Source organism: Enhydra lutris, unplaced genomic scaffold, assembly GCF_002288905.1.
Source record: "Enhydra lutris kenyoni isolate GAN:26980312 unplaced genomic scaffold, ASM228890v2 scaffoldscaffold77, whole genome shotgun sequence".
Taxonomy (NCBI): domain Eukaryota; kingdom Metazoa; phylum Chordata; class Mammalia; order Carnivora; family Mustelidae; genus Enhydra; species Enhydra lutris.
This window is the reverse complement of record NW_019154161.1, coordinates 179,283-251,371: the sequence shown is the minus strand read 5'-3', so window position 1 is coordinate 251,371 and position 72,089 is coordinate 179,283. Positions and strand designations below refer to the sequence as shown.

At 41.3% G+C, this 72,089-nt stretch overlaps 2 protein-coding genes across 3 annotated transcripts; both read right to left on the bottom strand.

Annotated features, from left to right (window-relative positions):
* Positions 1-7,862: 7,862 nt before the first annotated feature.
* LOC111160574 (zinc finger protein 679-like) lies at positions 7,863-27,753 on the bottom strand. Its single transcript, XM_022523770.1, has 4 exons — positions 27,644-27,753; positions 11,268-11,346; positions 9,224-9,350; positions 7,863-7,969 (listed from the first exon to the last, which is right to left on the bottom strand). The coding sequence occupies exons 1-4, from the start codon at positions 27,751-27,753 to the stop codon at positions 7,863-7,865; spliced, it is 423 nt and encodes a 140-aa protein (XP_022379478.1).
* Positions 27,754-31,068: 3,315 nt separating this feature from the next.
* Positions 31,069-63,248, bottom strand: LOC111160771 (putative protein ZNF720). Of its 2 annotated transcripts, XM_022524115.1 has the most exons (4): positions 63,108-63,248; positions 60,855-60,981; positions 60,281-60,376; positions 31,069-33,793 (listed from the first exon to the last, which is right to left on the bottom strand). In XM_022524115.1, the coding sequence occupies exons 1-4, from the start codon at positions 63,135-63,137 to the stop codon at positions 31,983-31,985; spliced, it is 2,064 nt and encodes a 687-aa protein (XP_022379823.1). In that variant the 5' UTR covers positions 63,138-63,248; the 3' UTR covers positions 31,069-31,982. The 2 variants fall into 2 exon arrangements, with proteins under 2 accessions (XP_022379823.1, XP_022379824.1); XM_022524116.1 differs by lacking the exon at positions 31,069-33,793 and having other exon boundaries at positions 60,267-60,376.
* Positions 63,249-72,089: the final 8,841 nt, after the last annotated feature.

The following is a 72,089-nucleotide window of genomic DNA, read 5'->3' as shown; positions in this document are numbered from 1 at the left end:
CTCCAGGTCCCCGAACGCAATGGATACACAGCTATATCATGCAGGCCCTCCCAGGCCATGGAAAGGTCTTTGCCCTTGCTGTGAATATGATGGAAGACAAGGGGAGCAGAAAGAGAATCCTTAGAGGATGTGGGAGTGTGGGGAGTGTTAAATAGGATTGTTGCCGTGTGATAGCAAGGGAAATTAACTTAATCTTATAGAAAATTATTTTCATTCAACAAAGTTTCCTAAACCACTTTTTTTTTTTTTAAAGATTTTATTTATTTATTTTGACAGAGAGAAATCACAAGTAGGCAGAGAGGCAGGCAGAGAGAGGAGGAAGCAGGCTCCCTGCTGAGCAGAAAGCCCGATGCGGGGCTTGAACCCAGGACCTGGGATCATGACCTGAGCCGAAGGCAGCAGCTTAACCCACTGAGCCACCCAGGCGCCCCCCTAAACCACGTTTTAAGGTCGGGTTTCTTCCTTAATTTTTGGACCTAAGCTGCGTCATCTGCTTCATTCTTTCCCACCTATCTGGATGTAAAGCTACTGTCTCCTTTCTCTTACTATCCCAGCCCCCATTCTTCGGCTCCAAAAAGGCAACCAGCTCTGGCTTAGAAGTATAGCAAGACTTACTTACTTATTTATAAAGATTTTATTTATTCATTTGAGAGAGAGAGAGATAGCGGGAGCGAGCATGAGCGGCAGGGAACTGGAGAAGCAGGCTCCTGGCTGAGCAAGAAGCCCCATGTGGGGCTCAATCCCAGAACCCCAGGATCACAACCCAAGCCAAAGGCAGTTGCTTAATGGACTGAGCTACCCAGGCACCCTAAGACCCATTTATTTAAAAGAAAAAAAAAGTATGGATTTTGCTGGAGAGTCTCTAATTTTTAATCCAGTGTTATCCTCAGTAGAGAAAACATTGTAGAATTCTAGAAAATTATTTCCCAAAATACTGTCTTCTGACAGCCCCTTTAGAATACATAGGAGGGATTTCCGGGGTACCTGGGTGGCTCAGTGGGTTAAAGCCTCTGCCTTCGGCTGCGGTCATGATCCCAGGGTCCTGGGATAGAGCCAAGCATTGGGCTCTCCGCTCAGTAAGGAGCCTGCTTCCCTTCCTCTCTCTCTCTTTGCCTGCCTCTCTGCCTACTTGTGATCTGTCTGTCAAATAAATAAATAAAATCTTAAAAAAAAAAATAGAATACCTAGGAGGGATTTCCAAAGTTCAGATCTTGAGCTCCACTTCAAGTATGATGGAAACAAAAACAAAGGGTGGGAAATGGAGTTTAAGTTTGCTCACTGCTGAGCAGAGAGCCTGATGTGGGGCTCGATGCCAGGACCCTGAGATCATGACTTGAGCCGAAGGCAGAGGCTTTAACCCACTGAGCCACCCAGGCACCCTGGGAGCAGTATCATTTTATACAATGGCATTTCTAGAATTACCGCTCCTCTACAGTAAATGATGATGTTAGCTTAAGGAAGGTGAAGCTAGAGATGAAACACCATGAGGATTTTTTTCTCTGCACCTATAAACCCTTAATTATATCCCTTCCTGCAGGGATCTGAATTCCCGTCGTGCAAAGAAGAATCTTTGAAGACAGAGTCTCTATAGGAAGGAACAAAACCCTGAGTGGAGTTTGGGAAACCTGGAAGGAAGCTATCCTCACCCGTGAAGAGTAGGTGTCCATAGTTCCCTAACATCACGTCCCTGCATGTCAGCAGTCCCAGAAATAAGGAACACATTGACCAAGTGGTGATGGGTAGGGTTAAAATTTGCTGAAGATGAAAGTAGGAGGGGCGCCTGGGTGGCTCAGTGGGTTAAGCCTCTGCCTTCGGCTCAGGTCATGATCTCAGGGTCCCAGGATCGAGCCTGGCATCAGGCTCTGCTCAGCGGGGAGCCTGCTTCCCCCCCCCCTCTCTGCTGCCTGCCTCTCTGCCTGCTTGTGATCTCTCTCTGTCAAATAAATAAATAAAATCTTAAAAAAAAAAAAAAGGAAGGTAGGAGAACTGTTTCTGGAGAAGGTGTTTTCCCTACTTTATGCAATAAGATCATTTTCAACACAGTAATATTCTACAATGTAACCTCTAGCTCTGAAGTTAGAGGATGGCATAGGACCTCCAAAGACTAAATATTGTACGTTTCTCCTCCATATATTATAAAATAATGGTATCAACCCAAGCGTATATATTTTAGAGTTAATGTCACACAAAGTTGTGTATATTTATTAGAAGGAAATGTTGATAGTTTAGAAGTGAAGTTATAAAATTCTACTGTGAAATCTAATTTCACAATAGGGAATCAGAGACCTTATTAAAAATGTCAATTCTGGTGCTTGCTTCGGCAGCACATATACTAAAAAATGGCAATTTGGAAAAAAAAACCATCAATTCTGATTCAGGATTCTGGAATGGGATCTGAGTCTGCTTTTCTAACAAGCCATTAATAAGAATCTCCTCCTGGGGCGCGTGGGTAGCTCAGTCATCGAGCCCGGCGGGAAGCTGCTTCTCCCTCTCCTACTCCCCACGCTTGTGTTCTCATGTCTCTCTGTCAAATAAATAAAGTCTCATAAATAAATGTCTCTTTGTCAAAAAAAATAAATCAAATATATTTTTTTAAAAGATTTTATTTATTTGACAGAGAGAGACACAGCAAGAGAGGGAACACAAGCAGGGGGAGTGGGAGAGGGAGAAGCAGGCTTCCTGAAGAGGAGCGAGCCCCATGCGGGGCTGGATCCCAGGACTCTGGATCATGACCAGAGCCAAAGGCAGATGCTTAATGACTGAGCCACCCAGGCGCCCCAATAAATAGAACCTTAAAAAAAAAAAAGGAAGTCAGACCAACGTTATGAAATCAATAAAGCCCCTTGAAATCATCTGCCTGGTACCTTGCTGTCAGTGTTCACAAGAGCCTTAGTACCAGGTGAGTCAATTAAGCTCCCTTTCTGGCAGGCTTAAGGACCTGGAGCTATTCTGGGGACTCGAGAAGACATAACCCACATCTATAGATGTTGCAGGTGAATGTGATGGTGGGCATTTGCTCTGGGTTCTTAAACTTACAAGGCTCTAAAAATTCATTCTGAGGGCCACCTGGCTGGCTCAGTTGGAAGAGCATCTGACTCTCGGTCTTGGGGTCATGGGTTTGAGCCCCACGTTGGGTTTACACCCCAAAAAAATTACCAAAAGATTACCCCCCCAAGCCCCAAAACAAAGCAAAAAGAACACTTAAAAAATACAAATTCAATCTGAAATTCCTTAGAAAGGGTTCCAGCAAAGCAGATTTCAATGAAACTTTAAAGTCAGTCACTATTCATGCCGCACTTACATAATTAGGCCAGGCTTGTTAAACCTGGGCTATTTTATAAACAAATAGTCTTGATTCAGTATGTTTGTTTAAAAGGAGGTTAACTTTAGGGGCGCCTGGGTGGCTCAGTGGGTTAAGCCGCTGCTTTCAGCTCATGATCTCAGGGTCCGGGGATCGAATCCCACATCGGGCTCTCTGCTCCGCAGGGAGCCTGTTTCCTCCTCTCTCTCTCTCTCTCTCTCTGCCTACTTGTGATCTCTCTCTGTCAAATAAATAAAATTTTAAAAAAAAAGGTTAATTTTAGAGAGAAAAATTCTATTTTCATAGCATACTTTTATGGATCTCAGATTCCAGTTATGATGAACTATTTTTAAATGTTGTTTGCCTATAAAACTGGCTGGATCCTGAATTCTTCTGGTTTCCTCTGGTATCTGCCTTTGACCTGCCGTCACTGAGAACCGAAACTTCCCTTTGTTCCTGCAAACTGAAGCTAGATGGCTCCAGGTCAACTTCAGAGAAACTGCCAAATGGCCCGTGTTCACACAGTCTTCTTGCCTCTTGCTCTTCGGACCACTCAGAAGGCTCATGGAGATATTCCGGCGGCAGACCAGGAACGTCTCTCAGGTTGCCACTGCCTGCCCTCCATCTGAAGATGCTTGAAGCCCAACATCTCCATCTTCCGCCGGCAGCATTCAGGATTCCGACATTGAGTTTATCATTTTCTCAACCATTACCTGTGCTTTATTCATGCAATTTCTTGATACACTCAGAAATCCAAGTGAGAAAAGCTGTCTTACAAAATAAGATGACTTGGGGGGCCTGGGTGGCTCAGTTGGTTAGGCATCTGCCTTTGGCTCAGGTCATGATCCCAGGGATCAAGTCCCGCATTGGCTCCTGCTCAGTGGGAAGCCTACTGCTCCCCATGCTTGTGTGCTTACTCTCTCTGACAAATAAACAAAATCCTAAAATTTTTTTTTAAATTTAAAAGAAATTAGAAAAGAACTCAAAGAAAGACCTGAATGAATATTTGCATATTTATGCCCATTTCAGCTTTACACACAAGAGCCCAAAATAGGTACAATCAACTCAAATGCCTATGCATAGTTAAAGGGATAAAGAAAACATATATATAGCATATACATATCATGAAACATTTCTGAGCCTTGGGAAGGATACAGACATTATGACGTGATACAACTTGGATAAACCCTGAGGACATTGTGTCAAGTGAAAGAAATGAGTCACAAAGAGACAGATTCTGTAGGAATCCACTTACGTGAGTCATCTAAGGTGATGAAACTCATAAAAAATTAAAATGGTGCCTGCCGGGGACTTAGGGTAGAGGGAAAGGAGGAAGTGGTTTTTTTAACAGGCATTAAGTTTTACTCCTGCAGGGAGAAGAGAAAGTAACAGAACTTGTTTGCATAGTAATGTGAAAGGTTAAGTAATTACTGTTTGCACAATAATTCAAAATGTTCAGTCCACGATACTTTGATGGTAAATTTTATGCCATTTTTAAACCACAATTAAAATAAAAAAATATGGGGGTGCCTGGGTGGCTCCGTGGGTTAAGCCTCTGCCTTCAGCTCAGGTCATGATCTCAGGGTCCTGGGATCGAGCCCCGCATCAGGCTCCCTGCTCAGCAAGCAGTCTGCTCCCTCCTCTTTCTCTGCCTGCCTCTCTGCCTGCTTGTGATCTCTGTCAAATAAATAAATAAAATCTTAAAAAAAAATATGTGAAGAGAATAAATAGATGATGAAATAGATTTAGTTTTCATGACTACTCACTTAGGCAGGACAAAGCAACCATTGACCATTAACCAAGAATAGAAATAAAGAAGTTATGAGCAGAGTCAGAGTGATGTTCCTACATAAAATGACACAGAGAGGGGCACCTGGGTGGCTCAGTGGGTTTAAGCCTCTGCCTTTAGCTCAGGTCATGATCCCTGGGTCCTGGGATAGAGTCCCGCATCAGGCTCTCTGCTCAGCAGGGAGCATGCTTCCCTCACTCTCTCTGCCTGCCTCTCTGCCTACTTGTGATCTCTGTCAAATAAATAAATAAAATCTTTTTAAAAAAAATTACACAGAGAATTTTGTTTGCAATAGAATCATGGCTAATATATACTTGAATTAAACCCCAGATCTCTTTAAAAATAACAAGTTGAAAATTTTGATCCAAAATCATAATATGTTGGTAAAAATCTAAAGCGTGGTTGACTAATATCATGGATCCTACCAAAAGTTGGAAATACAGAGTTATAAATGCAAAAACAAGAGAAAACTCACCATCTCAATTCTGAATACATCATAGATGTACTATTAAAAAAGATTTCTTGGGGCGCCTGGGTGGCTCAGAGGGTTAAGCCTCTGCCTTCGGCTCAGGTCATGATCTCAGGGTCTTGGGATCGAGCCCCACATCTGGCTCTCTGCTCAGAGGGAAGCCTGCTTCCTCCTCTCTCTCTGTCTGCCTCTCTGCCTGCTTGTGATCTCTGTCTGTCAAATAAATAAATAAAATCTTTAAAAAAAAATTAAATAAATAAATAAATAAAAATTAAAAAAAAAATAAAAAAGATTTCTTCTGGGGCACCTGGGTGGCTCAGTGGGCTAAAGCCTCTGCCTTCGGCTCAAGTCATGATCCCAGGGTCCTGGGATTGAGCCCGGCATCAGGCTCTCTGCTCGGTGGGAAGACTGCTTCCTCCTCTCTCTCTGCCTGCCTCTCTGTCTACTTGTGATGTCTCACTGTCAGATAAATAAATAAAATCTTAAAAAAAAAGATTTCTCCCACATAACTGGAAGTCTTAACCATGACTGTAAAATCATAGAGCACAAACATTTCAAATCATGATCTGTATTGTAGGGCAGGAACTTTTCACAGTAAAGGCAACAGTTTGAAATAAAAAACTTTTGACCAAGCATTTAAAAGACACTGGAGAGTGGGGTGCCTGGGTGGCTCAGTCGTTAAGCATCTGTGATTGGCTCAGGTCCTGATCCCAGGGTTCTGGGATTCAGCCCCATGTCTGACTCCCTGCTCAGCGGGAAGCCTGCTTCTCCCTCTCCCACTTCCCCTGCTTGTGTTCCCTCTTTCCCTGTGTCTTTCTGTGTCAAATAAATAAATAAAAAATCTTAGAAAATGGTAAATAAAAATAAAAGACATTGGAGAAATTTATCATAGTATTATTATAGCATTCCCATTCTTACACAATAATAAGATTTTTAAGCCATCCTATAGAAGAATTAAAAAAAAAACCCACAAACAAAAAACTCTTCATTTGTAAATAAAGGAAGAAATGAAAGTTGCAAAAATGTTGAGCATCACTAATACATAAAATAAACATCTGGGATTAAGTTATACCATGACTCAGTTACATGTTGAGAGACATGTATGAAAAACCTAGTAACTTTTTACTAAAGTAAATTTAAATTTGTAAGCTAGATATTTTAATAAATATAGGTACCTACTATTACTTGCTACATAATATGTGCACATTCGAGCATTTCCTATCAAAACTTTTCAACCTAAAAGGACACCTAAGTTTGACATATATCCAATCAGAAAATGAAAACATATGGGACTCAGGCTCAGTTCCCTTTGTATTAAACAACACAGAATTATTTTTTTAAAGATTTTATTTATTTGAGAGAGAGTGAGCGAGCACAAGCAGGGGGAGCAGCAGAAGGAGAAATAGGCTCCCCCTGAGCACGGAGCCAATGTGGGACTGGATCCCATGACCCTGGGATCACGACCTGAGCTGAGCGCAGACACTTTACTGCCTGAGTCACCCAGGCGCCCCAATAAAAAAAGGACATTTTTGAAGTGAAATGAAGTATTAGAATTTCTCATTTTAGGGAGGTGGCTTGTTTTTGGTTGGAAACAACGTGTCTCAATTTTGTACCATTAAGCTTTAAGCCTCTCAAAAATTGGAGATCAAAAACAGAAAACATGGGGCACCTGGGTGGCTCAGTGGGTTAAAGCCTCTGCCTTCAGCTCAGATCATGATCCCAGGGTCCTGGGATTGAGCCCCGCATTGGGCTCTCTGCTCAGCAGGGAGCCTGCTTCCCCTCTCTCTCTGCCTGCCTCTCTGCCTACTTGTGATCTCTGTCAAATAAATAAATAAAATCTTAAAAAAAAAAAACAAAAAACAGAAAACATGTGATGTCTGTTTCCAGTGTTCTGGCATTTTTGCACCAAACCCCAATACACCCAGTATTCCCCTCACACACTTTGGACATGAGGCATAAATAGAACTTAGAAACAGCTTCTCAGACAGATCCTCAGAAATAGGCACAGATTTCCCTGGGGCCCCAAGAACAAGGGAAAAGCACTGAGATCACTGTGACCCTCAAAGACCAAGGGGAGGCCCTGAACCCTCCCTGTGGATCTGACGGACCATCACTGGAGCTAAAGGAAGATCCTTAGAGAATGGAAGAGCAAGAGATAATGTTGGATAGCAGATGTCCCTCTGTGATAGCAAAGAAAGAAACCTAGACTTCTCAATCTTGTTTCCATTCAACGAGAACAAATCACACGTAAAGGTCCAGCTTTCTCCTTGAACTTCAGACCTCGCCTCCATTATCTGCTTCATTCATTCCCACCTACCTGGGTGTGTGGCTATGCTCTCCTTTCTCTTCACTTCCCAGGGCTCCTTCTTTTGCTCCAAAAAGGTGACCAAGTCTGGCTTTGACACAAGACCTACTTATTTAAAATAATAATAAGAAGAATATGAGTATTGCTGGAGATTCTAATTTTTTTAAGATTTTATTTATTCATTTGATAGACAGAGATCACAAGTAGGCAGAGAAGCAGGTGGAAAGAGGAGGAAGCAGGCTCCCCGCTGAGCAGAGAGCCTGATGCGGGGCTTGATCCCAGGATCCTGAGATCATGACCTGAGCCGAAGGCAGAGGCTTTAACCCACTGAGCCACCCAGGCACCCAGATTCTAATTTTCAATCCAGTTTTGCACTCAGTAGAGAAAAGAGGACATTGTAGTATTCTGGAAAATGATTTCCCAAACTTTGTTGCACAACAGCTCCTTTAGAACTCAAAGGAGAGTTTTCTAATCTTCAGATTTTTTTTTTAAGATTTTATTTATTTATTTGACAGACAGAGATCACAATTAGGCGGAGAGAGAGAGAGAGAGAGAGGAGGAAGCAGGCTCCCTGTTGAGCAGAGAGCCCGATGCGGGACTCCAAGGACCCTGAGATCGTGACCCGAGCTGAAAGCAGAGGCTTAACCCACTGAGCCACCCAGGCACCCCTAATATTCAGATCTTAAGCCAAGTATTACTGATACAATAACAAGGGACTGAAATTAGAATTTAGGATGTGGGCAATACAATTTAATGTCACTCAATGTTTAGAACTATCACTCATCTACAGTAATGATGATGGTATCTTAAGGAAGGGGAAGCTAAAACTGAAAATGAAGCGTCATGAACAGTTTTAGCTCAACGCCTACAGAGCCCAACTTCTTTCCCTTACGGCAGGGATCTGAATTCTACGCATGCAAAAAAGAATCTCCCAAGAGACCTCCTTCCAGGAAGGAACAAAACCCTGAGTGTGGGTTTGGAACCGTGTCCCATGAAGTGAATGAGGCTAAAACTGTCACCGGTAACTCACCACCCAAGAAGGAGTGTGGATTTCATTGCTACAACACGGGACACGTTTAGGCTTGTTCCTAAGCACACATGTGTTTGTGCCTCCCTTATACCCATCACTACGAATGATGACAAAACTTCCCTTCCAGATTTTCATCCTAACCCTAAATAAAAGGAAGTCATACACCCCTGCCTGCTCTTGGATCACAGCTTTGGAAGTTATTCCCCTGATTTCTTTATTTGCTGCAGATTCAGTTTCCTTTGAGTGAGAACTACACCTTGTGTACCCTCTACCTGTAACTCATCATGGAGTGAACTCATGTTAGTTCAGCTACAGGACCTTATCCTCGCCCAAGAAGAGGAGGTGTCTATAGTTCTCCAACATCACATCCCTGTACAGTTCCTGCTGCATGTGGGTCAGGCGTCCCCACTCCTCCAGAGAGAATTCTATGGCCACATCCCTGAACGTCAGCTGACCCTGCAGTAAATACCACAGTCAAGTGGCCACTGGCAGACCTCAAAATTTTACCCAAGGTGTAATGAAGGAGTTAGGACAAATGGTTCTGGCTGAGGTGAGTTTCCTGCTTTTTCCAGTAAGATAATTTTTAACACAGTAATCTGCTTCTATTTATTCTCTAAAGCTGAGGTAACGAGGTGGCGTATGAACCACAGAAACACTTTAAATACTCTGTATTTCTTCAAAAGAAATTGGAAAATGAAGGATTCAATGGAGGCATACACATGTTTGAGTACTGTATTTGTGTCATACAGTATAAGTTGTGTATTTTTTTTTAAAAAGATTTTATTTATTTGGGCACCTGGGCGACTCAGTCATTAAGCATCTGCCTTTGGCTCAGATCATGATTCCAGGGTCCTGGGATAGAGCCGGGCATCGGGCTCCCTGCTCAGTGGGAAGCCAGCTTCTCCCTCTCCCACTCCCCCACTTATGTTCCCTCTCTCGCTGTGTCTGTCAAATAAATAAATAAAATCTTAAAAAAAAAAGAACAAAAAAACCCTAGTGGATTTATAGATATTTCAAACCCCATAAATAGAGCACCTTGGGGTGCCTGGGTGGCTCAGTGGGTTAAAGATTCTGCCTTCGGCTCAGGTCATGATCCCAAGGTCCTGGGATCGAGCCGCACATTGGGCTCTCTGCTCAGTGGGGAGCCTGCTTCCCCCCTCTCTCTGCCTGTCTCTCTGCCTACTTGTGATCTCTGTCAAATAAATAAATAAAATCTTTTAAAAAAATTAAAAAAATAAATAGAGCATCTTTTTTTTTTCTTTCTAGAGACGAAGGCTCTGATTCTTTTTCCAGACCTTTCTTAGCTATTCTGGGCTACATATCCATTTTGCTTATTTGTACATTTTCCTAATCCTAGTGTACTGCTGATAAAGCATTCAGATGGGACCCACATATGAACTGTTTTCCTTGACTGATATCCCAGAAGCTGAGCCCTTCCACTATAGAAATCGTGGATTTAATGCCTTCTCCTGTGAATCTGTCAAAAAGAACATTTCTTGGGGCACCTGGGTGGCTCAGTTGGTTAAGCAACTGCCTTTGGCTTGAGTCATAATCCCAGGATCCTGGGATTTCGCCCTGCATCAGGCTTCTGCTCAGTGGGGAGCCTACTTCTCCCTCTGCCAACTGCTCTCTCTGCTTGTGCTCTCTGTCAAATGAGTAAATAAAATCTTTAAAAAAACAGAGAAAGAGAGAGAGAGGGGACACTTCTCAAAGTTTCAGGACAGTAATTCAAAGTGACAAATGTTCATGTCTATTTGGAAACTAGGTTGGAGAAAACGAAGAGAACTTCTGGAATATAGCAAAGATGTATTCTAAAGAGCTAAACTTCAGTATCATTTTAAAAAAATAGTTTGAGAAAGAGAGAGAGTGCATGAGCAGGGGAGGGGGAGGGAGAAGCAGACTCCCCGTTGAACAAGAGTCTGATGTGGGGCTCCATTCCAGGACCCTGAGATCATGACCTGAGCCCAAGGCAGATGCTTAATCAGCTGAACCAACCAGGTGCCCTCTTTTTTTTTTTTTTTTTTAAAGATTTTATTTATTTATCAGAGAGAGAGAGAGGGAGAGAGAGAGAGCACAGGCAGACAGAATGGCAGGCAGAGGGAGAAGCAGGCTCCCTGCCGAGCAAGGAGCCGGATGTGGGACTCGGTCCCACGACACTGGGATCATGACCTGAGCCGAAGGCAGCTGCTTAACCAACTGAGCCACGCAGGCGTCCCCAACCAGGTGCCCTCTCAAAAGATTTTTAAGAGTAGGTGAAAACACTCATAAGACAGGAATATCAGAACTAGAGAAATAAACCTTTGCAATTTTTAAATGCATGGAATTTCAGGAGGAAAAGATGACACAGTTTCTAATCAGGGATACAAGGCTTACCTGAGAACCGGCCATTTCATCCTCTTCCTCCTTGTTCTCTAGCTTTCCTTCTCGGGAGACCCTTGTGGTGAAATCACAGCTGGATTGATCATGAGCATTTGCCTTTAACAAAGACTATCTTCACCTATTACCTACTCCTCTCTAGGCAGGACACTGAAATACAAAAAAAGTCCTACATCCTATTTTTTTGTGTGTCAGGAGCTATTCAAAGACCCTGAGCTTCTCCAAGAAGACCAATCCCTCCGTTTCTCCTTCCCTGTTGTCAGGGAGCCTCCCCGCCAACAGACACCCACACATTCTACTACAGCATAAGAATTCTATGCTGCATGGTCCTGACCCTTCTAGATTCATGTAGGGGAGACCTTGTTACCTCTCCTTGGACCACAGCCAGCATTCAATTCTAATAAGTTGCTGAGGGGCTCTCGTGCTTAACTATGGCACTTAGAATCACCTGAAACACATGATTAAAAGAACACTGTTGTTCTTACTGAGACCTATTGACAAAATCTGTGGTGGAGGGCACAAGTGATAAAATTAGAAACTTCACATGTTATTCTAATGGACAGCCTGGGCTCAGAACCACTTAACTAAGGATTCTTGAGCTTTAATGTGCATATAAATTATTACTTGTTCCAGACCTCCCCTGAAGAAACTGTGATGCTTCAGGATTGGAGAGTGGGTCCATGAACTGGCATCATAGAAGCTTCCACCTAGTCCTGATATAGGACCACATGGACCCAGAATCAGTAACACTAAGCTAGCAAAAAATGACACAGCACACCTAAACTGCATATACGCACCATCGTGTCTCAACATAAATTCTCTTGGTTCCCAGAGAAGACCACCAATCACCATTGTGAAACATCACAGTCTTTGCTGATCCTCTGAAGTTTACAGAACAGTAGAGAAGGTAGTGATATCTTGTTACTCAAACCCAAGTTCAGGGGCTCCATGCTTAAAAGCCAATACTTGAGAGACAAGTGTTGGTAATGCTAACCTTAAAAATAGACAGTGCTAATTATTTTACCAGCAAAAGATTGGTTTATTCAGGAATAAAAAAGAATTGCAATCCAGGAAAAACAACTTGTAGTAAAACTGTAGGTACCCCTGGGGAACAAAAAAGAACAAATTATTTTAAAAAGGATAAAAAGTATATGTTGGGAAGTTGTGATGAACTAAAAGTCCTTTGGAGTAACTTGAACTTCAACGTGTGGTAGCTTCTCATTGGATCTTTTGCCCAGGGTGAGTGTCTCTTTTAGTAACTAGGGACAAGCTTTAGTCCATGTAAGGCCAAATCCATCTCTTATTTTTTCTTAAGATTTTATTTCAAGCAATCTCTTCACCATATGTGGAGCTCAAACTTACAACCCTGAGATGAAGAGTTGCATGCTTCACTGGTTCAGTCTACCAGGAGTCCCAGGTCCATCTCTTATTAATGGGTGGGTCTGCAATTGACTAGGACGGCATCAAAACGTCCAGACTCCATGCAAGTGAGGTTTCCCGTTACTAAGTCTCACATTCCACCCTTTTGATCAGATATTTTTTTGAAGGCATCACTGATCAACAGTCAAGTTCTTTATATTTAATTTAGTGGTTTTGTCTCTCAGTGCCGGGAGGGACCATGCCCGTTTGTCATGTCTCATGTCAGAGCGAAAGTGCATAGCAGTTCAAAGACACTTAAGCTACATTTAAAAGACAGGGAAGTTTAGAAGGGAAAAACCCTCAGGTACTTTCCATCTGAAGTTTATATCTTCTCACTATTGTGAGTGTTGGGCCAGCATCATCTTATTGGACACATCCTTTCTGCAAAAGATTGATAAACAACAAATACAACATGATAATTCCAAACTGTACGTTGGTTCTCTAAGTCTGAAAGCAGCTAACTGAAAATATTCATTGTCACTTATCTGGACTTAGGGAAGAAATGTTTCTCTCTGTGAAGGCAAAACCAATATGCCTCCTGGAAGTCACCTCTTAAGTTGACTAGGAGGCAAACATGTGTAACACTATGAGAGCACACTGAATCAAGTAACCTAGCGTATTTTGCAACATAGCATACATGTGTAAACATGAAGCAATAGTTGATGACATCTTTGCAAAAAGTGCAAAGCTTCAAAGATATTTAAGAAATGTATTGGGATCTCAAAATAATTGTTGAGAAACATACGTGCTATCCATAATATTTTAAAAAGCGTTAAATTCAGAAACCATGCATTTGGTAAAACTCCAGAGTTGGTAATAGTTTGATAAAGAAAATCTCTGTGAAGTCTGGAACATCTAAACCTTCAGAAATGTGGACAGGATCATAATGTGACTCTTTCTGGAAAGGTCATAACCAGGGTTTTGTTAAGAGATTGGGAAGTGCAGATAAAGGACGTTTTCTTTCCACAGAAGAGATAAAAGAAGCAACAGTGAGAAAAGGTATACAGGTCTGGTCTGGAAATCTTGGGAAAGCTGTGTCCCCAGATGTTATCTGTTTCAATTCTGGGAAGTCTTTGCCTTCAGAGCACCAGATGGTGTGCAGGTCCAGTCAGGATTTGGCCCTTTTTACATGTGTCATGTGATCCAAGAGTCTATTTCCTGGAGTTTGACAGCACAAGATTGTTAAAGGGGACCCCATGACTATTTCCTCAGGGATCTTAACTAAGAGGCAGTGGCAGGAATGGCCCTGAGGCCAGGCGGATGTTGCCAAGCCATATGGTCCAGTTAACTGCTATAATACTCTATGGGGAAATGGTCTCCATGTTTTTGGTTGAGCACTCTGAGCGCATTCCTTTCCCGATCACATACAATGAGAAAAAAGGAAGTTGATTATTAGAGTGTCTGAGGGTAGGGGAACTTTTTAGATTTTCTTTTAAAGTCTCAAGACTAAGTCAACCTCTTCTTTTGAAACCCAGCCACATGCCTAAGATAAAACACAGCGTACTGTGCCATGCCGCCAGGGCAGACAGCAGGGACGGAGACCGGGTGAAGGCAGGGATCTGACGGAAGCCTTGGACACAGAGGGGAGATTGTTTGCTCCTCTGTGAGGGCTTCCTGAGCAGTGGCAGGGGCAAACTCCCCTCCCTGGGAAGAGAGTGAGCCAATGCCATTTTCATCCCTCCCATCCACAGGGATGGACTTTAATAAGGGTGCAGTGTGCACAGTGCAGTGCCCCCTGCAGGTGCCTTTATAAAATAGGGCAAGTATGATAGACAGCCAGAGCAACAACAGGTCAGTCTCCTAGAATACCAGGACAAACCCCCACAGGCACCAGGAATACTGATCATAGAGTCCTGCAAAGTTTCGACTCTAGTCGAAGGACAGGCACAGGACAGGCACAAGCTTCTCTAACATACAAAACATGGAGACCTAGACAAAATGCCAAGACAGAGAAATTCATTCCAAAAGAAGCAAGAAGAAGAGGTCATGGCCAGGGAGCTAATCAAAAGCAGATGTAGGTAATATGACTGAACCAGAATTTAAAACAACAATCATAAAGATACTAGCTGGGCTTGAGAAAAACACAAAAGAAACCAGAGAGACCCTTACTGCAGAGATAAAACACCTAGAATCTAGTCAGGCCAAAAAAACAAAAACAAAAACAAAAACAAAACCTATTAACAGAGATGTAAAACCAAACGGATGTAATGGCCACAGGATGGAAGAAGCAGAGGAATGAATAAGTGATACGGAAAATAAAATTATTATGGAAAACAATGAGGCTGAAAAGAACAGGGAATGAAAAATGTTAGATCATGAATATAGACTTAGGAAACTCAGCAACTCCATAAAGCATAATAACATTTGTATCATAGGAGTCCCAGAAGAAGAGAGGGGAAATGGGGCTATCCTCAAAACCCCACAGTCAGGTAAATAATAAGCAAATATAATACCTTATATTGAAAGATACACATTCAAAGATATTTTGAATATCTTTGCATTCTTTTAGGAAAAACTATTTTATTACTGATTGGACTTTATCGACTGGTACCATTAGTACAACATAATTTTATGGATAATTATGTAACAATTATAAAAGTATTCATTGTATAGTGATAATTTATTATTTATTACTACAATAGATTATCTAATTCACAATTTCACCTGCAATGTGACTGGCTCATTGTACATGACACCCTGTGAGGCATGAAAATATAAATGACTGACATGGAGGAAAACAGACTACATTTTCTCATGAGATGAGGAAGTTCTGTGACTCCTCCAGGATACAGAGAAGGACCTGGATACACAGTGGTCATCACTCAAGAGAATAAAGGGACTGGCAGGTGGAAAACATGCACTGATTCAGGCTGAGTTGTTCACTTCTTTCCCCATAGTCTAATGAAAAAGAGAAAAAAAAATTTCTATGACGGCAGACACGGTATAAAAAGTTACAAAAGTGCTCTTGAGGACAAGAATGCTTGGGGTCGTAGCTGTCCTCTCAGGGGAGGATCTAGGCGTGATATTGCTCCTGTGAAGGTGTTGGCTCCTAAAGTTGTGTTTACACAGAATGACAACCTTAATGAGTCCTACTAAACACAAAACATCTGCGATACATCTGTATGGTGCACAGAGTAAGTCTATGTGAGCCTCACAAGGTATAGCAGTGTTTATGATGTATGTGTCATTCTTCCTGTCACACATATAAATACAAAGTGTGGTATTTACAAGCTCACATAGGATCCGGCAGAGGACACTGGAGGGGCCGGTGGAACATGGGACTGTAACTTAATGCTTTGCCCACCTGGAGATCCTGGGACTGATGGTGATGGCTTGGAAGACAGTCAGGGGGCCATTGTTGCCAATGGACACACCTCTGGACAGTCTGTGAACCTAGAAAATAAGTATCGATCCAAAATCATGGAGAGAATGTTTCCAACCAAAGGACTGCCAAGATGTCTGAGATTCCACTAGAAGGAACGATCAACACTTTGCTACATTTAGGTGACTGAGGGAAAAAACCTCTCAAACTGCCCTGATTCCCCTGTAGTATGGGAATGATGGCATAAGAGGTAGAACTCTGGGAGATTTCCAGGGAAAATCTGGACCAAGAAGATCATTCCCACTGTCAGAGTCTCAGCTGCCATTTTCCAGGGTACAATATTTATGTTTAAAAAAGAGAAATCATCATGGAAACATGAGTTTTTGGCTACCTTTTCTATAAAAAATAAAATCTACAGTACTCACCAAAGTCTAAAGTCATATAGTCTTTAAAATGTATGGTCCACAGTTACTATTTATTCTAATGATTGTAACATTCATGATTTTTTGTTTTGGACAAATATTCATTTTTTACTGATGTCAGATAATAGTATATATATATTTATATATTACATATTTTATATATATATCACTATGTATCTCTTCATCTGGCTGTTCATCTATATCCTTTATAAACCGACAAGCACAAGTATTACCCTGAGTTTTTTTCTTTCTTTCTTTTCTTTCTTTCTTTCTTTCTTTCTTTCTTTCTTTCTTTCTTTCTTTCTTTCTTTCTTTTTCTTTCTTTCTTTCTTTTTCTTTCTTTCTTCCTTCCTTTCTTTCTTTCTTTGACAGAGATCACAAGTAGGCAGAGAGGCAGGCAGAGAGAGAAAGAGGGAAGCAGGCTCCCTGTCGAGCAGAGATCCTGACATGGGATTCGATCCCAGGACCCCGAGATCATGACCTGAGCTGAAGGAAGAGGATGTGCCCACTGAGCCACCCAGGCGCCCTCCCTGAGTTTTCTGAGATGGTCTGTCATCTATAGATGGTTCTATTAATCGAAACCAAGGAGGAGATTATTGGAACCTTCAGTCTATACCCTACAAATATGTGGGTGTGTGTTGTTTGTGTGTGAGGGGGGGGACTGTAGTCTTGTGAGACTGAGCCCTTATCTGTGGGACCTGACAATATCTCTGGGTAGATAGTGTTCAAATTGAGTAAAATTGCAAGACATGCTGGTAGTGTTGGAGACTTCCTAGCTGTTGTGGAGAAAGGACACCCCCCCCCCCCATATTTGTGACCACAAGCTCTGTGTATGTAGCAAGAGGGACAAAGAGGGCATAAACATAGTAGGGAAGAACTGGGTTTTTCCCTTCATAGAAAATAGACAATAGGGCTGTTTTTCTTTACAACTGACCAAAACAGTTTAATTAAAAAGGTTTAGGGGAGGGTGCCTGGTGGCTCAGTGTGTTAAAGCCTCTTGCCTTCGACCTAGGTCGTGATCTCAGGGTCCTGGGATCGAGCCCCGCATCGGGCTCTCTGCTCGGCGGGGAGCCTGCCTCCCTCTCTCTCTGCCTGCCTCTCTGCCTACTTGTGATCTCTCTCTCTCTCTCTCTGTTAAATAAATAAGTAAAATCTTTAAAAAAAAAAAAAGGTTTAAGGACATCTGGGCGGCTCAGCCAGTTAAGCATCTGCCTTCCGCTCAGGTCATGAATCTCGGGCTGCTGGGACCCAACCACGTACTGGGCTCCCTGCTCTGGGGGGAGTCTTGTTCTCCTTCTGTCCCTCACTCCACTCGTTCTCTCTCTCTCTCAAATAAATAAACTCTTTAAAGAAAAAAAGTTTAGTGATCATCTAAATATCAGTAGAGTCAGCATTTGAACCTGGGTACCTATAGCAACAGGAGGCATTCAAATGACCTTCCAAAACGTTCTTGGATTATCTCCTCTGTTAATCGATGCTTCATCCAGAAATCTTTGCGCAGAACAGCCTCCATGGTCTGAGACTTGAGAGTGTAAGTTCCAGGCCCTGGACACACGCATATACCCTGAATGGGTATTTAACTGACCACTGAAGACCAGGTACGCAGCTCCAAATTCCAGGGTTTAAACACAGAAGTCCAGCCTACCCATGACTTACTTTCACATCCGGAGAACCTAGACCAGAGTCCCCCTAAAACAATTCATGCCCATCTGTGTCTCTGACTGCGTTCTTCATGAATTAATCATTTCATTGAAGATGACCACCATAAGGACGCCCAGAGATGTTCATCCTCAAAGCAGCTTCCCAAAACAGGCTCCACTGACATCACCTGAGAACTTGTGAGAACAGAAAACTGGGGGACTGTAGCCCAGAACTATTGAAATGGTAACATGGGAAGAGGCCTAGAAATCTGAGAGTTTTTTTACAAGTGCATCAGGTGACTCTGATGCAAGATAAATTCGACAACCTCTGCAGTAACTGAGTCACAGATCATCCTTGAGTTATGCACAGATGGTTATTTTCCAATACTCTCTGTGTTTGTGGTGATGTTAGTGGTGTGACACACACACACACACACACACAAATACACAGTCTTTATTCATAAATAAATCTTACTGTAACATGATCTTTCTTTGACTTTTTCGACTTCCATACCCCACTTCCTTCAGTGCCCTCCTCCAGCTTCCTGGGATCACCCACAAATACACTTGTCTTCACATTCTCTCACCCAAATAATCCATCCTAAAGGCATTGGACTTTATTTAAGTATTTCATGGAGTAAGATATGAAACACACAGAGCCGAATATTAACAGGTGTTATAATTTATAATAGATTTGAATGTAGAATTCTCACTAGGAATCTGCATTTGATGGTTTTTACTAGGAGAACATAAATAATTGCAGGTTTAAAGAGAACTTCACGCTCACCTCTGACAAATTAGCACTCCATCTCCATCTATGATAGAAATTTTTGTGAATCCTAGTAGGCACACTCTAGGTTTCAGGGCCTTTTCAGAATATCTCATTCTACTGCAAGGCATGAGGTCCTTTGTGTCAGATGTCCTGAAACCAGTCAGGTAACACTGGCCATTCCCAGCAAGCTCACACGTCCACCTGTGTACAGATATGTCGTTACTTAGAGGGGCCTCGTGACAGCGTTCTGGTCACTGAGATGAAGAGAGAAGCACCTGAAAGAGGGTGGCCTTCCCTGAGTGACGAAGGTTCGAAAACAAATTCCCTGAGTCCTATCAGACTTACATCACCTCCGAGATGCCGGGAACATGGTTTGATGACTGACGGTGGGGCAAGCTTGTATGGCCATGAGAGAAGTGTTAGCACAACAAAGTGTCTGCTGGTGGACAACAGCAGCGGGAAGAAATGGACCAACCAGACACACCATAGTGTGGCCGAGCCCTTTCATCAGACATGAGCATTACCTACTCAATATGCACGGAATACACGACATACGTCGTCTTTTCTAGAAGCACACATCTGCCTTTTCAGGGTATGGTGGAACACAAAGTAACAGCCACCCCAAATGCAGGATTATACTTCACCTGGATCAGGGTTATATGTGATCATGACCTGCTACCCAGCTTTGTGGTATCAGTTTCCACAACTGACAGGAGTCCTCTTCCCTGCTCCCCACAGGATGGGCTTAAACGCAGCATGGGCCATAAATGAACATTTACCTTAAAAAGCAGGTGGACTGTTTGGGGCAGAAATGCTCACTGCCTCTGACTGGTGAGCTGCCCCCCAAGTAATCAGTGCCCCTCACACACACCTCAAGGAATAACACTCCTCACGGGGCTCAAACAGAATGAGTTTCCTGCCGGCTGTGCATCGGCTTCACTAGATTGTCAACCAGCGTTGGGTTAGATACCTAAGATTCTAGTGCTTGTGGACACTCGGCACATACCTCCAGATCCTTCCAGTGTCCACAAGGCTTCTGTGTTTCCAACATCTACTCTACCATGTGCCATCTAAAGGGTATGGCCACAATGTTTGTGTCTGCAGCAAGCCCTCTCCTACCCCAGTGGTTTTTGGCCTGAAATACAGAAATCTCTATCATCCAACAGTATCTGTACTCAGTACTACACAGGAACTTGTAAAATTGTGAAGCCAGGACCTGACTTCTCTGAAACCCACCACCTTTCTCAAGCCTCCATCTCTCTCCTATTTGTTCATCACAAGTAGCTTCCTAAGTCCTTGCCGTGACTAAAAGACACTCCCTGCCATTTCTTTTCCCACATTTCAAGAGTTTCTCGCATTTGCTTTCATTTCAGTAGGTCTTATCTTCCCCTCTAAGGATACCAGCATCGTGTTTTATCTGCCTTCATAACTCTCATTGTCAGTGACTGAATTAAGCCTGTGGCCCCTCTTTCCTCTTACCTCAATGAAGTGATGACAATGTCGTACTTAAATCTTGAATATGGCCTCCAACGATCTGCTTAAAAATCATTTCTCATTGGTGAAAAAAATTCCAAATTTCTTATCAGAACCTAGAAGGGCCCAAGTGATTGATGTGTGAATGGGGCGGCTCTGATGCATATGTTACTGGCAATGCAAAAGAAGAGACACAGGAGAACTGGAGATGATTTGGAATGAAAACAAAGAGAATTTACCTTCCCAAGTTCAAACTCAGTAGTACAGCCTGGGACAGGTGTCCTGTCTCCACATGGAGAATTCATGGCAACACTTCAGTCTGGATATTTTTCATGGGGCAGTAGTTTTACTCCTAATGGAATAGTATTATCTTCCTAAGTATAGAAAATCTACTACATACCCATCACTGTCCCATGTTTGTTCATTTCAAAGAAATATCAAAACAACCCATGACTCATAAAATCTCCATGCTTTCCCCTAATTAAATTGTCACAGTAATGTGAACTTAGATGACATCATTTATCAAAAGTGAAGGAACCGATAACTAAAGGAAGCAGACTTAATGTTCTTGTCAAATTGAGAAGGAAGAAATGAAATATACCAATTAAACAACATGCAACTTAATATGCTCACGGCAGAATTATGCTCACTTGAATGAATTTCTGAATATTAAGTAATTCAATGCAAGCCATTCTTAAAATCCCTGAGCAAGTCATATGAGCAATCGTCCACAAACACTGGAACAAGGGAAAAAGAATATATGCCCCACAAGGAATAGACAAGACAGGATTTGCATGAGCAGATAATTATACCAAGAGTCATGAGATTTGAAAGAAATAAATTAAAAAAAAAAGTTCAAAAAAAAAAAAAGGAAGTAAGTTCAATTCTGGGTGCCTGGGTGCCTCAGTGGGTTAAGCCTCTGCCTTCGGCTCAGGTCATAATCTCAGGGTCCTGGGATAGAGCCCCGCATCCGGCTCTCTGCTTGGCGGGGAGCCTGCTTCTGCCTGCCTCTCTGCCTACTTGTGATCTCTGTCAAATAAGTAAATAAAATTTTAAAAATAAATAAATAAATTAAAAGAAGAGAAAATCCCAAAGATTGGTTTTCCTTTTTTTCTTTTAAAGATTTATTTATTTATGTGACAGAGAGAGAAAGGGAGCAAGAGAGGGAACACAAGCTGGGGGAGTGGGAGAGGGAACAGCAGGCTTCCTGCTGAGCAGGGCGCCAGATGCGGGGCTCGATCCCAGGCGCCCCTGCTCTTCTTACTCCCTTGTGAAGCACATTTCTCCACTCGGAAGTCCCAGACTCATCTCCGTACTTCGTGATGTCATAAATACCCCATTTTGCCTGAATGTCTTTGGGATTTCCATGTCTATGAGGGTTCCTTATACTTAGGAAACTTAATATAATCTCCTGTTAATTGTCTCATTTCCATTGGATTCTCAGTCCATCTAGAAGGGTCTTCAAGGGGACAGAAATTAATGCTCCCTGACAGGATCAACACAAAATAGATCTCATGAAGCCAGCATTGATCTCGTTAGTTCAGATGAAAGAACACAAACTGCAGGTCATATGGTTCCAAGCACAGCTGTACCAGCAGAGGAGTACGTTGCTCGGACCGAGGACACAGGGATGTAAACCCACCAGCCTTCACGCTCTTACTCGGCGCTGCTCTGCAGGTATAACTACCACGTGCAGCCAACCGAACCTCCGACACAAACAAAAAAGGAATTTTTTTCTCATATGAAGTCTTCTGAGTGGGATACAGCTCTGGGATATGGCACCAGAAGGTATCAACTATCATCTTTTTTTTTCTTTTTTTTTTAAGATTTTATTTATTTATTTGACACAGAGAGAGTAAGCACAAGTAGGCAGAGAGGCAGGCAGAGAGAGAGGGGGAAGCAGGCTCTCTGCCGAGCAAAGAGCCCGATGTAGGGCTCGATCCCAGGACCCTGAGATCATGACTTGAGCTGAAGGCAGAGGCTTAACCCACTGAGCCACCCAGATGCCCTTCAACTATCATCTCTTAACATGACCTCATGGGTTTACATACATTCTCTTTTTTCTTTTCTTTTCTTTTTGTTTGTTTCTTTTTTTTAAGATCTTATTTTTTTATTTGACAGAGATGGAGTGAGAGAGAGCAAACACAAGCAGGGGGAGTGGGAGAGGGAGAAGCAGGCTTCCTGCTGAGCAGAGAGCCTGATGCGGGGCTCGATCCCAGTACCCCGAGATCATGACCCGAGCCGAAGGCAGAGGCTTAACCCACTGAGCCACCCAGGCGCCCCCTACGTACATTTTCATTTTTTTCCAGTTTCACCTTAGGCCACAAAACTACACCATTTCTATTCTATGTGACGAATTTTTGACAACAGAGTTGTTCAAATTCACTTTATGCTAACAATAAGGCAATGGAGTGCAATGGAAGCTGAATTGAATTCTACCTGTAAATGTTTTTTTGTACCATAACGTTTTTCTTTTTTTAAAATAATTTTATTCAAATTCAATTAACATATAATGTATTACTGGTTTCAGGGATACAGGCTTATGATTCATCAGTCTTGTATAATATCCAGTGCTCATTACATTACATGCCCTCCTTGATGATTACCCCCATCTCTCATCGTGCTTCCCTCCAGCAACCCTCAGTTTAACATAACATTTTCAAATCTGTTTAAATCCAGAGATTTTTTTTATGACAGAATTTGATTTTCACATCAATAAAATACTAGATACATAACAATACAAACAAAGGGACAAGAATTTAATCTATAGTGAAATAAATAGGACATGTACAAAGCACACATAGTGAAAACACATCACAATAAATTGAAATGGAGATATCATTTTGCTCAGTCACTAAAGAAACCCCTCGACACTTCTAATTTCACACCGTCAAATTTATTATTATTGTTGATGTAAGAACACAAAACAAATACGGATCCCAGGGCTTACTTTCAGAGGGATCAGCACGGATAACTTAGTGCGTGATCCAAACTGGAAGTCAGTGGGGGCCAGTAAACCGCAGCATGGAACAGTGAATGAGGTACTTTCTCCTTAGTGTCAGCAGGCAAGGACTATTATGTTTCTTAGAGTTTCTCAAGAGGACTTCACATTTTCCCAAATACTCAGAAGAAACATATTTTACTTCTGAGCCCTACACTAGCATTGATGTGCTTTAGGCTTGAATATAGAGGAATGTGGAGGTTTAAAATTTCCTTTTTAAGTTTATTCAGTCTGGACTGTATTGGCCTGAAGAGTATAACTGCTCAACCTGTACAATATTTGTTATTTAAAATGGATTCAAGGGGCGCCTGGGTGGCTCAGTCATTAAGCATCTGCCTTCGGCTCAGGTCATGATCCCAGCGTCCTGGGATGGAGCCCATCAGGCTCTCTGCTCAGCGAGGAGCCTACTTTTCCCCTCCCATGTCCCTGCCCTTTTTTTTTTTTTTTAAAGATTTTATTTATTTATTTGACAGAGAGATCACAAGTAGGCAGAGAGGCAGGCAGAGAGAGGGGGAAGCAGGCTCTCCCTGCTGAGCAGAGCCCGATGCGGGACTCGATCCCAGGACCCTGGAATCATGACCTGAGCCGAAGGCAGAGGCTTTACCCACTGAGCCACCCAGGTGCCCCCCCCCCACTTCCCCTGCTTGTGTTCCCTCTCTCACTGTGTCTCTGTCAAATAAATAAATAAAATCTTTAAAAAAAATGGATTCAAGAAAAGTTCCTAGGAAATGCAGACATACTACATATACAAATTACTAGTTTAATATATCCCATTATATAGAGCACCAGAAGTAATGCATTTATAAAGCAGGCTTTTTAGGACTGTAATATTTGTGACCCCCTTTGCATTTATTCTGATACATCACAAACAACACGTGCCCAGGACTTGGCCCATTTGGTCTCAACCTACAAATATATATGGAAGCAAAAATTCATGTCAAAAACAATTACTGTATTTTTACTTTTATTTTTTCTTAAAGTTATTTTTATTTATTTGAGAGAGATCGAGAGCACAAGCTGGGGAGAGAAGCACAGGGAGAGGGAGAAGCAGACTCCCTGCTGAGCAGGGAGCCCTATGTGGGGCTTGATCCCAGCACCCTGGGATCACGACCTCTGTGCAAGGCAGACGCCCAACTGATCAAGCCACCCAGGCACTCCAATTGTTCTATTTTAAATGCACGAGATAACATTTAGAATTAAACTGTTATGAAAACCAAAAATAAGTATAGTTGAAAAGGACTGTGCATATCAAAAAATTTAGCTTTAAAAAGACTATGAAGGAAAATGTTAAAAGACTCTTGACTACAGTGCTTTCATTTTGCAGTGAGAGAAGTCAAGCATCTGGCTGGGAAGCCCTCTCTTGGTAGAGAGAGGATCAACAGTAAGAAACGTCTTACTTGGTCAGAGTTTCGTGATAAACTCATTTTAGTGAGGACTAGTCCTCTTCTGGTTAAAACAGGTTATGGAATCTGAGAATTTTGTGGTTCTCGTTGTGTGCCCGTGCAGGTGAAGTTGTTTTGTGGCTAGCAATGGGAATCAGTGTGTCTGATCTAGCTCCCCACTTGCAGACCACCAGTCTGCACGTTACAAAATAGGCTGGTGTGCGGTTAGGACTACACTAAAAGGAAGGTGACTTTCTTTTCTAATACTGCGTGGCCGCCATACACTTTAGTCAAGAGAAGCACAGATTCCAAGTCTGTGGCACTGATGAAAAGTCCTCTTAGAATTTTAAAATTATTCACAATGTGGCCAATTTAAATGTTTGTTGAATTCTGCTTATGAGTTTCTGAATGAATCCAAAGTCAAAGAACATTAGCTTCTCTCAGTAGAGAGCAGCAAGGTCACCTTCAGCACCCAGCAGCCATCCCACAGGGATTTCCATTCACAATACGAATGGTTTAACTGCTCCATCAGGGGAAGTGTAGAGGAATCAGCCACTTAGCACGCTGAGCGCTCTGAATTTAGCCGGGCTAACTCGGGGAAAACCAAGACCGAAATACAATCCGCTATGTCCAGGTGACACGGAGGGACCAACATCACTCTGATCAGCACATTCAGTCACAGCTCACGGCCCTCAGGTAGCGCTGGGCATTTCATCCCACTAGGATGGAAAATAAACCATCACAATGGGAGAAAAGTGATGGAGAAGCACTTCCAACAACCTGGTAGGATTCACGTTTTACACACGAGGATTAGATATTTGCAAGTACCTAAGTAGAAAACTATACTAATGATCAAATTAATGCAGAAGTGGCCTAAACAAAGACCCCTTGTAACACCAAATTTGTGTACTTCTGCATCCCTCTCAAGAGCCAACTGGCGAACTATACAGATTGAGTGCGATAGCAACTTTGATTGCTACCAAAAATCTTTTACACAGAACATTGACGAGATAGTATCCATAAGGGAAACAAAAAAGGGACCTATTGAAACTGTGACAAAATCTGACCTCAAAAATGTCAACTCCTGGGACGCCTGGGTGGCTCAGTTGGTTAAGCAGCTGCCTTCGGCTCGGGTCATGATCCCAGCGTCCTGGGATCAAGTCCCACATCGGGCTCCTTGCTCATCGGGGAGCCTGCTTCTCCCTCTGCCTCTGCCTGCCATTCTGTCTGCCTGTGCTCGCTCTCTCTCCCTCTCTCTCTCTGACAAATAAATAAATAAAATCTTTAAAAAAAAAAATGTCAACTCCTATAAAAGTACTTCATAGTGCTCCACCATATTTTTATAATTTACTAAGATGCCAGGAAGGGCGCCTGGTTGGCTCAGTGGGTTAAGCATCTGCCTTAAGCTCAGGTCCTGAGGGTCCTGGGATGGAGCTCTTTGTCTGGCTCCTTCCTCCTCCTCCCTTTTCTCCTCCCCACAGCTCGTGCTTGCTCTCTCAAATAAGTCCATAAAATAAACAGGATGCCCGGAAATGAGGAACTACAATGAAATACTCTGTCAGAGAAAAAGAATTCATGCCTCCTCAAAGACCCTTCCAGCTGGACAAAGAATCAAACTGACATGAGCCGTTAACAGGAGACGATCAAATTAAACACGTGAAAATACAGGGACTCCACATAGACATGAAAAGGTAAGAGGAAGTAAAATGTCATCTTGAACTAAGGAAAAGAAGGTCTGGACCTGGAGCTTCAGAGGAAGGAAGGCCCTTCACAGGGCGATAAGAAGAGCAACTATTTGGTAGTTAGATGTTTGTCCTATCTTACAGTTGGGTCACTAAGTCACTGTTAATAAGTCTTACTCTGAGAAAGACGCCGCAATTTAGATTCTTCTGTGAGGTTAACGGTGGGAGTGGGGATGTTCTCTGGAGCCTGAAGGTTCTCAAGTACCTTCAGCTCAAGTAATCCGCAGGCCAAAATGGCACATTCTGGGGTGGAGGGCAGAGAGGCTGTCCTGACCCCTTCAGTTCCCCCATCTGAAACTTCCTTGGGAGTTTCAAATATTAAAAGTTGACTTGGTAGATTATTTCATGTCACTGATCCAACATCAGTTAAGATCTAGTAGGTACAAAGATGTGCTATTGAAACATATTTTTCTCTCTATACTCGCCTGCATTTTTACCAAAGGTAACCAAATTAACAGTAATTTTTAAATTCAAATTAACAGTAATTTGACTGTAAAACAAGTCTGCAAAAAAAAAAATTTGGCCTTTTTATATAAGAGCAGGAAGAATAGAGGTTGACCTATAGACCCTTTATATTTATTTATTAAGATGTTTAAAAATCTATTTGACAGAGAGATACAGCGAGAGAGGAACAGAAGCTAGGGGAGTGGGAGAGGGAGAAGCCAGCTTCCCGCTGAGCAGGGAGCCCAGTACAGGCCTCAATCCCAGGGCCCTGGGATCATGACCTGAACCAAAAGCAGACGCTTAATGACTGAGCCACCCAGGCGCCCCATGTACTTTTTAAAAACAACTTTTAAGGTGCCTGGGTGGTTGGGTCAGTTGGGCGGCTGAGTCTTGGTTTCAGCTCAGGTCATGACCTCAGGGTCCTGGGACCAAGTCCCGCCTGGTGCTCCCTGCTCAACGGTGAGTCTGCTTGCCTCCCTCTCCCTCTGTCTCCCTCCTGATCCTTTCTCTTTCTCTTAAATGAACAAATAAATCTTTAAACAAACAAACAAACAAACAAACAGCTTTTTGGAACTTTTCATATGCAATCCCTAGACTGAAATTTCAGTAGCTTCTCCAGGCCAGGAGCCAAACCAAATACTTGCCACCAGACTTTGTCTACAATAACTACAGATTTGGGTGAATTTCTGTATTCATAAAGTCCCTGAAATATCCTGAGTTTCCCGCAGCTGTTGGGAAGTGATCTTCCTTGCTCACCTGGTAAGACTGTGGGGAACTCTGTAAGCAAAGTATTGGGCTGGTATTTCCAAGCAGACTTTCTTGACGCCATATAGTTCAATCTTAGTCCCTTCTAGCTGCCTGGTCATGTCGGAGTCTATGCAGTTCTTTCTCAGCTGTAACATCCCAGTCAAAGCCTTGGCTATATAACCACTGTTTCTGACTGTCTCTTAGCACAACGAGAACAGATTCTTATTGAAATGATGCAAATACATACACTGGCATAAAAATATAAGAACAGTTACTGAGACTTAATGAATTCTGGAGGAATCAGGAATGGACAAAAGATAAATCTTTCGTTTGTTTAACAAAGGTATATTTTCGGCCACTGCTACAAGTCAGTTAAGGGAAAGGTTCTCTTATATCTGTAAAAAACAAAACATTTTTTAAAAGATTTTATTTAAATTCCAGTTAGTTAACATACAATGTAATATTAGTTCCACCTGTACAATAGTGATTGTACAATTCCATACAACACCCAGCACGCGACAAAAAAATGCACGTTTTCATTCCCATCACTTGTTTAACTCACACCCCAATCCAGCTCCACACTGGTATCCATCAGTTGCTTCTCTATAGTTAAGAGTCTCTCATGATCTGCCGGTCTTCTTTTTTCCCCTTTGCTTGTTTGTTTCTTATATTCCACAAGAGTGAAATCCTATGGTATTTGTCTTTCTCTGATTTCACTCACTTAGCATAATACACTCTAGCTCCCTCCATGTCATTGCAAAGAGAAAGACTGAATTCCTTTTTATGGCTGAGTAATATTTCATTACATATATCTCATATCTTCTTTCTTCATTTCTCAATCAAAGAACACTTAGGCTAGACTGTTTGAAGTAGGAATGTTCACTGCCACTGAGTGTGGAATTGCTCCCCCGACAAATCCATGGTAGACACAGCCAGAGCGTGGGACCATACTCATCATGGCACGAGTAAAGGGAGGAAGGTCCCGCACGGAAGTGTGTCACCTTCCCTGAAAACGTCACCCACCAACAGTGGATCTAAACTATGTTGGGGTTATACACCTGGGATACTAGTGCGTCGTGCAACCACAGCACACGCCTTGCTGATTCCATCTACCACACTGTCCAGAAAGCTTCTTCATCTCCAACATCTACTCGGCCATGTGCCATTTTTAAGCTATGCCCTACGGGATGGCATCATCCAACTTCCCCCACTCCACCGAGGCCACTGATCTAGGCCTGAGCAATCACAGTAATCATTGTCGTCCAACAGCACCTGGTCCTTGCCAACACAAAGGAATTGAATTAAATCATGAAGATAAGATAAAACTTCCCTAATCCTCAGAAACCCAGATTCAAAGGGTTTCACATTTGCCAATTCCTTATGTCCATTTCACTTATTCAATGACATTCATTGGATGATGCCACCAAGAGCTCCTTGTGCCTTTGGAGTGTCTAAAGGAGTCACCTCTGGTTCCCTCCCCACATTAGAAAGAGTTCTTCACATTTTAATAGGTCTTGTTTTTCTAAGTTTGGTGCCGTCATCACGTATTACTTAGCTCCACACCCCACAATCCAGTGCTTAATGTCTAAATTTACACCCATTGACTTTATGTCTTTCTCATTTCAATTCAGCCACAACACAGGCAAAGAAGAATGTCTGTGATGCCTATGTAGCTGGAAATAAAAATTAGGATAAACAGAAGAGGCGATCTGGAGATCACTTGGAAAATAAATGAGCAGAAGGTGTTCTTCTAAATCCAGGGAGTCAGCTGGGCAACCTGGGACAGGTGTCCTCCTCCACATGCAGAATTCATGCCAATTCTTCATCCTCTGCATTTTCTATCCCTTCCTTGGGGCTACAGTATCACTCCTATTGGAAATATGTTTCTCCTACTTATAGGGTACCTATTACACACCAAGCACTGCTATAAGTGTATCTTTACTTCATAGAAACATGGACACAACACCCCCACCTATGAACTGTGGCACATACCTTTATTAGGGGCCATGGATACAGTGCTTTAGTGAGTCCTAGAGCTATGTCCAGTTTGGGCCATTGAAACTAAAGCAGGTTTAGGGTGAAGCTCTGTGAGAGTCTTCTTCAAGAACACACGAGGGGAAAGTCATGGTAGACAGGGGTCATGGATGCTCACAAGGGTGGACTGGGAATGTCATGTTAGAGGTTACATTAACTGGTGACTCTGCAGGGTACTGTTTAGGGAATGCACTAGTGAGAGAGGCTGCTATCAATTCAAGTCCCCTGCAAAACTGATGGGGACACGAAACGGACGCCAAGTAGCAGCATCATGGCGTACTTGAGTCAATCAGTCAATAAGACCCAAATATAATCCGCAACATGTCTGTTATAATATCCCACTAGTCCCAAAGAGGAGAAAATGATACAACAGATAAACAAGGGGGGAAATAATCAGACATTATTTAAACGTTAAGGCTGCTGAGAAAATGGATTACTAAGTATGTTATTCCACATGATTACCGAATAAATGACAGAGTTCATCAGTTGCCTGCAACCTTATATAAAATGAGATAGGTTAACACTGATGGTGGGAGGACACTTCACTCATTACTCATCCATGATAACACGTTAAAATTCATCATGTTTTATTAATTAAAATATATTACGTTTACACACAGACTAAGGTATACATTTCAAAGCCACTCTATAATCCTTTTTGGAAATACAGAATCAAGCATTAAAAAGCATTTGTGTGCTGATATCATGATGTGGGAGTACTGATTTCCATTGTTTTCAGGCATGGGATCATTCTTAAAAATTTTGTATGCATAATCCTATGCCATTTTAAGAAAGAGTTATCCTCCTTTTGTATCTTTGAGGATTTCTTCATTTTAAGCACATCACCTGACATCCTCTACTTCTAACTACAGCTATTATGAGGATACAACCGTATTTTACTGGACTGGCACCTCTTTTTTCTCAAAGACCAGAGTAAAATATTTTATTTATAATATCCAGGAAATTCTTTAGTTTTAATAAATGGAGAATAATGATGTTCTGAACACTTTTTCCATCATAACTAACATTAATGTTATAACCACAAACAGCATCTCCATTTAGATTTTCTTCATGTTTTATATATTATATTGTCCTTCCTCATCTGTGGGCAATTAGATATGCAGGAGTCCCGCCTAATGAAGAAGGACATCTCATATCTTTGATCCAACAACAATCAGCCACATACTTTCACAAACCCACTAGGAATAAATGAGTTTTCTGAAGTGATTTGAGAGCACAAATATGTTAATATTTGCTAGTCACAAATCCCAGATAAGGTCAATGAACAACAACAACAAAAAAAACCCAAACCCAAACCAAAACAAAAATCCCCAAAAACAAACTCAAAAAACCCCCAAAACCAAAAAACCAAAAAAAAAAAAAAAAAAACAAAACAACAACAACAAAATAAAAAACAAGGACATATTGAAAAATTCATTATATCTATGCAAAAATCCATCCACTTGTTCTTTTGAAGCGTAATAGCATACCCATTTTCTAAGTGTTTAACTTTGTATTAGTCCTTATAATAAGTATTTTGATGTAACATCTGAATAGATTGACTCATGTACTGCTTTCTACTTGATTTCTATGATATTTATTGACACTTGATGTTTACTTACATACATTTCTAAATATTTACATCTTTCAAGTAACTTACCTGTATGCACTCTCTGGTGTTTGCTACAGTGAAAATTTAAAATGAAGGTCTTTCCTCAATCATGATGTTTTTAGGGTTTGAATCCAGTGTGTATTTTGGGATACTGCGTATAGACTGAATTCCAGTTAAAGGCACTGCAACTTTCTCTACATCTTACACTTATCTATGCTGTATGATAGCTATGATGTTGAGTAAATTATGAGTTCCAGCTAGAGGCTAATGATACCCTTTACCTTTGTAATGTTTTTCCTCAGTATAAACTCTGAGATGCTGCAAAGGGTTGAGCAGTTCTAAAAGCCTTCCCATGTTCTTTACATTTAAAAGTTCTTCCCCAGTATGAATTCTGTGATGTTGAATGAAACGTGACCTCTGAATAAAGGGCTTGCAAAACTCTTCATATTCCAAAATCTTCCCCAATACACTTTCTCTGATCAGGAATAGCATCGCTTAAAAGCCTTTCCACATTCTCTACAATTTTATGGTTCCTCTCCACTATGAATTCTCTGATGTGGAGTAAGGGGTGAGTCGTCTTTAAAGTTTTCTCACATTCCTTAAAATTGTAAGGTTTGTTCCACTATGAATTCTGTGATAATGAGTAAAGGATGAACAGTGATTAAAGGCCTTCCCACATTCTTTACTTTGGTAAGGTTTCCCTCAAGTATGAATTCTGTGATGTTGACTCAGGTGTGAGTGCTGGATAAAAGCGTGGCCACATTCCTTACATATGTAAGGTTTCTGTCCAAAATGAATTCTGTGATGTCGAGTCAGGTGTGAGTGCCGGTTAAAGGCCTTGCCACATTCTTTGCATATGTAAGGTTTCTCTCCAGTATGAATTCTGTGATGTTCAGTAAGCTTTGAGTGCTGGTTAAAGGCCTTGCCACATTCTTTACATTGGTAAGGTTTCTCTCCAGTATGAATTCTGTGATGTCGAGTAAGGTGTGAGTGACGGTTAAAGGCCTGACCACATTCCGTACATATGAATGGTTTCTCTCCAGTATGAATTCTGTGATGTCGGGTAAGGTTTGAGTGCTGGTTAAAGGCCTGGCCACATTCTTTACATTGATAAGGTTTCTCTCCACTGTGAATTCTGTGATGTTGAGTAAGGCTAGAGTGATGGTTAAAGACTTGCCCACATTCTTTACATTGATAAGGTTTCTCTCTAGTATGAATTCTGTGATGTTGAGTAAGGTTTGAGTGCTGGTTGAAGGCCTTGCCACATTCTTTACATTGATAAGGTTTCTCACCAGTATGAATTCTGTGATGTCGAGTAAGCACTGAGTGCTGGTTAAAGGCCATGCCACATTCTTTACATTGGTAAGGTTTCTCTCCAGTATGAATTCTGTAATGTCGACTAAGATTTGAGTGATGGTTAAAGCACTTGCCGCATTCTTTACATTGGTAGATTTTCTCTCCAGTACGAATTCTGTCACGTTGAGTAAAGTGTGAGTGGTGGATAAACACCTTACCACATTCTTCATATTTGTAAGCTTTTCCTCCCATATACATTGGCTGATGTTGACACAGGGTGGAGTGCCAGTCAAAGGCTTTGCCACATTCCTTACAAATGTAACTTTTTTGTTCAGTTCCGATCGTATTATGTATATTTAGTCTTGATGACTGACTGAACATATTCCCAGGTTTATAACATCTGTAGGAGTCTTTTCCCACATGGATACTCTGATGATCACCAACACTGGAGGACTGGTTAAGAGCTTTCTCACATTCATTATATTCATAATGATTCTCTTCCATAGGGATACTATTATGTATAATAAGGTTGGAGCTTTGATAAAAGACTTCCACACATTTATCAAGTTCATAATGGTTCTCTGGAAAATGAGTCCTCAGACATGTACTAACACTTGAACCCGGGTTAAATTTTTCCTCAGATTCACTGCATTGAGCAATATTGTTTTCATTGAAAATACCCTGGTAATTTTGAAGAGTTAACTCCTCGGTGAAGGACCTCTCAAATGAATCCCACTCAGCACTTTGTTCTTCAATTTTAAATCTCTGATTTTCAGAAATATTTGACTCAAAGGTCAATCCAATCCTACTTTCAAAATGGTTGAAATAATTATTTTCAGCACGGACTAGGCAACTTTCCAGATTTTCCAACTTTTCGTTCTGCAAATATGTATGTTTAATCATTTGATTTGAGCCCTTATATATAGAAAGACACTGCTTTGCAGAAGTAGCAGACTTAAGAAGGGATGTTTTCCAAAATGTTTTATACCCTTCACCATTTTGGGCAGTGATGTTCATATTATGCGCAGTTGTCTCAGTCTGGATATGTCCTTCATGATATATTTGATGCTCTTCACTCTCCCCATTATCGTTACAGTCTACCATGAAGTGTAGATTCTCCAGGGCAGTATGTTTATATCTACGCACCGCTACGTTTTGGAAAGAAGCTTCCATGCACAATGTTGGCAGGAAACTCTGGGTGCCATGTGAAGATACAGCTGAAAGATATTGAATAAGAAAAAAGTAAAATCACTCCACTTACTACTCTCAGACGAATACGGTGAAAACTTGTAATATGGAATAATAAAATCAATCAGAGAACTTCAGCAAGATGGCTGAGGGAATCATCTGGACTTGATTCCTGCAGGGACACAAACTTGCAGACCACGTACTGATCACGTGGCCTAACAGAGAGTTCTGTAGTCTTGTCGTGCTGGAGCACACATCACTTTCCCACACCTCAAAAAATCAGGAAAAGTACTATCTGAGTCCAAACCCAGAAGAAGGGAGGAAATTTAAACTTAAAATAGAAATCAACAAAATAGGGTGTAGCAAAAACAGAAAAATATCTACAATAGGAAGAGTTGGTTTCCAGAAGAGATCTACAAAACTGACATATTTTTAAGTAAATCATGGAAGAATGACAGAGAGAAAACCAGTGAAATCAAAATTGAAGAAGTGAAAGCAGATACAACTGACAGTACAGAAATAAAGCTAATTAAAAAAGGCAGTGATGGATAATTACATACCCACAAATAGATATAAAAAAAGTATGAATTTCCAAAAACGTATAACCTTTTGAGTCAATCATAGAGGGGGAAAAAATTCTCTACTGACTTACCACTACTAAGTCGACTGAAAAAGTAATAAAAAAAAGCTCCCAATGAAGTCTTATGATAGGTGAATATTCTGGATTATTCAAACAAACATTAATGAGAAAGTACTTCAAATCTCCTATAACATTTCCAAGGGTGAAGAGAAAGGAAATTATAAAACACTTTCTGTGACACGAGCATTACCATATAAACAAACCCAAGAAAGACACTATAAGCAAAGAAAACTAGAAACTACTACTGAGATAAATAGTCATGTAAACTCCCCAATAAAGGAAACAACCTGAATCAAAGCAGATTTTACTATTTTACAACATAACCACATGGGAATTCTTCCTGGAATTCAGGGTGTTTACACAAAAAGGAATCTATACATTTAAGACAGGACGTAAAAGCATGAAGATCAAACATGCCATGATCACATTTAAATACTCATGCAGGGGGCGCCTGGGTGGCTCAGTGGGTTAAAGCCTCTGCCTTCAGCTCAGGTCATGATCCCAGAGTCCTGGGATCGAGCCCTGCATCGGGCTCTCTGCTCCGCAGGGAGCCTGCTTCCCCCTCACTCTCTGCCTGCCTCTCTGCCTACTTGTGATCTCTGTCTGTCAAATAAATAAATAAAATCTTTAAAATAAATAAATAAATAAATAAATACTCATGCAGAAGAAGAACGTGAGCATACCGGACACTGTTTCATGATTTAAAACACTCAGTAGTAGGAATAAAAGGACCAACTCAGACTAATAAACGCCATGTCTGCACTAAAAGCTGGAATCTAACGTATCCGATAGTAAAAGACTGAAGCCTTCTGTACGATCAGAAACAGGTAGTGAAGCAACTTCACCACTTTGATTCAACACAGTAGTGGATTTTACAGTCAGAGCAACGAGGCAAGAAAAACATGTAAAAGTAATTCAACTGAAAAAGGAAAAGAGAAACGTTTCTGTTCACAGATGACATGATGTATAGAAAACACTGAAGAATCAGTATTTTAATGCTATTTTATTTATTGGACATCACTTTTATTATTTATTTCTAAGAATTTTCCCTCCTAGACTTTCACTTTTCCATTTTTTTATGATATAATGCTTGAGTGAAGAAAAAATTCAGGGGTGCCTGGGTAGCTCTGTCAGTCAGGCCTCTGCCTTTGGTTCAGGTCATGATCCCAGTGTCCTAGGATGGAGACCCACATCAGGCTCCCTGCTCAGTGGGGAGTCTTTTTCCTCTGCCGCTCTCCCTGCTCATTCTCTCACTCTCTCTCAAGTAAATAAATAGAATCTTTAAAAAAGGAAAAATCTGGGGGCGCCTGGGTGGCTCAGTGGGGTAAAGCCTCTGCCTTCCACTCAGGTCATGATCTCAGGATCCTGGGATCGAGCTCCGCATCGGGCTCTCTGCTCACCGGGGAGCCTGCTTCCTCCTCTCTCTCTCTCTCTGCCTGCCTCTCTGCCTCTTGTGATCTCTGTCTGTCAAATAAATAAATAAAATCTTTAAAAAAAAAAAAGAAAAGAAAAATCTGAAATAAATAAAATTAACATGACACTACAAGGAACTAGAGAAAGAAATATAGCTGAAATTTAGTAGAGGAAGGAATTAAAAAAGGAAAAAAGCCAGAAATAAATAAGATAGAGATCAGAATAAACAATAACATAACCTTTAAATGAACACAATCACTTCCCAAAATCCCAATGCCATTTTTGGCAGAAAGATCAAAACCATCTTAACATTCATATGATGTCACAGGATGACACATACCCAGAACAATCTTGAAATTGAACAGTCAGTACATTGGTGGTTCCACACCTACTGATTTAAAGAATACTAAAAGCCACTGTCACCAAAATAATGTACTACAAACATAAAGACAGAGATAGAACAAGGAAAAGTAGAGGTGAGCTAGAGGTCTACTTCTCCAGGGTTAATGTGTATAACAATGAACTGAAGATCTTATTAAAATTCATATTCTGATTGGAATTTCTAGGTGGGCTCTGGGTTTCTACATTTCTCATGAGCTTGCAAGTGATACCAACATCTTAATTCAAGAGCCAGACTATTAAATTACAAAAGTTAAAAAGCAGGCTCCCCGTCGAGCAGAGAGCCCGATGCAGGGCTTGATCCCAGGACCCTGGGATCATGACCCGAGCAGAAGGCAGAGGCTTTAACCCACTGAGCCACCTAGGTGCCCCCATAAATTCATCCATGAATAAATATGTTGAAAATAGTAGGATTGTTCTTCATCTTTCAATAAATATCTTGCCAAAACTTGAGTGATAGTGGAGCGAGTTTTACCTCAGATTGTGTGACACTGCGTAAGTCTAAGAGGAACACACAGACCACGAGACAGAGGTAACTATAAAAGAAGATCCACAGCTGGTTTCAAAGTGACAGTAGGAATGCAAAATGATTAAACTACAGAACATTTTAACTACAAGAGGTAAGTGAGGATAAAACACAACACAGAAAAAAATTACAAATTAAATTAAAAAGAATAAAAATGATAGGGCCAAAATTTCTTACTGTCCTTGAATCTAAGAAATGTCTTCAGTGGCATAAAACTTATGAATCTATTTGTGGATGAAGGAATTTGTGTCTTGCAAACACACCACAGAGACAAACCCACAACGATATAAATGAAATACCTAGAGTTTGTGAGTCTCTTACTGCATTGAAAGCTTTTGCTCATATACCTTTGTGCTGAGCTGTATTTTACAATTTTAAGGCAGTGGGACATCTATGATGCATGCTTTCCTGCCACAGAGCAACAGAGAAATGCTAAGGAAGAGTTGGTCTGTGACATGAGTGTGTAGTAGAATGGAAAGTTGAAGGACCCATGTGACTGACTGACTGTCTCCCCTTCAAACACCGCCATCTCCAGCAAACACAGGAGAGAGCCTTCAGTTCCAAAGCAGACTACAAACAAAGTGAAACAGAGAAAGGAGTTTCCAGATTAAATGAGATGATTTATACACATCTTTCAGTAAGTGCTCCCAAGGTACGTGATGATAAATGAGAAAAAGTATTAATCTCACAGTGGAGGGATCTGACATACAGGACAGAGGAAATGAAGTACATGAACTTGTCATGGGTCACATTGGTATCAGGTGCCTAACGTCCTTCAAAGGGCACAGAACTAGTGCTGTGAAATAAATGTCTAAAACAACAAGTCGGCAAATCATAATCTAAATGTAAACCTGAAAACACCCACTTTATTCAAATACCAAGCCACACACAGTACCCATACACTGTAATTTGCAGTAGTGCATTTAAGCTTGGTTTCGTGTGTGATCACAGGCTTTCACAGGCTCACACAGGCTTGGTCCAGAGACCCTGACGCTGAGGCGAACTGAAGCTCAGGACCTGTGGGATAAGGGTGTCTGGGTGGCAGAGCTGGCTGAGTGTCTATCTCTTGGTTTAGGCTCAGGTCCTGATCTCAGCGTCATGAGACTGAGCCCTGGGTAGGGCTCTACACTCACTGTGGAGTCTGCTTGGGATTATTGCTCTTCCTCTGCCGCACCTCACCCCACCACTGCTTGTGCTCTCTCTCTCCCTCCCAAATAAATAAATTGGGAAAAAAAAAAAAGAAGAATTCTGGAACTCTCATCTCCTGTAGGTTCCCTGCCCTCCCTTAGTAATATCCTCCAGGGTTCCTGAAACACTGTGGGATTTCTCTGCTGCAACAGTAGGGACTGGGAGTTTTCACAGAAGTCCTAGTCATCACACTCACCTATATCCTAATTTTTTTCTCTCGAGGATGGTGTTCTATTCTAGTCTTTCCTGAGTGTGCCCAAAGCAAGGAACCTCTCTGTACAAATGTACTGATCTAGTCAAGTGAAGAGGAACAACCAGGGCTGAATCTACAGCTCCCTTACCTCATTTTTCTGGGAGGTTTAAATAAACAATGATAAAAATTTATAGTTTTTATAAATTTATAAATAGTAGAAATTTATAAAATTATAAATAGTAGAAAGAGGTGTTCCTCACACAGGAGCCAAGAGATTGAATCAAGGCTGCACAGAATCCAGCTTCGGTTCAATGAAAAACATTAATTATATTAAAAGCAAAACCAAAAAATACTTCTATAATCTAAGCACACTACCACTTCTCAGCAGTCAAACCTGGAGAATGTAGGCTCCACACAGAACTCCAGGCCCTAATCAGAGAAGACGGGACAGTTTCACAGGGCTCCTCGACACAGGGAAGAGGATAAAACAGGTGGGCCTGAGTCCTCCCTCCCTTCACTTTCCATCTGAGCCAACATGTCCCTGGCATGTGAACAGGACCTGCCACTATGCTCTGGGGCTCCCTGTATTTCTCCGTCTCCCACTCACCCTGCCAAGCATGTTCTTGGAAACAGCTCCCACGTCGACAAGTAATGCAGGAACAATCTGGTCCTGATTCAATGCTGGGTTTTTTAGCTTGGACCCCTGAGATCCTATCTTTAAAAATACCAAGTTTTCGGGGCACCTGAGGGGCTCAGTGGATTAAAGCCTCTGTCTTCGGCTCAGGTCATGATCCCAGAGTCCTGGGATCGAGCCCCGCATCGGGCTCTCTGCTTGGTGGAGAGTCTGCTTCCCTGCCCCCCGCCTGCCTCTCTGTCTACTTGTGATCTCTGTCTGTCAAATAAATAAATAAAACCTTAAAAACAACAACAACAACAACAACTAAGTTTTCCCTATACTTTTACTAATGCCCACTGCTTCTGGTATAGGATCTCCTTGGTTTGCATCTCTGGCTTCCTAAAAATTGACTTTGCCTACAATGAATGTGGGCAGGAACATTAGTTGGATTTTCCAGTATCTCCAAAAGAATCCACTTATACAGAGAAGCCTTCATGAGTCACGTGGCCATTACTTACATGCACTTTAACAGTGAGAGATAAGAGAGAGCGCACTCCAGTGAAAACCAACTGAAGAAACGCTCAGAAATTACTGTTCTTCCTTGTACCTCCTGGGCTGCTCAGCCTCTGAGCGCTCCATGCTCTTCTATGTCTTCTTCCTTCTCCACCCTGCTGGACACATTCTCCTTCTACACCCTCTCCTTTCTCCACAATTTACATTGTCTCCATTGTGTTACACAAAAATTTGCTATCCTAACTCTATATCCTACTGTGAATACCTACGATGAGCTGCATGTGGAGAGGTTAGCTTTCTTTACATGCGACTTCTTTTTTTCTTTTTAAATTTTATTTATTTGACACAGAGAGACACAGCGACAGAGGGAACACAAGCAGGGAGAGTACAGGGAGAAGCAGGCTTCCCGCCAAGCAGGGAGCCCAATGCGGGACTCAATCCCAGAACCATGGGATCATGACCAGAGCCGAAGGCAGATGCTCAACTGACTGAGCCACCCACCCAGGGGTCCCTCTATTTTGTTTTCTGCTCAAGTATAACTGACAAAAAAAATTATAACTGACATACAGTATTACATCACTTGCAGTGTACAACAGTGATTTCACAACACAGTTGGCTCTACTATGCTCACCACTCGTGAGCTACTTACTGTCTGTCACCATACAACGCTATTACAACAGCACTGAATGTATTCCCTATGCTGATCTTTTATCCCCGTGACTCACTAATTCCTTAACTAAAACTCTGTACCACCAATTACCCTTTACTTATTTTGCCCATCCTACCATTGGGGTTCACTCTGGTAACCAGCAGGCTTTTCATTGTATTTATGGGTCTATTTCTGCTTTTTTTGTTGTTTTGTTGTTTCTAGCTATTTGTTACAACGTGGACAGACCTAGAAGGTATTATGCTATGTGAAATATGTCAGACAAACAGGGACAAATACCATATGATTTCACTAATGTGTACAACTAAACAACGAAACAAATAAAAGCAAAACACACCCATGAATGTCTGTTTTGTTTTGAATAAAGTCCATGGATAATCTTTTTTTTTTTTTTTAGATTTTTTATTTTATTTTATTTGACAGATAGAGATCACAAGTAGGCAGAGAGGCAGGCAGAGAGAGAGAGAGGAGGAAGCAAGCTCCCTGCCGAGCAGAGAGCCCGATGTGGGGCTCGATCCCAGGACCCTGGGATCATGACCTGAGCCGAAGGCAGAGGCTTTAATCCACTGAGCCACCCAGGCGCCCCAGTCCATGGATAATCTTAAGTACTATAAAAATTCCAAGATTATGGGGCGCCTGGGTGGCTCAGTGGGTTAAAGCCTCTGCCTTCGGCTCAGGTCATGATCCCAGGGTCCTGGGATGGAGCCCCACATCGGGCTCTCTGCTCAGCAGGGAGCCTCTCTCGCAGCCTGCCTCTCTGACTACTTGTGATCTCTGTCTGTCAAATAAATAAATAAAATCTTAAAAAAAAAAATCCAAGATTACACACATTCTGTAATGTAACAAGTTGGCCTCTAACAATTTTCCACTGCTGGCAGAAGACAGAAGACTCATGGAATAAAGATCAAAGGCCATTGTTCATGATACAGCAAACATCACCAACATCTTAATCATACTAATTTCACTTGTCAGCCTCCTACCCACAATTCCTACAGGGAGACGCTGCACATACAGTAGGTTTGCGCCACATGTGTGAGATCCTGAGCATGGGAAACCCCAATATATTAAAGGAAGAACTAGCATATCTGCCTAAACTTTTACCATGGAAGGGGACATACATTTTCTTGTACAATAAACAAATCTGTCCTCTACCCAAGGGCAAGACACTGTCACTATATTCCAAGCTTTTTTATATACAAACATCAATGGAAAGATAATTAGAATTAAAATGTTCAAAGGATCTATCCAGAACACATGGAGAAAACGTAACCAACATCCGAATTATCTCCCAACAATATCCACCACTCAGTATGATATCAGCTGAATTCCAGCCTAATTTTCCCATATGTACACCACCTCATCAAACACTCATTAAGCCAACACAGGCTCTGGGATAAAACCTATTCAATGTACATCAGGAAACATTTTGCAAGGTTATGACAGGCAGGATACAATACAGAAGAACTGAGTGAGCTCTAACACCCATGTCCCCATGGGTCTTGCATTTCACCAGGTAAAGAAATCCCAGTACCCAGGAGGGTTTACCTTACATTTCTATAGTGAGCTTTTCTAAGGGACAAGGTAAACAAACAAACAAACAAACAAATTTGCATGTTATCTGAAAAGATAAGAGTATTTTGTACTCTTTACCCAGGCAAAGCAGATCCTGGATACAGTAGAATCATGGCTCATTACAAAAAAAGGGCAAAAAATGGGGAAACACATAGGAATTAGGGCAGAGCTATTCACCAAACATCAATGGGGAATATTAAAATAGCAACAAAGACCTAAAAGCTGGACGACTGTGTAAAATGAAACAGTGTTGGTCACAAGGACAAAAACACATTGGATTGCCCTGAACTTAGGTGAAGATCTGGAGGAAACGTTGATCCTGTGAATGCACGTGACCCACTCTGTGTGCCAGTACCTGATGAAAATCAAGGAACCTGGTCGAGGTCATGAGCTCACAGCATGATTACAAGGAGTAATAACAATACTGCACAGAGCAAATGTATGATTTTCTTCTGATATTCACGACAGTACCCAATATTCATTTTCCTTTATGCTGCTCTGTTGCTCATTTAGTGGTGACATATAGAGCAAAATTAAAGACTCAATGGACCTGGAAGCTTGGACTTTAATAAGCTCCTTCCAACCAGTGTCCATACAGCTAATCCTAAGGGTCTGGAAGACACCGAAGACACACACTCTACCACAAAGGACACAACCCTGGCCACTCTGTAAACATATGAAACAAGTGTGCATCCAGAATCATGACAGCAATCTTTTCGCCCAAAAGCTGTCACTGTGGGTGGGACTTATTTAGAGACAGTGACCGATGAGTTGACTATACTTATATTAGGTGATAAAACTGATAGAACTTAAACTACCTCTTAACCTACTTAGGTCACCTCCAGTGACCTAAAGAGAGAGAGAATGATAAAACAGCTATCAGATTGCCAAGATTCCAGTTACAGTATATAACAAGAAGAAGACTTCTATTACCAAGTCCCTGAAAGTCATTCTGTTATGGGAATACTGAAATAATCATTTGTCAGAGCACAGACACTCATGGAAGGTTTGTTTATATATATATATATATATATATATATATATATATATATATATATATATATTTTTTTTTTTTTTTTTCCCCCCATGGAAGGTTTTTGACATCAAAACTGACATTGAAGGGCGCCTGGGTGGCTCAGTTGGTTAAGCAACTGCCTTCAGCTCAGGTCATGATCCTGGAGTCCCGGGATCGAATCCCACATCAGGCTCCCAGCTCCACGGGGAGTCTGCTTCTCCCTCTGACCTTCTCCTCACTCATGCTCTCTCTCACTGTCTCTCTCTTCTCTCAAATAAATAAATAAAATGTTTAAAAAAAAAAACTGACATTGAAGAGCGCGTGGATGGCTCAGTGGGTTAAAGCCTCTGCGTTCGGCTTGCAAAAGTAGAGTGAGAGGACGCAAAGGACTTATTCTCAACATATATACAAAACTACAAAGCCTGAAGAGAAAGATATTGCAACAGAAAACAAATGGTCATAAAAACCCACTAGACACTGAAAAAGAGATTAGCCAAAGGTAAACCAAACCCCATACTAACAGGAAGTAACAAACAACAACAAAAATGCAAATAAACCCATGACTTGGAAACACCACACACCAACCAGAAGACTACCACACACACACACACAAAACCTACATAAAAAACCAAGTTTTGTAAATATGTAATTCAGAAATCCAGTACACTGGGGCGCCTGGGTGGCTCAGTGGGTTGAGCTGCTGCCTTCGGCTCAGGTCATGATCTCAGGGTCCTGGGATCGAGTCCCGCATCGGGCTCTCTGCTCAGCAGGGAGCCTGCTTCCCCCTCCCCACGCTCTGCCTGCCTCTCCGTCTACTTGTGATCTCTCTCTGTCAAATAAATAAATAAAATCTTAAAAAAAAAAAAAAAAAGAAAGAAAATCCAGTACACTGCCAGGGGCGGGAAAACTGGTATACACATTTTGGCAAAGTGTTTGGTAATATCTATTAAAGCTGAACATATCTTACTATATTTATGAAAAATTCAGTCCCACATCAAACAGCCAGCAGATATGTGTACATGTTCCACTGAAAGACAAATCATAGATTTTACACGTCAGTACTAGTCATGACAGTCCTGCACAGAGAACCATCCCCCCTCCTGTTAACAGTAGAACGATGCGACTGGCATCCACACAACGGAACAGGATCGCTCCACTCTAATGAATGATGCACAGTAACATGCAGGAAAACCAACCAATTCACAGAGGGAGAAAGAAAAAAAAGCTGAAAACAAGAGTCCCCATTGCCTGATGACATTTATACGAAATAAAAAAGTGAGCACAGCAATCCCTTGCCTTAGATGCTGAAAGAGTGCTAAGCTTAGGGGAAAAGTTACTGAGACCTCAGAGGGAATTCAGAGGACAATATTGTGTTTCATGACCTTGATGGCTTACACAGATGAGATCAGTCTGTGAAATTCCATGCAGTAGAATGATGTAGTCAGTTGATATTCACAATGGAATTGGATCTAACCGTTCTAATGAATGAGGCACAATAACAAGCAGTACATACAGATAAATTCACAAATGATGGGAAGAAAAGAAGCCAAATACGAAAGAGCTCACATTGCCTAATTACTTTTACACAAAGTTCAAAAGTGAGGACAGCAATCTCTTGCCTTATACATTAAAGGACTGCTGAGCTCCGAGGAAAGTTACTGAGGAGCTCACGAGGACAAACAATATCCTGATTCGTGCTCTCAGTGGCTGAGAGATGTGATCAGTTTGTGAAATTCTACTGAGTTCTTTACTTATGATTTCCACATGTTACATTATTAAAAAAAATCCTTATCATTAAAAATAGATGTAAGTAAATAAATATCATAATGTACATATATTGACAACTTGAAATTAAGGTAGGTGTAATTTCACACTGTGACTAGATTTAAAAAGTGTTTCTTTTAAAAAATACTGCAAGGGCGCCTGGGTGGCTCAGTGGGTTAAAGCCTCTGCCTTTGGCTCAGGTTGTGATCCCTGGGATTGAGCAATGCTTCAGGCTCTCTGCTCAGCAGGGAGCCTGCTTCCCTTCCTCTCACTCTGCCTGCCTCTCTGCCTACCTGTGATCTCTGTCTGTCAAATAAATAAATAAATAATCTAAAAAACCCTGTAACTTCTCGCTAAAGCAATATGGTACTGAGTATACAAAGTTTACAGAAAAAGAATGAAATGTAGAATTATTTTCTTAAAATGTAAACAGGAAAACATAAGAAACAGGTAATAAAAAATGATTGGGTGTAAGGAAAAGCATAAAAAAGTGGTAAATTGAAACACCAATATCACTGTTAGAACACTAAATATAAATAAACCAAATGTTCCTAGTAAAACTACATGTTGCTTGAATATACTGCACTGGAATTTTCAGAGAGCTATAATTAAACAGAAGGAAATAAGTGGAAAGAAAAAAAGAAAAAGAAAACACCCCATGTAGTGATGACCAATCAAACAACCAGCATGGCAATATTAATATTATATAGGAAAATCTTTAACACTAAAGGAGGTCGGGGGACTGAGATGGCGAAAGAATAGGAGACCTTAGTTTTGTCTGGTCCCAGGAATTCAGCTAGGAAGCTATCAAATAATCGGGAACACCTGAAATCTCAACCGGAGACCTAAGAAAAGAACGGCTGCAACTCTACAAATAGAAAAGCGACCATTTTCTGGAAGAATGACAAAACAGAAAAACTGACCTCAAAGAAGAGAATAACAGGCAGTACTGACTGTCAAGGACCTAATCAGTATGGATGTAAGTAAGATGTCAGAACTAGAGTTTGGAATAACGATTATAAAGTCACTACCTAGGCTTGAAAAGAGCATAGAAGACACTAGAAAATCCCTTTCTGGAGAAATAAAAGAATCTAAAATTTAACCAAGTAAAAATTAAAATGGCTATTAATGAGATGCAATAAAAAATGGAGGCTCGGGGCACCTGGGTGTCTCAGTGGGTTAAAGCCTCTGCCTTCGGCTCAGGTCATGATCTCAGGGTCCTGGGATGGAGCCCCGCATCGGGCTCTCTGATCAGCCTGCTTCCCCACCTCTCTCTGCCTGCTGCTCTGCCTACTTGTGATCTCTATCTCTGTCAAATAAATAAATAAAATCTTAAAAAAAAATGGAGGCTCTAGCTGCTAGGATAAATGAGGCAGAAGATAGAATTAGTGAGATATAGAAGACAAAACAATGAAGAATAAAGAAGCTGAGAAAAGGAGAGATAATCAAGGGGAGGGGAGAATTTGAGAGATCAGTGATATCACATAGTGAAACATATTAGAATAATTGGGATCCTTGCAGGTGGCTCTATTGCTAAGCTGGTTAAAGTGCCTGTCTCGTAGAATAATTGGAATCCTAGAAGAGGAGAGGGACAGAAGATATACTGGAGCAAATTATCTAGGAGCTGGTTCTTTGAAAGAATTAATAAGATTGATAAACCCCTGGCTAGAGTTATCAAAAAGAAGAGAAAGGACCCAAATAAATAAAATCATGAATGAAAGAGGAGAGATTACAACCAACACTAAAGAAATACAAATTTTAAGGATATATTATGAACAACTATATGCCAACAAATTAGGCAATATGGTAGAAATGGATGCATTCCTAGAGACATATAAATGACCAAACTGAAACAGGAAGAAATAGAAAACCTGAACAGACCTATAACCAGTAAGGAGAATGAAGCAGTCATCAAAAAATCTCCCAAAGGACAAGAGCCCAGGGCCAGACATCTTTCCAGGGGAATTCTACCAAACATTTAAAGAACCAGTACTTATTTTTCTGAAGCTGTTTCAAAGAACAGAAATGGAAGGAAAACTTCCAAACTCATTATATGAGGCCAGCATTACCTTGATCAAACCAAAGACCCCACCAAAAAGGAGAATTACAGACCAATATCCTTGATGAACATGGACACTAAAATTCTTACTAAGATACTAGTCAATAGGATCCAACAGTACATTCAAAGGATTATTCACCATGACCAAGTGGGATTTATTCCTGGGCTGCAAGGTGGTTTGACATTCACAAATCAATTAACGTGATACATCGCAATAAAAGAAAGGACAAGAACTATATGATCTAAATAGATGCAGAAAAGTCATTTGATAAAGCACAGCATCCTTTCTTGATTAAAACTCTTCAATGTAGGGATAGAGGGAACATACCTCAAGATCTTAAAAGCCCTATATGAAAAGCTGACAGTCAATATCATTCTCAATGGGGAAAAACTGAGAGCTTTTCTCCTCTGAGGTCAGGAACATGGCAGGGATGACCACTATCACCACTGATGTTCAACATATTATTAGAAGTCCTAACCTCAGCAATCAGACAAGAGAAAGAAATAAAGGGCATCCAAACTGGCAAAGAAGAAGTCAAACTTTCACTCCTCGCAGATGACATGATACTCTCTGTGGAAAACCCAAAAGACACCATGGCAAAATTGCTGGAACTCATACAGGAACTTAGCAAAGTGGCAGGATATAAAATCAATGTACAGAAATCACTGCATTTCTATACACTAACGATGAGACAGAAGAAAGACAAATTAAGGAGTTGATTCTGTTTACAATGGCATCCACAACCATAAGATACTGAGGAATAAACCCAACCAATATACTCTGAAAACTATAGAACAGCTGTGAAAGAAATTGAGGAAGACACAAAGAAATGGGAAAACATTCCATGCTCATGAACTGGAATAACAAATTTTGTTAAAATATCTATGCTACCCAGAGCAACCTACACATTCGATGCAATCCCTATCAAAATGCCATCAACTTTTTTCACAGAGCTGGAGCAAACAATCCTAAAAAGATCCCAAATAGCCAAAGGAATGTTGAAAAAGAAAACCAAAACTGGTGGTATCACAATTCTGGACTTCAAACTCTATTACAAAGCTGCAATCATCAAGGCAGTATGGTAGTGGCACAAAAAGAGACATATAGATCAATGGAATAGAATAAAGAAACCAGAAATGGACCCTCAACTCTATGGTTGACTAATATTTGACAAAGCAGGAAAGACAAAGACTATCCAATGGAAAAAAGTCTCTGCAACAAATGATACTGGGAAAATTGGACAGCCACATTTAGAAAATGAAACTGGACCATTTCCTTACACCACACACAAAAATAGACTCAAAAGGGATGAAAGACCTAAATATGAGACAGCAATCCATCAAAATACTAGAGAACACAGGCAACAACCTTTATGACCTTGGCCACAGCAACTTCTTTTATTTATTATTTTTTTAAAGATTTCTTTCTTTCTTTATTTGACAGACAGAGATCACAAGTAGGCAGAGAGGCAGGCAGAGAGAGAGAGAGGAGGATAGGTAATAAGGACAGCACGGCCTGTGAAAACAAACAAAGAAACAAAAAGAAACAACACAGGGACATCTAGCCTAAAAACTGGGTAGCCTGAATCAGAAATGCTCACTACCAGCGAATAGTGACTGGCTTCCCAACAAATCAGTGCCTTGCACACAGTCCAGAGCACAGGACAGACTCATCATGGGGCTGAGTGGAAGTGAGGGAGGGCCCTGCCAGCTGTGGGTCAGCATCCTTAGAAGGTCACCCATCTACACTGGGTCAGACCTATGTCGGAGTTATACACCTGGCACACCAGTGCTTTGTGGATCCACACATCTTGCTGGTTCTGCATATTACTGTCCAGCAGCCTTCTTCATCTTGAAAATCTACTCTGTCTTGTGACATTTTAAAGCTATGCCCACAACGTTTAAATCATCCAATATCCCTTCTCTACCCACCACCACGCATCTGGACCAGTCATAACAGCAACTGGTCTGCAGTACATCCAGGGTGGGCATTAAATCATGAGAAAAGGATCTGACTTCCCTGCAATCATGGAAAATGAGCACATACCCCACATCCCCCCTCTGCTACATTTCTTCAACATAAGTAGTTTCCCAAGACCTTGCAGGCACCAAAGGGAGCTCCTTAACACAACCGTCTTCACATTTCAGTTCTCCATATTTGCTATTAGCAGAACTTAACTTCCTATAGAAGTAAACCATCATCATATCTTTTCTGTCCTCACAACTCTCCTTAGTACCAAGTGCCTAAGGTAATCCTGTGGCCCACTGTGTTTCCTGTTCTTATAGCAAAGTGGTGACAACATTGTATTTCAAGCTCAGATTCAGCCTCAAGTGATCCAGTTACCAACCATTTCTGATTGAATTAAAAAATTCCAAGCTACTCGTAAGAACCTACAAGGGCGTGCATGGCTAATGTGGGAGGGGAGATCGCAGTGAAAGCTGGGTCTCTATAACACAGGGAAGAAGTACAGCTGTGACGCCTGTGTCATCGGAACGGAGATGAGGAGACAGCACTGGAGATGATTTTGAAAGAAAACAAGTAAAATTCGTATTTCTAGATTCAGGGTCATTAGTGCAGCCTTGGACAAGTGTCCTCTCCCCACTTAAGGATTTCACTTCACCACTATATCCTATAAGTTTTTCATCTCTTACCTTGGACTACATCATGACTGCTAATAGAATGTTGTTTTCTTCCTAAGCTAGAACATCTACTAAGCACTCACTACCATCCCATGTTTATTCCCTTCAAATCAATGTTAAAACAACCCAGGATTCATAAAGTCTTGAAGTTTTCACTTATCAAACTGTTGCAGTGATGTGAATAACATGGATAATATCATTTCCAAGAAGGGAAAAGAACAATAAGTACAGAAATCTTAATGTTCTTCTCCAATTGAGAAGGAAAGACATGAAATGTGTCAATTCAACTACACAGAATTTAACATGATCACTGTAGAATTATGCCCATATTCAAATTAACATTGAACACCATGTGCTTTCTTGCAATCTAATCATGAAACTCATGAGCAAGTCATATAAGCAACAGTTCCTGAATATTGGGGGAAGGAAAACAGAGACCTCCTACATGAGTCATAGCCAGGTAGAGAATGTAGGATTTGCATGGGGAGATTCTCAAAACAACATATATGATGTTTAAGCAAAATAAATACGATGCAATGTAGAGAAAATTATTCCCATTATGAACCTTTGTTTTCGTTAGGAAATCATCAACTTTTAAATTTGGAAATTATATCTTTGGATCCAATATTCCCCTTCCTTCTGAAAATATAGGTGTACACACACACACACACACACGCGCACACACACTTGTTCCTAGTTAGTTCTTTTACTCCAAAATACATCTTTAGCTCAGCATCACATATCGTATTCTGTGCACATCAAAACCATAAACCTCCGTGTTCTGTATGCTGACAAAAACAACATAGCAGAGAAAAATATAGGGTGACATTTTCAAAATACTGATTGAGAATTCTGTAAATGTAGCTTATATTATCTTAGTAGTGATTTTGTTCAATTAGCTGTAGTTAAGTAGAACCCCTGGGTATTAGACACGTGAGCCACAGTTCAATTAAAAAAAACAAAGATATTGAAGTAAAGTTCACTACTCAGAGATCCTGGAGGATGTACATAATATGCCTTGGGACGCTGTGAAGAGGTCAAGACTGAGTGTAGGCAGAGAAAATGGCAAGAACCAGAGCAGATGTCTTTCGTAGGGTCCATGGTTGGTGTGCTTCGGAGTTCCTGGGCCAAAGTCCAGAATGCACAATTCAAACCAAAATGAACAGAGTATGGTAAATTGTGTGGGGTCTTCCTTAAGGGATGCTTATAGTAAGTATACTGGGAGTGGACACATTTTCACATTTCCTACTGGGGAGGTCATACAGGAACTTACCTTCTCTTGGGACTGTGGGCTTTTGTCTAGTGTATGTGCTGTTGGGTGGGTCTACAATCAGTTCACATGCCCTGTGTGCAGTCTGGTTATACGAACTGGAATCCAAGTCAGCAGTATCTAGCTATACTCTCAATAATACTTCTAGATCATCCTTATTAAAAACACCATGTCAGGGGTGCCTGGGTGGCTCAGTGGGTTAAGCCGCTGCCTTCGGCTCAGGTCATGATCTCAGGGTCCTGGGATCGAGTCCCGCATCGGGCTCTTTGCTCAGCAGGGAGCCTGCTTCCCCCTCTCTCTCTGTCTGCCTGCCTCTCCATCTACTTGTGATCTCTATCTGTCAAATAAATAAATAAAATCTTTAAAAAAAAATGAATAAAAAAAATTAAAACACCATGTCAGAGCAGCTCAAAAAGAAAGAAAAGATATAATACATAAATGTGGGGAAAATTAATCTCAAATAATTTGAGATTTAGGGCCCCTAGGAACAAAACATTAGTGATACCATCCCACAGCTCTAACAAGTGCCCCTTGAAAACTGCGGGGGTTCGGTGTAGCCACCCCCGTGTAGTTGAAAATCTGTGTATAATCTGACTTCCCAACACTTGATCGCTTACAGTTCAATAGAAGCCTTAGCAAGAACAGTCAATTAATACATACTCATGTAAGTGTTATATGTGGTATTCCTACAAAAAAGGAAGCTCAAGAGAAGACAGTGTTAAGAAAATCAGAAGGAGATACTACATACATAATACTGTGCTATAAATAGATCTGACTGTAAGTGGACCCATACAGTTCAAACCCTTGTTGTTCAAGGAGCAAGTGTACTTTGTCTGTCTACCTGCAACTTTGATGACCTTGAGGCAGGCTAAAGTGGTGCAGGATAACACTTCATATATATCAATGTTAACACATTAAATCCATTTAGTGTTATGAGTGAAAATATATTGAGTTCAAATGCATTGTAAACAAACTATTGTAGAATCATTGTATAATCATTGGTCAAAATACGCATCACAAGATTCAAGAAACATTCTTGTTCCTCTGATATAATGATCTCTGAGTTGTGCATCTGAGTCTTTGCAAACTGAGGCTAATTATTAAGTAAACGTGGATTCACAATAATTTTACACCCTTTTTTGAAGTGTTCCCTATTCATCCCTCAGTTATCTGTGAAAATTTATTTCAACAGAATAACTAATATTCTTGACTTGCAGAAATTCCTATGAAGATACAACCAGCTTAAATAAAGTATCACCATATTCTTCTTAAACAGCAACTAGCAAAAATACTTAAAGTTTAGAATATTTGTTTTACTTTAAAATGCAAATAATGTCCTGCATACTTAATTCATCATGACTTATTTTACTCTTATATGTCAACCACAAACAACATCTCCATGTCAACTTTCTTCATAAATTTTACATTACAACACCTTCAATGGCCCATGGAAAAGTAGGTGTGAATGAATTCTCATCATACAACAGCCCCTCATGTCTGTGAGACAGCAACAATTAAATCATTTTGCGTGCCCATGAGCACTGAAGTCTTAGCATGAGATGATTTAAGAGTCAAATTAATAATATTTAAGAGTCAAATTAAATATTATATTTAATAATATTAAAATAATAATTTTCAAAAGAAAAAAAGAGACACAGTGAAACTAATTACCCCTTTCCAGACATCCAACCTCCTTGATCCTTTCAGTAATATTAACAAATACATTTGACCATTGAATAACATGGGTTTGAACAGTGTGGGTCTACTTATACATAGATATATTTTCTTATAAATATAGTGCAGCAGTGTAAGCATGTTTTCTCTTTGTTATGATTTCTTTAATATTTTTTCTCCACCTTAGTTTATTATAAAAATCCTGCAGAGAATATGGACGATATACAAAGAATGGGATGATTAAATGTCAATGTTCTACGTGAGGTTTTGAGTCAGCAATACCCTATTTGCATGGTAAAATAGGAATGGTTTTAAGTTTGGGGACTCAAAAATTACACACACATTTTCAGTTCTAGAGGGGGTTGGTGTCCCTCATGCCTGCACTATCTAACACTACAATGTAATTGATCTAAATAATTTAAATTTGGAGTTTTCTCAATAATAAATACGCTGATTAAGAATCTTGTCTCAAAAGTGGTACTGACCTATATATCTTCCTGACCTTACTGACCTAATACTTCCTGCTATGACTTCTCTGATTTTATTTTTCTTTATTAAAGATTTATTTATTTTGGAAAAAGAGAGAGAGAACAGAAGGAGGGACAGAGGGAAAGGGAGAGAGATAAGACCAAGTACTTGGTACAGAGTCTGCCCTGGAGCTCAATCCCAGGACCCTGAGATCGTGAGCTGAGCTGAAGTCAAGAGTTGGATACTTAACAAAGAGAGCCACCCAGGCACTCCTTCTCTGATTTTGTATTTGCCTTTTTTTTGCATACTTTGCCAATTATTTCCATCTTTAATTTTTTTATCCCTTATAAAGTTTCTTTTTTCCTGAAGTCTATATTAAAAAGAGATTGTCCATCAATCATTACATTTCTATCCAGTCTGCTTGTTCTGATGTTGAGTAAGATTTTAGTTCCAGGTAAAGACTTTACCACCATTCTTGACGTTTGTAAGGCATCTCCCCAGTGTATATAATTTCATGTTGAATACTTCCAATTATTAATTAAATATTGCCACATTCTTTACATTTACATTCTTTACATATTGCCACAATCTTTACATTTATAGAGTTCATACAGTATGCATGTTGTAATGTTCACTAAGTTTATAGTTCCGCTTAAAGACTTTGCCACATTTTTTTACATTTGTCTGAATTCTCCCCCACTATGTATTACCATGTATGGATAATATTTGAGTGCTAACGACTTTACCAATTACTTATATTTATGAGATTTCTTTCCACTATGAAATGTCTGTTGTTGAGGGGCGCCTGGGTGGCTCAGTGGGTTAAAGCCTCTGCCTTCAGCTCAGGTCATGATCCCAGGGTCCTGGGATCAAGCCCTGTATGGGGCTCTCTGCTCAGCAGGGAGCCTGCTTCCTCCTCTCTCTCTCTGCCTGCCCCTCTGCCTACTTGTGATCTCTGTCTGTCAAATAAATAAATAAAATCTTTAAAAAAAAAAAAAAAAGAAATGTCCGTTGTTGAGTCTTGAAGACTAGTTAAAAGGTTTGCCACACTTAATACCTTTTTTAAAAAAAAGATTTTATGGGCACCTGGGTGGCTCAGTGGGTTAAGGCCTCTGCCTTCGGCTCGGGTCATGATCCCAGGACCTGGGATCGAGCCCCGCATCGGGCTCTCTGCTCAGCAGGGAGCCTGTTTCCCTTCCTCTCTCTGCCTGCCTCTCTGCCTACCTGTGATCTCTGCCTGTCAAATAAATAAATAAAGTCTTTGGGAAAAAAAAAAGATTTTATTTACTTATTTGACAGAGAGAGAGAGATCACAAGTAGGCAGAGAGGCAGGAAGAGAGAGAGGGGGGAAGCAGGCTCCCTGCTGAGCAGAGAGCCCGATGCGGGGCTCGATCCCAGGACCCTGGGATCACGACCCGAGCCGAAGGCAGAGGCTTAACCCACTGAGCCACACAGGTGCCCCCACTTAATACCTTTTTAAGTTTTCACTTGATGAAGGATATAATGATGTACAATAAGATTGAAGCTTTCTGAAAAGACTTTCCCACATTTATTACTATGATAATGGTTCTCTGGAAATTGAGTTCTCTGACGTTTGTTAGGATCTGACACTTGACTGACATCTTCCCCAGATTCATTACATTGGTTTAAGTTTTATCTCCTTTATAAATACCTCGTGATTACGGAAAATAGAGTCCTCACTAAAAACCTTCCTAAGTTCACAACACATGAAAACTTGTTCCAATTTAAGTATCATCTAGTAAGTATTCCACAGTGATGTTTGGATAAAGGTCCTTCTGTGTTTATTGAATTTAGAGAATATGCAACAAGGAGGGATAATGTGTTGGTGGGAGAATAATGAACCCTCTGAAAAGGACTTCTCAAATCGATCACATTTAGAATTTTTATCTTCATTTTTAAATGTCTAACATTCAGAAATGCATCAGTGAATGATTAAACCACTCTTAAATTTAAAATAGTTTGAATGAAACTTTCAACACGAACTAGGTGACTTCCCAAAATATCCGAACATCCTTCTAGAGAATATGTACGTTGAAAAATGGATTATTGCTAGGTTCAAAGACATTGTTCTGCGAATGACTTAAGGTGGGTTTTTTCCGCTGAATGTTTCCCTCCTTGATCTGGTCTGTCAGTAGGATTTCATTATGGTAATTTTCCCACTTGGGTTATGTCCATCATAACATCCTGCCTGCCTGCCTTTCACTACCCCCATCACCTTCCCAGTCATTCATTAAGTATAAATACTCAGGGCCAGTGCTTCCACATCTTTCCATATCACTCCAGAAAACAAATCTTCCTCGCTGGTCTTTCCCAATAGGCCTACGGTGCGTGGAAAGACACAACGGAAAGATACAAAATAAGTTATACCACTCACTGTACGGTTAAAATTCTAATGTGAAAAATTAATACACATTATAGTACATCATCCATGAGAAAAAGGAAGCACCAGGGTTTTGTTCTATCATGAAGACAAAAATGAATCAAATTGCCTTCTGGAGCGCTCCAGAAGGCATTTAGAACACAGCACCCCCAAGTACAAAAAAAGAAGAGCCACATGGAAGAGACAAAGAAAGTTTGTGATGCTTGACCACAAAAGCTGCTCACCCTCTCTCACTCTCCACCGCAGCACTGTGAGAACACTCTTACCTCCCCTCAGGAGGGAAACAAATGAGTGACCTGCATGTTCAAGGCTTCAGGGGCCTGGCTTCTTTCCTGCTACCCGCTGGAAGAGTTCTAGTCATGTGTGACACAGAAGGCAGAAGGAATGAGTGCGCCCTCTTAATGTCCTGTAATGGTTGCTCAGAGAAAAGATGATCAGTTTGTTCAAACAATGGAGAGACCACGTACCTGAAGGCAGAGAGAGGAAAGTGTCACGGGCTCTAATGTGAACTACAATTTTTTAAACTGGGGAATTACAAAAATCGAGATGAAACAAATGAAAGAATACAGAATATGTCTGACGGGCCCCTGAAATTACTAATATATGTGTTCTCTTGCAGAAACCAAGTTCAGAATACATGGCTAGGAGGCTTTTTTTTTTTTTTAATTACCTAATTTGAACAAATGATCACAAGGCATATAAAGAAATAGAAAAATGTGTTTCAATCAGAGGAACAAAATAAATCTCCAAAACTGGCCCTAAATTAATAAAGAATTATTAGTTGCCTGACACAGAAATCAAATAACCATCACAAAGATGCTAATGGAGAAAGAAGAGAAAATGGATAGTGTAACTAATTGTTATCAGGAAAACTATGCATGAACAAAACAAAAAGCAAAGGAGACAGAAAATATAACAACAATCTACCACAAATTGGGAGCTGAAAAGTACAATCACTGAATTTGAAAACACAACAAGGGGTCAGTCACAGACTTGATCAAGCAGAAAAAGAATGAGACAATTTAAGGATGCTTTGTTTTAAATTATCTACTGAGAGGACAAAAGAAGATGTGGAAAAGGACGGAGTCTAAGTGACTCAGGGAACATCAACAAATGGACCAATATGTACACTAAGGGGACCCCAAAGGGAGAGGAGAGTGAAAGGAGCCAGAGTTTTTACATGAAGAACTAAAGACTTGGGGCGCCTGGGTGGCTCAGTGGGTTAAAGCCTCTGCTTTCAGCTCAGGTCATGATCCCAGGGTCCTGGGTTTGAGCCCCACATAGGACTCTCTGCTCCGTGGGGAGCCTGCTTCCTCCCCTCTCTCTGCCTGCCTCTCTGCCTACTTGTGATCTCTGTCTGTTAAATAAATAAGTAAAATCTTAGGGGAAAAAAAAAAAGCTGATAAATGTTAAGTGTTTCCCTGAGTTCTGTGAGCTGTTCTGGAAAATCATCAAATCCAAGGACAGGATCATGGGAACCTCCAATGTGTAGGCAAGTCTGACAAGTTGTGGGTAACGTGGGGACCTATTACTTGAGACAGGCACCTGAAGTGGGGGCGGTTTCGAGGGACAGAGCCCTTCACCTGCGGGGTCAGCACTGCTTCTGGTTAGCACTACAACTGAAATGAACTGTAAGACATGTAGCTGGCACTGCGGAGAACTGCGTGGCATGGGAAAAACCTCACACATGGTATCAAAAGTGTGGAGTGTGGTAGTGATGGGAGAGTCAAGGAGACACACGGAAGAGCGAGTTTTCTCTACACAGCCAACAACTGTGTCCTGATGAAACAGAAAAGGGGGAACCTGGGTGGTTAAGCCAGTCAGTAAAGCATCTGCCTTTGGTTCAGGTCATGATCTCAGGATTCTGGGATCGAGCCCCACATCAGGCTCTCAGCTCAGTGGGGAGTCTGCCTCTCCCTCTCCATCTGCCTCTCCTCCAGCTCATTCTCTCTCCCTCTCTCAAGTAAATGAAAATCTAAAAAAACAAAAGAAACAGAAAAGGAGTAGACACGGAGACACGGGGAATGGAAGGCCACGTGAAGATGGAGGGAGAGATCGAGGGAATGTATCCACAAGCTATGGAGCGTCAGGAATTGCCATCAGCCACCACAAGCCAGCAGATATGAAAGGAATCTTCAGAGTCTCCAGAAGGAAGCAAAATTGCTGACACCTTACTCCAAATTTCTGGCCTCCAGAACTGTGAGAATAATTTTTGTTGCATTAAGCCACCAAATGAGTAGTGCTTTGTTGTGGCACCGAGGACTCTAACACGCTTGGCTAACACAGGACAGGTCTCACGTGGAACACTTAGGTGTTACGACCTCTCTCAATCCTCTCACTCCTAGGGAGGTTGGTATCCAACACCCCCTTTCAAGACTGTGAACACAGGGACCTGAGAGAGGCAGACACGTGCCGAAGTCAGCGCCGAGAGAGAGCTGGGACCCCTGATGGCACAGCCCACCGGGAATGGAAATCCTTGTTTCTCCAGCACAATAGTGTGGCCTCTCCTCCTGGCTCACAGGGCTGTGGCAGAAAGAGGTGAGGTCATGCGTGTGGGGGTGGAGGGAAACACCCTGGAGAGTGAGTAAGCCCCGCGCGGCAGGCTGACTGCTCAGCAGAGAGCCTGCTTCCCCTCCTCTCTCTCTGCCTGCCTTTCTGCCTACTTGTGATCTCTGTCTGTCAAATAAATAAATAAAATCTTAAAAAAAAAAAAGAGCTAAAAACTTGTACTTCCCACATGTGTGGAGAAAGGGGACAAATGCAACAGGGCTGGTAAATTTAAAGTAGGGTACATGTTAAGACATGAATACAGTGCCACATTATAATTAACCTATGAAAAATCCCAAGTGAAAACAGAATTTTGGAACAGCATGACAAAGGCAATTCAACTCATCTTGTACAAGAGAGCACCTGTAAGATTAGTAGAGGGATTCACAGCAGACATTATAGGAAAAAGTGCAGGGAACAATATATTCAAGCACTGAAAGATCAAAATATAACCACCAAGAATGTGCTATCTGGGAAAACTGATTTCCATGAATGTGGAAATGAAGACTTTCCTAAGTAACAACTGCTCTAAGTTTACCAGTAGATCTGTCCTACAAGAACCATTAAAGGAAGTCTTTCTAGGTGAAATAAAAGGATTCTAAGCAGAAACTGAAATCACACGAGAACACAAGCTCTCCGTAAATATAAATATTCACACACTCATAGGAATCTACAGTGTTAATGAGGTAGCACAAGTCACTTTTATTTCTGCTAGAGAATTAAAAAAAAATAAAAGCGTAAATATCATAAGTCTAGGTAAATGAGTATATGACATAAAAGACAGAATTTGTGATACTGGTAACAGAAAGTGGGTTCAGGGTTAGAAATAAGTAGAAGAGTTTTCTATGAAATTGACGATATCAGTTTAAAATTATTTAATTGTTAAAATAAATAAATAAGTAAATAAAATTATTTAATTGTTATGCCTTTAACAAATTTTGAGCAAGGTAACCACAAAAAAATTTTACTCCAAGGCAGCCCCGAAGAAAATATGTATAGAAGACACAAAAGTTAATGGGAATGGAATCAAAGCACATTATGGGTAGAACGCCGCAATTAAAGATAAAATTGAACACGTAAACATGATAGAAGTAGAAATTGTTTAAACACTGCTTTCCATTCACAGAAAGTGTTTCTGTCATGCAAAGAGACTACACGTTCTGCAAGAGGTGACGAGGTTAATCGTATTCCTGTGACAACTCATCTGCACACGAGGTATACTCACCGAACACTAACCAGTCAAGGAAATGCACAAGATGAGTCACAACCAAAGCATGTATGGGTGGAAATTGTACAGATACATATGTAATTTTATTAGTAAAGAGCATAAACCTGATTCATATTTAAGTGAAATTCACACTGTCTAGAACTGTATGAAGTTGACAACTCTCATCCTATCACAAGACACACAGGTAGAAATGATATCACAACTAAATAATGTTATGGAAGGTCCCATACAAAAAGAAGCACATTATTATGGAACTCTAGAACCAGAAGAAGGCAACATTTAACCAAAAAGAAATCAACATAAAAACAGGCAAATTTTTAAAAGGAAATCTTCTTTATAACTCTAATTTCAAACTGTGACTGTGTAATGATGAAAAACAAGCATTTTGAATTACTGGCATGCCTTCACGGGCGGTAAGCTTGGAAAGAATATTCATTAATACCATCATGAAAAGCTCTAATGGAAAATTTTATGACTAAGTATTTAAAAGACATTAAAAAATGTATTATGTTATTAGTATATTCCTCCTCTTACACAGAATGCAAGGCTCTAAACCATTCTTCAGAACCAAGCACTGAAACAAAAACCGTTCATTTTGAAATAAAAACAACATGAAAAACAACAACAACAACAACATGAAATTTGTAAAATGTGCCAGCAAACACTTTATAAGAAATAAATATTTGGGATTAAATTCAGATATATTCTGAGGAAAGTAGAAGAGAATACTAATGGCTAATTTTTCCTGTAAATGTAAAATTGAATTTATAAACAAGATTTTTTTAAAAATATGGGAATTTTACCAATTATCCACCACACTTGTAAGCAAATGTCCATGTCATATCACAAATTTTCATGTAAAAAATTCAGAGATGAATCTGATATATAACTAATAAAGTGAAAACACACTTGATAAAGTCAAAGAACTTCATATCATACAAAATTATAAAAATGATGTGGTTATGAATAAATAAGGTTTATTATAGCCTGCAAGTTCTGAGTTCTAAATGTTCTAGCTCCCATATGGCATTAATTACCAAGAAATTCTAGGATTCAAGTTGATATATTAAATTATTTCACCACTGAGAAATGGAACACAGAGTGGAAATTTCTAATTTTAGCTGATAAAAAGAAAAATGGACTTTTATAGTAAAAGAAAGGAGTATACCCTTCATTGCAGGAAGGTGTTTTGTTACCTGATGAATTTAGTGAGTCTCCATTATGTACAATTAAGATTAAAGCCTCCATAACATTGGAAAGCATAAACCAGAAAACATTTGATATTTGTCTCCACGGTTCTGGGATTTCTACACCAAACCCCAATATGCCAGCCACTACCCTGACACACTTCTCACACGAGGCAAAGCAGAACTTATAAAGGGCTTAGCACAGGGTTCCTCAGAAATAGGATGACCTCCCCAGGGCCCTCACGGCAATGGAGAAGCTCTCAGATTATGGAAGCCCTCCCACTCTAAGGGGAGTCTCCTGGCCTTCCCTGTGGACATGATGAACCATCACTGGAGCTAAAGGAGAATCCTTAGAGAATGTAAGAGCTTGATAATGGTGAACAGATGTTCCTCTGTGAGAGGGAGAGAAATAACACTAGGCTTCTCAAACTAATTTCCGTTCAGGAAAACTATTAGAACCATAGCACAAGGTCTACCTTCCTCCTGTTCAGACCTGAACCTCCGCTCTGTCATCTCCCTCATTCATTCCCACATACCTGGATGGAAGGCTACTGACTCCTTTCTCTTCACATCCCAGAGCTGCTTCTCTTGCTCCAAAAAGATGACCAGGTCTGGCTTCCACACAACGAGACCTGTTTATTAGAAAAAATGACTAGGAGTATTACTGGAGATTCTAACTTTCATTCCACTATTGTGCTCAGTGGGGAAGAGAGAACATTCAAGAATTCTAGAAAAGGATTTCTCAAACACTGTTGACCAACAGCCCCTTTAGAACACGTGGTAGTTCCAAATAGTCACATCATGACCCCCACTTCCAAGTACAAAATACAATTATAAGGAATAAAAATTGGAGTTGATGATGTGGGCAGTACTATTTTATGCTTTCAATGTTCAGTATTAACACTAATCTACAGAAGTGATGATGTTCCCTTAAGGAAGGGGACGCTAAGGCTGAAAAGGAATCATCATGAAGATTTTTCTCTCCATCTACAAACCCCCACTTATTTTCCTTTCTGCCTGGATCTGAATTCCAATCATTCAAAGAGGAATCCTCTAAGAGACAATCTTCAAAGGAGGGAAAAAACCCTTTGGTTTGGGAAATCTTCTCACCCAGGAAGAGGAGGTGTCCATAGTTCTCCAACATCACATCCCTGTACAGTTCCCGCTGAGTGTGGGTCAGGCGTCCCCACTCCTCCTGAGAGAATTCTATGGCCACATCCCTGAATGTCAGCAGTCCCTGTAAGAAATACCACAGTCACCAAGGGGCCATTGACAGAGTTCACAATGGTCCCTAAGTTGAAAGAGGGAGTTAATGTCACCAGCTGGACCCCAAGACCTGACTTTCAGGGCCCACCTGCTTGTACCCACCAATTTTATCCTACATTTTACTTAACCTTCTCTTCCCACCTTATCTTTTACTTCAGTCGAAAGACCCCATGGGCAGAGTCTCCTGTGTTGGAAACAGAAACTATCCAACAAAAAGTTTTGACTGCCCTGAGGAAGCACTTGGGCCTCCCTAGTTTGAGTTTAACCCCTGACTCATACCTGTGTAGGTGGAGCAAGGAGTAACCCATGGAGTGGCCAACAGTTACTTCACCTCATTAGAGTATGAAATCTCCACTGAAGGAGAAGCACAGACATCGTTTCATAACATACAAAGTATGTATACAAGTGTTGTCGTCACGAGCATGTGTGACCATATGCGCAACTCTATGTAAGATGATACAGCCCCTCTTGCTGAGTTTCCATCTGAACCCCAAGCAAAAGGAAAACGTCCCCCTGGCTCTGGGAGTCTCTGAAGTCATTCCCTGTGATCTCCTTATTGGCGGCAAATCAAGTTTCCTTTGTGTCACAAGCCCATCTGCTGTAGTTTCTACCTGTGACTCTATTATACTTCAGGGTTTTAAGACACTCAGACATGTCAATTAAGTGATTCTTGTTTTGTTTTGCTTGAAAATACAAAGAAGTAAATAGAGGGTCACTCTGTGAACTATGTGTGGAGTAAAATAAAACCTACAAGATGGAGGTCTGACTTAGAACCTCCCGTCCCAGAAATCATTATCTCTGCTACACGAAGGTGAGAGCCTTTGTTGTCCAGTGGAAACGGACCTGAAGGGGCCTGCGAGCTAAAGGTAAAAAAAAAGTATTCTTGAGACATTTTTGGTGCAAGAAACTGTTTTTATTAAAGCACAGGGACAGGACCCCTGGGCAGAAAGACCTACACTGTCCTTGTGAGAAGCCATTAGTAATATAGTTTTACGTTGGGGGTAGGAATAAAGGAAGTTTCTGCAGGGATTTTCATATGTTAAAGAGGACTTACAGGATCCCGGAGGTCTGGCTATCGCCAAGCTGGTAGCTTTTACCCTCTAGCAGAGCATGAACATTAAGGCAGTTGGGAATTCCTGATGCAATGTCATACTCTTGCCGGTCTCAAGTATTTATCAACGGTCTTCAAGTTGAATTTCAGTTTACCTACATCTCTTCTACCTCGGTTCTCAACAGAAACTAGAAGTAAGAGAAACTCAGAAGGAAGAAGTTTCCACTTTAACTGTGAAGGTTTCTGCATATCCCTCAGCAAATCCGTCTAAGATCCTTAAGAATGATAATGGGGAAAATTCAAACTTCATAGGGGAGAAATCTGTCAGAGAGCACCAACCCAAGTAAAAGAAGGTAACAGATCAGTGCCTTAGGCATCCTCAAGGATCTATTATTAATGGTGTGTTCTTTTGCCCTCCAAAAGGTAAATCAGAATATAAACTATATTATGAGAATACAGTGCATTTATACGAAGTTCAGTCACACATAGTTTCCATGTCCTGTAATATCTAGCAACTTTAAATAGAGTATCTTTTTCACATTCTAGAGAGCAATCCTCCCCTTTTTTTCTAAAACTTTTTGAGTTATTCTGGGTCTCAAATCCACTGTGTTTGTTCACGCAATTCTTACTCCTGGTCTACACAGGGCTCAGAAAGAATCCAGATGGAACCTAACAAGAAATGTTTTCCTTGACTGATATCCAAGGCCGGAGCCGATCAGCAGCAGGAATCTGGGACTTGGTGCTGTCCTCTGTGGGTCTGTCACCAAGGGACTATTGATGGCATTTGCAGAACTTTAATTCAAAGGGACAATTGTTGATAGACTATTGAAAGACAGGTTGGAGACAAGGGAGAAAAGACTCTGGAATATAGGGGGGAAGTGTTCTAAAGACTTAACCTTGAGTCATTTTTGAAAATGTTTTTAAAATTAGGGGAACACATAAAGCAGAAACAACGTGACTAGAGGAATCAATATTCGCAATTTCTAAATGAACGGGATTTTGGGATAAAGAGTGACGCGCCATCTGACTTGGGACGCAAGGCTTACCTGAGAACGGGCCATTTCTTCTTCTTTCATGTCGTCCTCTAGATTTCTTTGTCAGAAGAGACTCGTGGAGAAATCACAGCTGCATCAGGAGAAAATGCCTTTAAAGCCACCAACAGAGCGTCTGCACCTCTAAACTGCTCGGCCTGACAGCAGGACTTTGAAATGCAGAAAAGGCCCAAATTCCCAGTCCTTTGTGTCAGGAGCCTTTCAGAAACTATGAGCTCCTACTTGAAGACCAATCCCTGACTTTTCCTTCTCTGCTTTCAGGGGGCCTCCCCTCCCACCAATGCCCACAAATTCAGCTTCAGCATAGGAACCGCGTGCTGCACGGACCTGAGCCTCCCAGACTCCTGTAACAGAGACCCTTTACCTCTCCGTGAGCCAGAAACTCTACTCAAGTCTCATAAATTAATGGGGAGCCCTCGTGCTTAATCCTGGCCTCACTGTGGATCACCTGCAGTCCTTAATTAAAACAACTCTGTCTTTTCCACCCACACCAATAGGCAGGATCTGAGGAGGAGAGCACCGGCAATGATCGGTTTTGAAACTCCACACGTGATCCTATTGGGAAGCATTTGGGGGAGGTGACCAGGCAAAGGACAGCAACCAAGGCTAGAATTGTTATCCAGATTTAAATCCATGCCTTTTCCACTGACCAGTTTCCGGAGATTTATACATTCTCCGTCTTTCTGCTCAGCACAGGGAGACACCCTTACGAATGGAGCTTTCCTTTATAAATGCAAATATCTCTTACAAAAGTAAACATACTGGGTTTCAGAGCTTTTCCTTTGTCTGCTGTTTCTTTAAAATAACAGCCTAGTGGCGCCTGGGTGGCTCAGTTGGATGAGAGTCAGACTTGATTTCGGCTCAGGTCGTGATCTCAGGGTCATGAGGTCGGGCTCTGCGGAGCAAGGAGCCTGCTTAAGATTCTCTCCCTCTTCTCTCCTCCCCCCTCACCCCCAGCTCAGTCACACATTCTCTCTCAAAAAACAAAAAGAACAAAAACAAACAAACAAAAAAACCAGTATAAAATAATCCTTATGGCAAAAACACAAATTTTGGGATGGTACAAGGCTCTTCTTAAATAGGCAAATATTTATTTTCCTAAGTATCTGCCAAACAGTTTCCCAAAGTGAAGGTCGTTTTTATATTCCCATCAGCAATAGAAAAGAATTCGCATTTCTCAGTATTTTCACAGAAATGTGGTGTTACCCTTTTCCTTGATTTTAGCCCTTCTAGAAAATATTGAGTGATTCCTCCCTGTAAAATATGAAGTGGTCTTAATACAGTCATTCTGGTGACTCAAAGGGAAACCACTAAAAGCATTGTGTTGAACAAAAACCGAAATAGCTGCATTAAAATGTCAGCAAGGCTTGATATTAAACTAAGTATCCTTTTTCATTTCAGCAAGCTTCCCCTCCCCCTTTCTTCGTCTTCTTCCCCCCTCCCCCCCCAGGAATCCAGGACCACTCTGAAAACCTAGTGAATAAGGCTGGAAGCACAAACACAATTCCTGTCGAAACCCGCGAGATCCCGTATTGGCCTACAAAACCCCCCAGCCCCTTCCCCTGGGTGGGCTTGCAGTTTTGAAGGCCCTGACCTGCTGCAGCCTTGTCTGCTGAGCAAAGCAAAAAAGCTGTTGTTCCCTTTTATCCCCAACTCTGTCTTCACATTATATTTTGGGTCTGAAGCATGAATGTCAGTTTTCAATAACAGAATGAATGTTGGGAGAGGAATCCATCCTTCTTCATCTGTTCTCAAGTCTTTGGCCAGTCTAATAATTAAACTGATGTAAGGCAGATTCACAAGAGAAAAATAATAATAATTTCTTAATTAGGGGAACCTCAAAGATACGAGGCTCAAAGACAGGGAATTGACGCTTCATGCCGCTGTGACTTAAGAAGGGGAGGGATTTAGAATTTCAGAAGGGGTAAGCATAGTCAACAGGAAAAAGGAAGGAGCAAATGTTTATCAAACAACAGTTTGCCACACCAGGTAGGCAACTTTTTATAATATAAAAAGTTAAAGTCTGATATTAGCTATATTACTGATAGAGTTCCACCATCTAATTTATTCTTGGTATACAATCAACCTCACAAAAGAAGGAAATCCTTCCATTTGTAGCAACACAATAAACCTAGAGGACCTTTTTTTAAATTACAGAAGCCAAGCCAGTGCCCCTTTGCCCAGCTTAGCAGTCTTTAAATTTTAGCACGCACCTTTAGCCCCACTGATTGATAAACCAAACCTCTTTGTGTATCTAGAGATCATTGGTGCCTTGTTTCCTAGAAAGACTTGGATCGGAACCCTCTTGCACAACCTCTCTCCTGGGGCACCGATACACAATCTCCAGCACCTCAGTAATGTCTGTGGCTACGAAGAGGCAAGCATGAAGTGTTACAGATTACCGCACTCCTCTTTACTGATTACTGGCCTCGAGTTCCTTTTCAACTCTTTGGACTAGGCTGAAACTGTGGAGCTGGTTTTTGGACAAGACTCCACCTTCTTCCCAAGTGGCTGTCCTCCTGAATAAAGCTCACATTCCTTCCCAGTCAAAACTGTGTCTTGAGTGTTAGCTTTTGGAACAACTCACAGCCAATCTTCTTTTATTTTTTTTTTTTTGGTAACAAAATTGCGTTATCATTCAGTACGTCCGGTGGGAAAGAATTCTTGAGATGTTTAAGATGAAACTTAGTAAGTTTATTCAATTAGCAGGGGGACAGGACCCCTGGGCAGAAAGAGCTGCACTTTGGTTGCAAAGAGCTGGTGGTTTTATGCTTAGTGGTCAGGGGGAAGGGTCATGCAGGAAGTATTAGATCATAAATGTTTCTTCGAATTTCTACTCATATAACTACTTTAGCAAAATTTCTCTGGTGCTTATCATTCAGTTCAATATTAATTATGGGTGAGATGGACAGGCAGTCAGGAGACCCTTTAAGAATGTAGCAATCAGCTACATTTGATTCTTATCAAAACTATGCAGGCTATAGGTCAACCTTCTGGGTTAAAGGTGAACATTTTTCTGTTTCTGTGCCTCGGCATTTCACACCCAACCAATTTTCTGTCCTTAAATATTTAAAGGGTGAAGGGCTCATATTCTATAACTTTTTCAAGGTGACACGGGTTGTAGAGATGTCCCTACCCATGCATTGAAATTGGTCCCTATCTGTCCCCACGTGTAACTATTAGAGAAGCCATTATTGTAGAGTCCAGAGGGGACATTGCGGTGAACTAGCTTTGAGTAGTCGGTATGATCTGTTGGCTGGGCAAAGGAGTCAGGAACTGCTTACACATATTTCAACAATAGGACAGAAAATAGCAAAAGAGAAAACACATTAGAATATTACTATAATGAAAAATAAGAAGAGCAACGGAACAGAGAGAGACCAATGTAAAGAGAGACAAGTCACAAAACAGACTCTTAAGGATAGAAAAAAAAAATGATAGTTACCAGAGGGAAGGGGGGGGGGTGAAGGGTTAAACACATGATTAAGGACTGCATTTGTGATAACCACTGAGTAATGTATGGAATTGTTTAACCACTGTATTGCACAGCTGAAACTAACATAACATTTTATGTTAACTGGAATTAAAATAAATCTTAGGTCAAAAACAAAGAAAAAGTGGTGGCAATCCATTAAAATACTGATATATGGGCGCCTGGGTGGCTCAGCTGGTTAAATTACTGCCTTAGGTCATGATCCTGGAGTCTCGGGATCGAGTCCCTGCATCGGGCTCCCAGCTCAGCGGAGAATCTGTTTCTCCCTCTGACCTTCCCCTTCCTGTGCTCTCTTTCTCTGGTTCTCTCCCTCTCAAATAAATAAATAAAATCTTTTAAAAAAATACTCATGTATTTTCACAATAGCAATAGGCAGATATACAAAATATTAGTTGATATGACTGAAATGAAGAAGCCTTCCCAGATATCCGTAGAGGATAGCTAACGCTTTGCTAACAGGACATATGATTGTGCATCAACATTTCTTAATAATTACTTCTGGTCTGAAAATTATTGAAATTATGACTCAGGACATTATATCAGAAAAAGAATGCTTCTTGAATGCTTATAATCTGTATTTTCAACAAGAATTATACAGTAGATTTGAAATGCATAACACAGTCTATAATGATCTTAATACATTTTATTTTATTTTATTTTTAAAGATTTTATTTATTTATTTGACAGAGAGAGAGAGAGAGATCACAAGTAGGCAGAGAGGCAGGCAGAGAAAGGGGGAAGCAGGCTCACCGCCGAGCAGAGAGCCCGATGCGGGGCTCGATCCCAGGACCCTGAGACCATGACCTGAGCCGAAGGCAGAGGCTTAACCCACTGAGCCACGCAGGCGCCCCTCTTAATACATTTTAATGATAGAACATCTTTTTTTTTTTTTTTAGAGATTTTATTTATTTATTTGACAGAGAGAGAGAGACAGAGAGAGACCTAGAGACAGCAAGAGAGGGAGGGAACACAAGCAGGCGGAGTAGGACGGGAAGAAGCAGGTGTCCCGCCAAGCAAGGAGACTCATGTGGAGCTTCATCCCAGCACCCTGGGATCACGACCTGAGCTGAAGGCAGACGCTTAACGACTGGACCACCCAGGCACCCCATAGAACATATTGGCTTTTAATGTGTTAATATTGATAGGTAGTGAATGATGTATTATCCTGCCATCAATATTAACCTACTTCACCTTAATTAAAAATGTAGACAACGGGACACTTGGGTGGCTCAGTGGGTTAAGCCTCTGCCTTTGACTTGGGTCATGATCTCAGGGTCCTGAGATCGAGCCCTGCATTGAGCTCTCTGCTCAGCAGGGAACCTGCTTCTCCCCCCAACCCTGCCCCCGCCTGCCTCTCTGCCTACTTGTGATCTCTCACTCTGTCAAATAAATAAATAAAATCTTAAAGAAAATAAAAAAGAATGTAGACAACAGATAGTATCTACCACCCATTTGATAACGGTGATGTAATATAACTAGTAGTCCATTTTCTCAGCGGCCTCAGACTTTAAAAAACATGTGGTTATATTTCCAACAGTATGTTGCATTGGTTTCTCCCCCTTTGAACCCCTGGGACATCAACATGGATATATTATAGATTATATAGGGGGACTGTTGACAGTTGAGACGAACTCCTCCATGCCCTTGTGAACAAGCACTTCCCATGGCACTCTAGGCATTCCCCTTCTGCACACTTTAGAGAAGATCCCCACAGTTTACCTAAACCTGTTTTAGTTTCAATAAGACAACCTGGACTTACCCAGGAACTCCAAAGCACTCATCCACGGATTTGAATACAGAATTGTGCCCCATGTGAAAATCCAATTCGTCTTTAAAGATGGATTCTGTCAAGAACCTAAAGGGTCCTGGGAATAGATTCCCCACTAGAGGCTGCAGAGAAAATCCCATGCCTCATGAAACCTTGATTTTGACGGTATAAGACCCTAAACAAAAACTCAGCAAACCCACTGAAAGTCAGACATATAAATAGCATTCTTTTTTAGCGCCTAAATATGAGGAAATTGGTTACAGTAAAATTGGAAAACATCTACACAAAGGCAAAACATTAAATATAAATAAAAATTATTTATTCATTTTTATTTTAAACAAATTAAAGTAAAAGTCCACATTCATTGCCCCCAGTCTGTCAGACCTGGATGTTGAGATGTACTGCTCATCAGTGTGAGGTGTATCCTCGTGCAATTTCAGAGGGTACGTGAAGTTCCATTTGAAGTTGTGTAACACACATGCAAACTAAAGTATTTTGCACTAGCTTTAATGTTTACAGAAATACTGTCAGATCAAACTCACTGTCAATCAAATTGCTTTCCTCAACCAATGCTGTGTATGTAAAGGTGGTGTTTTCCCACCAGTAGAAATAGATTTACTGCAGTCCTAAAACACCGTATCTGGTGGTAATTGTCAATATTACACCCTTGCTGAAACACCTCCTTTTTTATACATTTAGATACTTAAATGGATCACTATCCTGCTATCACACACGTCATGAAATGTGGATCTTTGATTTATACACGTGTGCCTTAACTGGGGGGTTCCTGGATTGAGACTGTTGCACCATCATGATTGCCTTTTTACAATGAGTGTACAATTGCTGAACTACCCTTGCAAATGGATAAAACAAAAAAGGCAGAAAAATCAGTAACATCCTATCAACTGTGTTTCCCGTTAAAGAAATTAAACAGAGAAGCCATTGACTCAGATGGCTCTAATGACTCTGTAGCCTCTCTAAGCAAATCACAACTTAATTCACAGTCACTGCATAGAAATGGGGAAAAAAAAAAAAATGAGGGGCGCCTGGCTGGCTCAGTGGGTTAAAGCCTCTGCCTTCTGCTCAGGTCATGATCCCTGGATTCTGGGATCCAGCCCCGCATCGGGCTCTCTGCTCAGTGGAGAGCCTGCTTCCCCCTCTCTCTCTGCCTGCCTCTCTGCCTACTTGTGATCTCTGTCTGTCAAATAAATAAATAAAATTTTTATTTTTAAAAATTTTTATCTTTAAAAAAATGAACTTAAGAACGAAGAATTACAGTAAACCAGGCTTTCCAAAAATAAGGCAACTAGTAAGGCATACCCAAACAAACACTGTCCTTGCTTTGCTTCCATATCCTCTCAATAAAAACCTCACTGGTAGCTCCTACAGGTGGGCCATCCCTAACTAATCTTTTTGTTAAAGATAGATTGAGTTTGGGCGCCTGGGTGGCTCAGTGGGTTAAGCCGCTGCCTTTGGCTCAGGTCATGATCTCAGGGTCCTGGGATCGAGTCTCGCGTTGGGCTCTCTGCTAGGCGGGGAGCCTGCTTCCCTTTCTCTCTCTCTCTCTCTGCCTGCCTCTCTGTCTACTTGTGATCTCTCTCTGTCAAATAAATAAATAAAATCTTAAAAAAAAAAAGGATAGATTGAGTTTTACGTTTTTATTTATTCTTTGTATATTCATATTTTTTTTTACATTTTCTTCATTCCATTAATTAATTAAGAGGGGGAGGGGAAGAGGGCAGTGAGAGGGAATCTCGAGCAGACGACCTGCAGAGCTCTGCCAGAAGCCCAAGGCCACTCTTGATCTCACCACCCTGAGATCATGACCTGAGCCAAAACCTAGTGGGAGACTTAACCAACTCAGCCACCCTGGTTCCCAGGGCCTAACAAATTGAGTAGACAAATTACACTGTCAAATAAACACTTGAAAATTCAATGTACATTACTTCATCTTTTCAGATCACAGTACCACCTCTGATTTTGACCAGTTTCCCAAGCGGCCTGAGCCCCTTGCCCTCGTTGCAAGTGGGCAGATCACTCAGCGCGACAGGTTTCCCCACCCGACTCTGCCCCCTTTAGCACATGCGCGCAACACACCAATGGGATTCTGCCCTCACTTCCCCCAGACTTCACCCTCGGTAACGGCTTCCCTCAGCGCCTGCGCACACAGAGTTGCCAGACAAGTGATACGCATGCGCACGGAGGATTTGTGGCGCACGCAGCCTCTCTCTGGGTGGAAATCCGCAGTCGTCCGGTCCTTACCACACCAGCTGGGGTCTTCAAGCACCACCCCGAATCCCAACTCAACCAAGCCCACACACCTCAGTTCACACCTCAGGCAAGCTAGGACCAAAGTCTATAGGCACACCAGTCCTTCTTCTGTTATCATTACACCGAGAATGTTCGACGCCCTCTCCCTTCCCTGAGGCCCAAACTTCGCACATGCGCACACGGCGAACGCGGTGAGTTCCCCTCCCCCCCCAGATCCGCAGTGCAGAGGGACCCAGAGCAGCGGAGGTAAGGAACTGGACATCGGGGATCACCCAGTGCGATGTGAACTCACGAAGCTCCCCCAATGCCACTTCTCCAGCAGAACCGCTGACACCCTAGATTCCGGATTCATTCTTCCAGGTTAACACTATGAGCACAAACCTCAGCTGCCCCAGAATTCGCATCAGGAATAGTACTTTTACCTAAAGGGGGTTTTGCAGAGCCTAACACAGAACTGTCGGTTCAGTTTCTGTCAAAAATGACCTCAGGCCACGATACTGCCCTCCACGGCTCCACTGTCGGTCCCTGTGCCTCCCTTCTCAACAGCTCCAGGTACAGCTCCTGGCAGGTCCACCTGGGTGGCCCCAACTGGCATTCACACTTTCCTGAGGCTCAGACTCAGATAAAGCAGAATAAAGGACTAAAAATTTCGGGAGTCAGTTTCACATGTCTGGTTGAAACGCTGCTTCCAAGTTAACACATGGCATCCCACCTTCCATTCCTGCGATGTCCACTCATAGTCCACACATTAAAATGAACCAAATACATAAATGCAAATGGTGAATCAAATTTCACACAGAGGCTCTAGTCCACCTTTCCTTTCTCTCTCCCAGTCCGCTCCCTATATTTGTGCTATCATGGACAACACTACTTTTCAGATTAATGATCATGAAAAAGAAAAAGTCTCTAGAGTCCCAGGGAGGCACACGCAGCATCCACATCCTCATGGGAGAAATAAACATACAGGCCCAATTCCCAGGGATTTTGAAAGATTAACATGAATAATGCCTGTAAGATTCCCAGTACAGTGTCCTGGGCCCAGTGCATCCTGTAGTCACACACCCAGACATCCTATACCTGGAGCATGTAGTAGCTGCCCAATAAACATTCCTTTGATGCATGGGCACATACTATTTATCCCAAACAGCCTTGCTCAGACACCAGCGCCTTATCTAGTCCCTTCCCAGCTTGCAGGGGATGAGCACAGAGTGTCGTGTTTCCAGGAGAGGTCAGTCTTCCCTGGGAATGGCAGTATTTGTGTTGATATAGGATGATTGGGTAGAACAGATTCAGGTTTGATCTTCTGCTTTCTCAGTTCTACTGAAAATGATGTCTGGGGACAGCAACCTCAGTGTCGTTAAAAACACAAATTAATGGGCTTCATGCAGACCTAGGGAGTAGTGATATCTGAGAGTGGGGCCAGAGAATCTGTTTTTAATGGGAA

What these genes read in the sequence shown, in the direction of transcription:
- LOC111160574 (XM_022523770.1), bottom strand. Translation starts at nt 27,753, where the DNA reads ATGACCAGGCAGCTAGAAGGGACTAAGATTGAACTATATGGCGTCAAG. An exon ending in GTTCCCCACAGTCTTACCAG is followed by an intron (nt 11,347 to 27,643) that starts GTGAGCAAGGAA and finishes TGATCAATCCAG; the next exon opens with CTGTGATTTCACCACAAGGG. An exon ending in ATGAAATGGCCGGTTCTCAG is followed by an intron (nt 9,351 to 11,267) that starts GTAAGCCTTGTA and finishes TATTTACTGCAG; the next exon opens with GGTCAGCTGACGTTCAGGGA.
- LOC111160771 (XM_022524115.1), bottom strand. Translation starts at nt 63,137, where the DNA reads ATGAAAGAAGAAGAAATGGCCCGTTCTCAG. An exon ending in AAGAAATGGCCCGTTCTCAG is followed by an intron (nt 60,982 to 63,107) that starts GTAAGCCTTGCG and finishes TATTTCTTACAG; the next exon opens with GGACTGCTGACATTCAGGGA. An exon ending in GTCAGTAGCCTTCCATCCAG is followed by an intron (nt 33,794 to 60,280) that starts GTATGTGGGAAT and finishes AATATCTTTCAG; the next exon opens with CTGTATCTTCACATGGCACC.